Source organism: Hevea brasiliensis, chromosome 8 (assembly GCF_030052815.1).
Source record: "Hevea brasiliensis isolate MT/VB/25A 57/8 chromosome 8, ASM3005281v1, whole genome shotgun sequence".
Taxonomy (NCBI): Eukaryota; Viridiplantae; Streptophyta; class Magnoliopsida; order Malpighiales; family Euphorbiaceae; genus Hevea; species Hevea brasiliensis.
The window spans coordinates 28,563,945-28,624,892 of NC_079500.1; the positions used below are offsets into that span (position 1 = coordinate 28,563,945).

Consider the following 60,948-nt stretch of genomic DNA (forward strand, 5'->3'; position numbering starts at 1 on the left):
GATTCTTAGGCATGCGGTGGAGATCTCGTCATAACGCTTTAACTACCTCTACTCGATTCGACGACGGTTATTTGGGATTTGTCTTATTCCTTTTGTCTTCCGATCCCTCTTCTTGACACGCTCCTATTCCGATCTCTCATGCTGATCTCCCATCCTCCGATCTCTATTATTCCGATCCCTTAATCAGCCTCGGTCTGGTCAAAGCATTAATTTCCCCTCGATTCCCGAAGCGTCCGCTTCATTTTCTGCGTAGCAATAAATGCCCGTTTTCCCCCTATATATACCCCTGACGACAGAGACATTTCCTTCATCTGATTTTCCTCTCTTCCTTCTTACTTGTTTTAACTGTTCTGGTAGTAATTCCGGCTACGGCTGTGGCTTTTGATCTCTTTCCGATGGACTTTTTTACTCACCGACTGAAAATTTACGATCCCGGTGGTCGAATAATCGTGAAAACCTCAACTGATGATGGTGAGAGAACTAAATCGATTGACCGATTTGGGTTGCGGACTTCGATCGTGCCGATCTCGAGTCACTCAACTGGAATAATCAGCGAACCGATTTCAGGTGAGCTGATTGCTAATGTTCGGCCGATCCCTGGCGATCGCTCTTCCGAGCTTATTCGGCTTCTCACCACATTGGGTGTTCCGACAGCGTCTTTCCTCCACATTGGGTGTTCCGACAGCGGCTCGGTTTCGAGCGGTAACATCGATGACGATGTCTCTCATCTTCATGGGAGTCATAGTCACCCCATCTGAGCTATACATCTATCCGATGTCAACAACTTGTCTCCTGGTCAAACACATCTTTTGATTTAGCCACGAGACTAGGCTTTGACATAGGCCTTTTAGATAGGATGTTCCACCGGTCTCTAGAGATCGCCCAAATGATGTAATCCTTCAATGTAATCAGATCTCTAGAGATCGCCCAAATGATGTAGTTAGACCTTTATTATAATCTGATCCCTAGAGATCGCCCAAATGATGTAGTTAGACCTTTATTGTAATCCAATCCCTAGAGATCGCCCAAATGATGTAATCCGATCTTTTGGAAATAAAAATTTTATTTCGTCAATTATCATTTTATTGCATTGATTACTTTCCGAGCTTTGATGTGCTTATCGGATCTGGTTCCTAACTGAACAACCCTTAACTGATCCGCAATTCGAAATATTTATCTTGATAATGCCGATCTCTAGTTAGCCGATCTCTTTATGGAATTTTGGAATATTTGAGAAAAGTGTCAGAACAGCTGACGAGTCCCACCAATCGATGCGTTGCTTAGAATCTCGTGAGCGTTAAATGCTCGGACAAGTATAAATAGGGGTGAGGGGTTAGCCATTTGCTCCTGTATGTCATTTTCACTCTCTCGCTCGCAACCTCAAAGTTCTCTCGTTTACTCAAGTTCTTCCGACGCCGATCAGACTCCGGTAAGGGCTTTGATCTTCTTTTTAGTTTAAGTTCTTTGTTTTCTTTGAAAATGAGCGGTGCCGAGGGTCAAAGAGCGGTGAGTCCTCCTTCCATTCAGTTCTCGTGGTCGTCTGACGAAGATGAGGTGGTCGGGCCAAGCGCGCAACCAGAACCTCCTAGGGTCTCCGTTCCAGCTCGGGGGCGGATCGGACCATCAAGGCACGTACCTTCTTCAGGGAGGGAGAATCTCCCTATGGACGAGCTGCCATCGATCTTGCAAGAGTCTGATCTGCAATCGTTCACCAGAGTACAATATTCGCCCCGATTAAATGCGAACTTATCCGGTGTCACGGCGATCACTGAGCCGATCACTTCTTTGAAGAGAATGACCTGGTTATGGTATACGAGGAACAGTTAAAGGCCGGTCTTCGATTCCCTCTGGATGACTTCTTCAAGGAGGTCCTAAAACTTCACCGAGTGTGCATTGCTCAAGTTCACCCTAACTCATGGCGGATCTTAGTAGCCTTCCGAGGCCTATGCAGAGCTAAGGGAATCAGACCTACGGCTAAGGTGTTCGCCGAACTTCACAGGCTAACTCGTCGAAAGGACGACGAGCACTGGTTCTTTCAGGCGAAGCCTCATTGCGGGCTCTTCACCGATCCGCCTCCTCCCTTAAAATTGGAAGAACCGCTTTATTCGAGGAGAAAAATCCGACCGCTTTGAGGACTTCCTCGTAATGGTGGCACCAGGGCCCTTGCTTCCAAGCGTATTACCTGAACTAGGAGGAAAGCTTAATAGTGATGGATCTCAAGAATCAGCCGCCACTCAAAAGTATTCTGTTTAGATGCGGTGGATCGCCGAGCCGCACCATTGGACCGCATACCGCTCACCGCCAAGATCGCGAACTTCCGCTCTCGACCTCGGATCGGTATTTTCTACATCTCAGATCTCAGGACCTTAGCAATCTCACTGACCTCTTCTTTGTGCAGGTATGGCGGGTGATGAGGGTTCCAGGAAGCGGAAGAAAGAAAGAGAGATCTCCCGGAAAATAAAGGAGATGAAGCGTTCGAAAAAGCTTCGAACTCCCGGCCATGAACCAGGGGAGACGCAAGGAGGCCCGTCCCAACCTTCGGGACCGCCGATCACTGAAGCTGTCCGATCTCCTCCTCAACAGGAAGAGCCAGCCCCACCTCCTCCAGTTGCTCCAAGCACAGAAAGGGGTCCTTCTCAATCTTCTGTGAGAGCCTCTTCTCGTGGCGCTCAAACGTTGATCGAGTCCCTGAAGAATAACCGGACTGTTCGGGAGAACCCCGGTTTTGCCAAAGTCTTGGGGTCTTCCATCTGCCTTCGGGAGGATCGGGACAGGCTATCCCTGGACAGCCTTGACGATATCTTGACTCGCTCCATGAGCCTGAACGTGGAGTGTCTAGTGAACCAGACCATAGTTCGGGAAAAGGCTCATCGCCTGGGCAAGGAGGTCGAGAAGAAGAATCAGGAAATGGCTTCCCTCCGGTCCCAACTCGCATCCGCTCAGGATTACATATCTCAAGTTGAGGGGTGGGCGAAGTTCTATGAAGACAGGGTGGCCGAACAGAATCATGTTCTGGCTGAAAGGGATCGTGCTCTCGGGGAAGTCCAGGCGCTCCGGGCCAACGAAGCTTCTCAGGTCGCCCAACTTATCGAGGAGCTTAAGGCGAAAGACGAAGAAATGGTGACAGGGATAGCTGGTGCCTATGTGAATGCTCACAAGGACCTCTTGGCCAAACTCCAGAAGCGTTACCCAGAAGAGGACTTCTCTTGGATGGCCGACCTGGCTCCCGGGGGCGAGGGTGAGGATAGTGAAGAGGAGGGAGAGGATGAGCAAAATGTAGATCAGGCTGGGGGATCACCCCCAGCCGAATAACTTGTACAAATTTTGCAATGAAATGAAATAGAATGCCCTTTTGTTCGATGAATGGTTGTGATCGGAAAATTTCTAAACCCTTGTTTGTCTGAGTATATTGAAATAACTGGAAGCTATTATTATCCTAAGTGTGAGAGATCGGAAAACATAATATGCATGAGATTGGTAAAGAACCAACGTTAAACAGAACTTAATTGAAAATTTGGCTTGAACATCTAAGATCGGGATCTTCATTAAACCGAATTAGAAGCTTAGCTCGATTATTCCTAAACTTTTAAAAGGGAGGTCGACCATGAATACTGGCAGCAAGGATCTAGTGTTAATTCAATCTTGTCTGATAAGAGAGATCGGGAATATAGTTAACTGGTCAGGATATTTGACAATTGGCTTGAGAGATCGTTGAATGATTGAGAGACCGGTAAGGCTTAGCGTTGACTCAATTCTCTATGAAGAGAGATCGGTAATATGGCAAAGAGAGGTTGGAAATGTAGTTGGCTGGCAAAGGAAAATTTAGTGCTGGGAATCGGTTTCAAGGTTTATTGATTCTGGGGATCGGCCAAAATATGGTGTCGACAATGAAGAAAGGTTAGCCCAGTTTCCACTCTAAAATTGTCCAATGGAACAGTAAACTTAGGTAGTAAAAACTGAAAATTTAGAAATGCATCTAGGGGACTTCAAATTGCAATTAGCAATTAATACTAGCAAATGTAAAACTCAAAATGTGGGATCTTGGTGTAATTAGAATTAATATATCCATTAAGTATAAAAAAAGTCAACATTTTGGTTGACTAGTAAGGTGAATAATAATCAAAATGATTAGTAAATTAAGATGAAGACCTAGAACCAATTCTAAGCTTAAATGCTTAGAATAGTATGACAAATGTGGACTATGCATCCTAGTCAAAATTGTTAAAAAGAAATTTAAGGCCATAAATTTGAAATCCATGAAATAGTCATGGATTACTTGAAACATGAAAAATAAGTCACCTAATTGATGTGAATAGATAGTTAGGGCTTATATGCCCATCGCAAATGGAATTCATAAAATATTAGTAACTCAACTTGAAATATAAAATTTGTAATTACATAAGTAAATTCTTGAATGTATAAATGAGAAAGGAAAAATGTTTTGAATACAATGGTACATGTGAACCATTGTTTAGAATTGTGATCAATACGAATAACATAATGAATGAATAAATGAACCATATTAATGTATGAATGAGACATTAGTTCTCATTATTGTAGAGAGGAGAAGTATTTTGAGTACAATGGTATAAAAGGATAATTGATGTGAATTGTGATCATATAAATGATCAAATGAATGTATGAATTATAATTGAAATTTATCATGAAATAATGAAGTCATAAAACACAATATATTAATATTTAATGATATTATGTGCCCTTGTATTGCCTAGACATGTGTGTCAGATTGGATAGTTTGGCATGCCAATAGGGTATTGTTTTAGCAGTACTGCGAAAGGCTTTATGCCTGTATTCATGGCTTTGTGCCCGTATTCATGGCTTTATGCCCGCATTCATGGCTTTATGCCTATATTCATGGCTTTTATGCCTGATTATGTGTTATCATGGCTTTTTAGCCATACTGACTGCATACGTGGTTGACGTTCCGCGTCCCATGGTATGACGGCCCGAGGCACCACGGTGTCCAGTGCCAACGACCCGTTATCTTGTTTAGTTAGCCTGTCATAGGTTACTTGGGCAGTGAAATTTATTGAAATAAGTTAAGAATATTAGTAATTAAAAATATTAGAAATTAAATAAATAAGTAAGATGACCTAAAATAAATTAGAATAGTTATTTATTAGAAAGAATCGAAATGAACTAGACCGGTATCAAAATTTACTTATTATGAAACAATCTAAGACAACCTAAAAAGTATTGAGAAAATGCTAAAAGATTAGCAAAGAAAATTATAACATACATAAATATTGCAAATGTGACTTACATGATAATATAAGCATAAATTTATCATTTTTAGATCATTTTTCTTTGTACATTATTACTGTACATTGGTAAAATAAACACTTCCAAAGAAGACTAAATTAGGATAAAACATATTAAATTTTAGAAACCGCATGTGAATTATAAATAAATCTTAATTATTTGAATTATGTTTTATTTTTATCTTTATTTGTATATTATTTCCTTGTTATATTATTGCACCACTAAGTAGCAATGCTTAGCGCGATGGAATTGTTTCTCGCACAGTAATCAAGTTAAAGCCAGAATACTAAATGCAGATTTTGGAGTTCTGATCAATCTGCAGAGCGTTCAAGGTTGTCACCTCCTCAGCAATGCATGTAGATAGGGCTCACATTAAGCATATCATGTATTTTGTGTATGTTATTTATTTCTTATATTGTAATATAAATTAGCAAATTGTAATTAATTTGTATATCATGTAAATTAAGGATTTATTTAATTATTGCAAATGATGTAAATTAATTCAAATTTGAGAATTTTGCTATAAGAGTGGAGCATGAATGAATTTGTACAAATGAGTATAGATTTGAATTACATAATGATTTTTCAAATGATGATATGAGTATGGAAATGATTATGAAATTGAAATGCATGGATGAGATTTTTTTTTATTTTAAAATGTTGTTGAATTTCAAACAGGTGAATATTGAAATACGCCAAACGATAATAAAATAGGGGAAACTCCACTGGTTTCTCCATCAAAAAATAATTAATATTAAATTAAACAAAGTCAAAATTATTAAAAAAAAATAAAGTAAGATAAGTTAGGGTGCTCTGGCACCGATTGTAGCACGCCTTGCTTGGCTACACTGTAGTCGGGTGAGGGGTGTTACAACAATTACCCACAACAGAGGTAAATTTGGGGGAGTAAGTATTTCTAAATTCCATTCTGACAAAACAGGTTATTTGTGACTTATTAATAGTCTTGCATAGAGGAATAACTAGTTGAAACACCATGAAGGGAGAGCAAGTTCTAAGCAGGCAGCTATTGGAACCCTTATGCTTTGAAAGAGGGTAATTGGTATGAAGGATTGGAGTTCAATTATGTGCTTATCGAATCGTTGGTTATATTTCTAAGTTATCCCCTAAAATGTGTTTTAAAACAGAGTTCTGTTTTGCTTGAGGATAAGCAAAATTTTGAGTTTGAGGGTATTTGATACACTTGTTTTATATAGATGTTTTTAAGCATATTTATATACTATTTCATAGCATGTACGCAAGCAATCTCATGCATAGTCATTAGTTTCATTAACTTTTGTGATTTCCATTGACAAACTCTAAATTCCATGTTTTCTGCATCATTTCAGGTGTTTGGTTAAAGTTTCAAGGTGTAGGAGTACAAAAGAAAGCTTGGAAAAACACAAAGGGAAAAGAAGTGTTGCTGATACACTTTACACAGGTCATGTAAGCAAAGACACAGACCCGTGTAACATGCTGCCAAGGGAAAGCTGAAAGAGACAAGGAAGAAACATAGTACATGGGCCGTGTATTCAGACCCGTGTAAATCATCGAAACCCGTGTAAGTCTCTGCCTGGCTAGGTTTGAAGATTTCTCTGTAGAATAAAAGTACACGGGTCGTGTACTTGGACCCATGCAACCAGCTGCATCACGTGTAATCTTCTGTGACATCACGAGATGCAAACCTTTAGAACTCTAGTTAGTTACATGGCCCTAGGCCGTGTAGTGATACACGGGTCGTGTATCAATCGACAGCCAGTTTCCTAACTTCGCTCTAGCTTCAGTTTTTGACAGAAAAAAAAAAGAGACTCCTAATGCTCTTGGGGGACTCTAAAAGAAGAAAACCTAACCCTAGGCCAACTATTATAAATAGGGCTGCAAAAGAGAAAAAATGAGATAAATCCCAAAGTCGTAAAATCACTTTCTCACAGCCGTCTAAAGGAGGAGGACATCAGTATCAAGGAGGAGCCTTCAGCCGAAGTTCCACAAGATCAAAGCTACAAATCCTTTTCGGCTCTTTTGTTCTATTTCTTTTAGAGGATTTTTATTGTCCCTTACTTTATTTTTATCATGTTTGTTGAACTCACCATGGGTGAGTAATCTTCATATTCTGGAATTAAGAGAGTAATGCTTGTAATCATTATTATGGATAAACATTAAGTTTTGTTTATTGGATTTGAGATTTGTTCCTGGATTTAATTTCTTGTGATCTTAATGCATGCTATGTGTTGGTACCCACTTAGTATTGATTACAGATATTAATTGAATGACTAAAAGGTAAAGATTAATATTAGAAAATCAAAATTTTGAACCTAGGAAATCTAACCTAGAGATAGGCTAATGACCTTTGAGGAGTTTCGAAATTAGTCAAACATCTTAAAGGGTTTTAATTAATTTAATTGCTACAAAAGTAGGGTTTAGATTAATTAAAATACACCTTAGGTGCCTTGAGAAAGGAATTAGGATATCTTAGGATTAATTTCTATCAAGGCAAACGATTCTCAATCCAATAAATAGACAAGATTATATCCATAGTAAGGTTAAAGTGTGACATCTTAATTCTAGAATTATTTCAAAATAGACTATTCCATTTTAAGTTTATTATATTTCTTTTATTCTAGCATTTAAAATAGACAAGTTTCATTCCCTCATTTTATTCGACAGCCTAGCAGTCAAAATCACTGTGTAGCTTGGTATTTACTAATTAAATTCCTCATGGAACAATACTCTCCTCACTACTTTATTACTTGTTCGCGATCTGTGCACTTGCGGGGTTGTAAAATGAGCAAACAACTATCAATCATCTCTCATCTATCCACACAAACCCATCCACCCCTTATGAAATTTTATTTCATAGTCCACCCAATTATGATGCCTTACCAGTATTTAGGTCTCTATGCTAACCTTGGCTACAACCTTATTCTTTGTATAAATTGGACACCAAATCTGTTCCATGTGTTTTTCTCAGATTTAGCAAAATACATAAAGGCTATATTTGTTTAAATCTTGCTACCAAAAAGCACATCATCTCACATCATGTTCTATTTTTTGAGCAGATTTTCCCAGTTGCAACACAAGGTACTGACGCTCCACTACTCAATGGTCCACTCCACTTTGCCAATGGGTTACAACTGCCACCTGTGCTTCAAATTGAAGTCGAACTACTTGGCCCGCATCCAAACTCTTGTTCACATCCACCTAATAATCCCATTTCACAAATAAACCACACTAGGCCCACATCACCACACCAAGCTACCCCAACCACAAACACTTCTCATCCTGGACCACCAATTGCAAGCCCGCCGCATCCGTAAATTACCCAGCAACCACTTCACCAATTATTCACTTGGATTCTTCCACTGAACCACCACAAGAGCCCATCCACACTCAAAATGATAACAAGAGCTTAGACTAGTAGCTTGAACCCAAAGACTTACATGGCCCAAATCTCATTAACCCAAGGCCCTACATGCTACTCCAATGCTATAGCAACCAGATAATGGCGAGAAGCAATGGAAAATGAAATAATTGCCCTACTTCATACTGGAACATGGGATCTTGTCCCACGAGATCAAGCTCAAAATGTCATTGGGTGTAAATGGATTTTCCACATAAAACAAAGAGCAGATGGGTCCATCAATAAATTTAAAGCTCGGTTAGTTATAACAGGGTTCACTCAACACCCTGGCATCGACCTTCATGAGACTTTTTCACCAGTCGTCAAGCCTACCACTATTCACTTAATTCTGTCTTTGGCAATTTCCAATCAATAAACTATACGGCAATTAGATGTGTCAAATGCATTTTTGCATGGTGACTTAGACACACCAGTATTCATGGAGCAGCCTCTAGGGTTTATTGATAAGGACAAGTTGTCTTTTATATGTAAGTTACAACAGTCTTTATATGTATTAAAGCAAGCCCCGTGTCAGTGGTATAAAAAATTAACAGCTCTGTTAGTAGGGGAGGGATTTCAAATTTCCACAGCTGATTCATCATTACTATATTATAATCATTCTGGAGTTCAAATTTTCTGCCTTGTATATGTGGACCATTTAATTTCTCACTGGCTCCAGTAATTAGCATTTGCAACAACTGATTCTATCATTGGTGCGATAAGTTATGATCAAAGACTTAGGACCTCCTAACTATTTTTTGGGCCTCAAAATCGTTCACACCAACAACGACTTGCAACTATCCCAAACTAAGTACATCGGTGAGCTACTAGCTAAAGCACAAATGTCCACATGCAATGCAATTGCCACTCCAGCTGTGCCATTGGAAAAGCTCCATCGCAACACTGGCAAACCTTTCGTTGATCCTACTTTATACAGAACATTGGTATGTGGCCTCTAATATCTCATGCTAACTCCACCAGACATCTCTTTTTCAATTCATCAAGTGTTGCAGTTTTTGCATGAACCAACAACTGAGCACTGGAAAGCACTCAAACGAATATTGCACTATTTGAAATCCACACAACATCATGGCTTGCTAATTCAACGCAGCTCCAACCCATAGCTGCATGTTTATTCTGATTCTGATTCTGATTCTGACTAGGCTTGTGCCAAGGATGACCGATGCTCTGTTACTGGTTATGCAATTTATCTCGATCCTAACCTCATTTCGTGGACTTCTCACAAACAGCGTACAGTGGCTCGCAGCTCCACCGAGGTAGAATATCGGGCCATTGGAGCTGCAGCTACTGAGGTAACATGGCTAATGTCTTTGCTCTGTGAAATTTCCATGGCTCCCAACCAAGTACCAATTCTTTGGTATGATAATGTTAGAGCCACATACTTGACGGTAAATCTGATATTTCACTCTCGCATGAAGCACATTGAGGTCGAGTATCACTTCGTGTGCGATATGGTGGCCAAAGGTTCACTTCAAGTTCGGTATATTTCTAGTAAGGACCAGATTGCAAATGTCTTTACCAAAGGCTTATCTAAAGGCCGACATCAATAGCTCACTCATCAGCAAACAATTCAACTGAACCTTGGCTCGATTTGAGGGGGCGTGTAACGGTATAATCAGTTTGATTAAGGATAGCTCACTTGAATTCAAATATCTTATCTTATTCACTGTAACCACTTCTATATTTTGTGTAACAACCTAGATACTTCTCTATAACCAGTGTATGTAAACAGTATCAAATGCAATACAATAAAATAAGTTCAATTCATAACTTATAAAGAGAATCTACACTATATAACTACTCATAGTAAATATATTAGTTAGTCCTCTCAGTCTTCCTAAACATAACCTAATATATTTACTACTTTAACTACTACTCCACAAAGGATGTCTTCAACTGCATGGCAAGAGCCCCCTCATCAATGAACAAGAATTTCTTCGTCTTGAATTATATGCCCTTTCTCCATCTTAAGCCGAAGCCTCTTTCCCTCCATGATTGCAATGGGTAGGAGCCCCTCATCAATTGGCAAAGCCCCCTCTCATGGGCAAAAGCCACTCTCCATGGGCAAAGCCACTCCTTATGGATGAAGTCAAATAACATTTCTACCATTCTCCTATTTATAGTTTTAATTCCCTTTGTCCTAATTTAATTAGGAATCTCACTCAATTTAGGAATAACACTAAAATAGAAGTTCTATAGGAAATATTCCTTTATCCTATTGAGAAATATTTCTCCTACTCAAATTAGAAAAAGGTCTTCCAAATCAACTAGGATTTTCGGTCATAAATTTAGCACATTCAACAGAGCTAAGATAAGTGATTCAGTTGTTAGCTAGGTGGGTTCAAATTTTGCAAGGTATTTAAATAAGATGAGATCTTTGACAGTTTATTTGTTTTCTCTAGAAGTTTTATCAATTAGAAGGCAGTATTGCAAGTTACAGTTGCTTTGTCTACTACAGAGGCTAAATATACGGCTTTAGCAAAGGCAGTAAAGAAAGCTTTATGGTTACAGAGTTTGATATCTTGGTTGATACAAAATAAGCCAACAGTGTTTTGTGACAACCAGAGTGCAATACATCTCATAAAAAATTAGATGTACCATGTGCAAACTAAACACATTGATATTAGATATCACTTCATTCAGGACATTGTATCCCAGGGGACTATAGTTGTGTAGAAAGTCTTTACACATGATAATCTAGCATGTATGATGACCAAGGGAGTCCCAGTCAGCAAGTTTAGACATTTCCTAAACTTGGTTGGTGTCTGTAGTACTTGTAGTGCCTTTGGAGGGCATATGACAAGACAAAGTGTTGAGGTGATTTTGTTGATGATGAAGAGAATTCAAGCTAAGGGGAACAATTGTTATTTTATGCAGTATGAATTTTGGATATGTCTTAATGGACTCAAATTGACTCGACTCGAAAGTTTTACATTATGACCTTATTGAAGTAAAAAAGTGAGGTCTGTGGTGGAAGCGGATGGCACAAGCCAATAGGCCCAGGCTTGAAGCCCCCTACAGTATGGACCAATATAAATATTGTATTTAATGCCCTTTATGATAGATTTGTGAGATATTCAGGAAACATACTAAGGTTATGGTTTGAGAGTTTCGAGTGATTTTAGCTAGATATTTTTCATCATTGTCAAAAAATTTTCTCTCCTCTTGCCCATAGATGTAGAGCTTACGATCGAACTACCTAAATCATATATTATTTTTCTTTTTTTCTCTATATTGTGTGATTTTGTGATTGTGTGTGTGCTTCACATTTGCATGCCCATTTTAAAGAGGAGTTTAATACTTTCAATCGAAATCAACTGTACTAAAATAGAGGAGTTGATGCAAGTCTACTTATGAATTTTGATATCTCTAATTCTAATTTTTTTTTTTTTTTAGTTTGATTTATATGCATTTGATTGTATTATGATAAATATTTAACGAGTTTATTCTTTATTTTTATTATTTCATAAAGATTTGGAATATTATAATTATCATAAATAAAAGACCTAGGGCAAGTTTATTTATAAAAAAAAAAAAAAATTAGTAAGTAATAAAGAACTGGAAATAAGTTTTCCAAATTTCTAATGTTTAAAGTTAAGCTTTGATTTCAATTTGGTTGATTTTCAGAACTGTGTTTATGAAACTTAGCACCAACAATAACTCTCTTCTTATAAATACTTCATCCTAAGGTTGAATACATCATTTCATCCCTGACCTTTATCTAAAAAAACCTTGTGGCACCCTAAACTTTTACACACTTGAACTTTAAAAAGTAAAATTAAAATATCCTTGCAATCCCAAGACCAGAAAGTGTGAACTACAAATACACTAACATGGAATAATTTAAATAATGTGGATAAGTGATAAAACAAAAATAAAATGTAATAATTTTACATATAAAATTACCCTAAACTCTTACCTTTTGCTGTAAATCCCTAAATTCTCAAATCAGTAACCCATATAACCTATAATAGTAAAGAAGCATCCCATCGTAGCAATTGCTTTCAATTTTACCCAAACATTGGGAGACATTGAAACTCTTGATACTCATTTAGCACATTGAGATTTTAAAGGGAAGCATTGGTCAGTAAAGGTAGTCAAAGACTGAAGGCTAGTATTCAGATAACTTGCCACTGCATTTTTTATAAGCATAACTCCTTTTGGGTGCCAGTGTTATTATATTGCATCTTGAGGAGGTGGTTTCATATGTTGCTTAAAGATTGAGAAAAAGGCTTTTTATTGCTTTGATGGTAATGCATGTTCTCTATGGTCACTTACTAGTTTATTGTCTTTGTTATTTCTTATTGTCCATAATATGGGTGATCTTTTGATCTATTTGAGATGGCATCATAGTGTCATTTTCATATATGACCCTTGCCCTTGCCCTAGATATTCTAATGGTAGTGTAAAAGTAGTAAGTAGGGTAGATCCTAATTTGCTATATGTTATTAAGCTAATATGATATACCAAAGACCTAGGTTATATAGCTATTGAAGGTTACTAATCTTGCAAGTTATGTATTATAATTTTTGTGTATAGAATTTTGGTGAACTGTAAGTTATGTATTATAATTTTTGTGCATTCAATTTTGGTGAATTGCAGGTTGTGTATTATAATTTTTATGCATTCAATTACAGTGAAATGCAATTTGTGTATTCAATTTTCTATTTAATTAAGTAATAAGAAGGTTGTGCATTTAAGTACTTCAAGATTTTAATTACTACTAATATCATAAGCTTATTTCAACTATCACCAAACCAATTATACTAAAAATTACCAAATATACTACAACAATAACATTAATCAAATTTTCTTTTAAATAATGAAGAAATTCATATACAATATCATTCTTCTAAACACTGCATAATTACCAAAGATTAAAAAAAATCATTGATACAATTTTCAACCTTAATGTGCCATTACATTATTAATACACTAAACAAGAAGACTGTATCAATCATCATTCATTTACAATCACCATTCATCTTTTACCTATTTTGTCACATTGTTATTTTTCACATACATAATACATTAATACACCAAGTTTCACAACACATAAAGCAAAACACCTCCATTGTACTGCTCTCTTCCTAGCCCTCTTTGCTTCAGCTTCAAACATTCTTACTCTTGTTAACAATCCCACTATTACATACTTAGCATGACTTGGCATTAGAGAGTCCATCTGCATACAAAAAATCCACAAGCTCCAAATTTCTACTCAAATCATAGAAGCACTTCCATCAGTAACCTAAAAATTCATTTACACATAAATATAAAAAAAATTACAAATGACAACTTACCCCAAAATTTCTACAACCAAAGAATCCCCTTCCAAGATTCATATTCGTCCATGAATACTTCAAAATACTTCATTCAACATAATGACAAACAGGTATTACAAAAATCTTTGGCAACCCCTTCCATAAGTGACTACTTTGCTTTAGCAGCTTTACTCAAGGACTTCGATTGATGATTCCACAATATCAAACTAAATAAAAGAAAAAGTAATTAATTAAAGACTTTGGAATCACATGAGCTGGCAGCAAAATCCCATTCTCTCAAAGCTTTTCCATTAAAGCTAAATACCTAGGAAATAAGCAATGCATTGTATAAAAGGGATTTTTTACTGTTGCACTTTTTATTTTTTTTTAGTTTCATATCATCACTTTATAAACCTTTCATTCTCTAATGTGTGCATAATGGGTTTTGTTAACTAGGATTGCAAAGTTATCTTGATTCTAGTTTTATGAAGTTCAAGTGTGTCATGAGACATTTTAAAAGTTTTAGGTGTCATGAGACTTTTTTGGTAAAATTCAAGAGTAAGTTTATATATTTGACCTCATCCTCAAAATGTCCAACTTTGCATGGATGCTAGATTTGATCTTCAGTCTCAGTATTATTTTATATAATATCAGCTTTTGAAGCACATGCTATTTATAATTTATAATTATTTTATTTATATAAATAAATAAAATCAAATTACATCAAAATTTTAATATTTTTATAAATTTATCTATTAATTAAAATTTTTAAGTTTTAATAATTTAAATTAAATTCTTAAAACTATTGTAATTTTATCTAAATTATTAAATTAGTTAAAATTCATATTAAAATATAATATTTTGTTCATTAAAAAAATAATGGTATCCTTTCTTCTTTGTTTCTTTTTGTCTTCTCTCTTTCCTCTCTATTTGTCATTCATTACATATAGTTGATTGCCTATTAAAGTTTAAAAGACACTAAAGTTTGTTTTATCCACTCATTAAAGTTTGTTTTATCCACTCATTATCACAAATAAACTATGGATCAATAAGAATCACATTGTGTGTCATTCATCGCCAATCTACTAAAAAATACTCATCCAAATTTGAGGAGATCATTTACCAGTCAAAAGATTTAGGTGAGAGAAGTTGAGCATTATTGTAAATTAAACAATTCAATGTATAAATGGTCAAAGTTATCATCTAAAACTCATGGTTCTCTTCTTTCATGTGACACCATTACTGTTTTGGAAAATTTCTAGTAACAAGGAGAGTGGTTGTTATTGTATCAAAGGGGGTGGAGTACCATATGTGGGTTGCAAGGTTGGAAAGGGGTGGCTTGTGACAAATGGGAGGGTTGGGCCACAAAAAAAAAAAAAAAAAAAGATAGAGAGGAAGTTGGTTGAAGGATAAAGGATGTGCCTAAAAGAACAAAAAAAATTAGATGATTGTTTTGGTAGCTAAACACTAAAGGAAAAATTGAATATGAATGAAAGTCGAACTTTAAGGTAGAAATGGATAAATGAAACAAAACTAAACACAAGCAAATAAGACTTAAACAAAAGAACAAAATAATAAAATAAGAAAGGTAAAAGTAAGTAAAAATAAACTTGCAAAACTCCTTTAATAATTCAATTGAACATATCACAAAGAAATCTAGTAAGGGTGGTAATTTAAAATCCTTTTGATAAGTCTAAGATGCCACAAAAGAAGCTTAATCAACCAAGGTAGATGCCATAATAAAAAATTGATAAGTCTTAGGGAAATTCACCACAGTTGAAACAAGTGATAAGAATAGTAGCACTTTATTAATAATAAACATAACTGTGAAACTAAAGAACAAAGTACATAATGGGAGGCCCTTATATAGGCACTGAATACACAAAATACTACTACAAAAACATAATATAAACCTATTTATGCTACATCTATTTAGGTAAATATAACTGTAATTCCAAAAATACAAAAATAAAAGATAAATATAAAAAATAGAAAAAAAAAAGTCAATTATCCAACCAATAATATTGTGAAACACATGTGTTGATAAGGTGTAGAAAATCCTCTTTCAACTAAATTTGAAGAGATCTTAATAGCTTTCTTGAATTCTGCCTACTTTTTAGTAATTGATAGTTTTTCAGTTTAAAACTCTTTTAAAAGATAAGGATCAACTAAAATTAATCCAAATTATTTTAGAAACCCAAAATGTAATCAAAATTCGTCCTTTATATTGGCCTGTCAAAATCCATCTTCATCTAGGAGAATCTTGTTGGTTGAATATGTCAAATTGACTTCTAACGCATATAGGACCATAAAAGTCATAAAAAAAAATACTAAAATCTCTCATCTATGAGCTTTCAAAAGTGAATAAATAATTGTTGAAACTAGGCCCACGAATTTATGACAATAAAAGCATAATCTTTTTCCCTTCTTCCTATCTCTAAGCTTCCAAACATGTCATATTGAATTAGAGTTGAACTTTCCTATTTGGGCTTGGCCTTTTTCACCCTAATTAGGCACAATCCCCTTAATCTAATCAAGCTATGGGACCCTCAAACCTAGTCTAGCATTGTCTTTTTATAACACTAACATGATGCTTAGATATTAAGGCTATTAAAGCAGAGGAAAAGAGTCGCCACTCGGGTAATAAGTGGGAAAAAAATTATAAAAGGAACATGGGTGCAACTTACCCCTTGCAGAGGTCCATTATCCTTCCTTTACCATGAGCCCACCGGTCTACGTTTGAGATAGTGGGTACAAGAGAGGGAAGATGTTAGGCACCATTTTCGCCTCGACTTACCTTAAAACAAGAGTCAGCCTCTACTATTAACTCCTAAAGCCTATCTTATTTTCTTTTTTATTAAATTCCTTAATCATACATTAATACAAGCTAAGTTATTACAAGCACATTTTGTTCATACATTCATACCAAGGCACACGTATATAATTCCTAAAACATGCAAAATTTCTAAGTTAAGTGATGTTACTCTTCTACCATCTTACCCTATATGCATATTTAATTAAATTAATTATGTACAATATCTATTTACATGTCATACACAGCATATAGAAAAAAGAGTACTAAGCATTTCAATCTAAGTACTTGCATTAAAAAAAAAAAAAGGATAGTTCTAAACATGTCAAAGTTTCTAGATTATGTACTTAAACCCATTAATTATCATGTTCTCCTATATGCATCTTTATTAAGCCCACTTACATACCAAAGGTCCATTTGAAAACATTCAAAATAATTAAAGTCCTAAACTAAAGAAAAAAGGAGGAGAATATAAGTTAAAATCTTAAAATGATCTTTACAACCCATAATCACAATAAAATAAAATTAATTCTAAGATTATTACAAGACCCTAGACCCATTAATCTCATGCAAGAGATATTGGCATTCCATCTTGAATTGGGTCAAATCCATCAAAAGGTCCAATTTGCTCTTTTTCCATGGCTATTCAGTTTTGGGCTTGGGTTTATTTACATTATTAATTATTAAAAAATAATAAATAATAATTGAAAGGCTAAATAATTGAAATTTATAGAAAATAAATAAATTAAAAACAAAAAAATTATCAAAATAAATTAGAATTAAAATACTACTCCTAAAAGAATAGAATTGGTGCACTTCCACAATTTGAGTTTAGTTAAGAAATTATTTCTTAGCCAAACTCTTAATTTTCTACCCCATCTCTAAGGTCTCCCAACTTATGCAAAACACAAAGAAACAAGTTAGAATTCAATTAGGAAATTAAAAAAAAAAAAAGACTATTTACACTAAAACTCTAATTCTGCCAAAAATGGTACAACTTAGCACCTAATAGAATAAATTTATTTTACACAATAAAATAATATTAAAATTATGCAAAAAAAAGTTGGAGATTCCTAAGACATAAAAAATATGGAAAAAAGAAACCATAAATTCATGCATTAAAATAACTAAACAAAAAATAAAAATAGACCTAATTAAAAAAAAGAAATATAAAATTGGATAATGAACTCTCAAAATTCATTAAAAATAATGAACTTATCTAGAAAATTCAAAAATTTTACCTCATGATAGTTAACACATCAAATTAAAATAGAGTAAAACAAAAACACATTTATTCGTGCAAGATTTAATACAGAAAAATAAAACAAACTACTATTACTAAAAATTGGATCGATTTGAGCAATGATTTATAAAAATTATTTCTATTAATCCTATAACACCCCCATACTAAGTAGTCCGTACATTCTACTATTTGACTAGTGCCTGTTCGGACGGCTAGAACGTCTAGAACCATATCTAAGCCACAAAGGAAAAATCATAAATAAATTTGATAAAGACCAAATGTAGTACGAAGAAAACAAGTGAAATAAAGCCTAAATTGGTTAAATGAGCCGAGGTGCCAGTGATGGGTGACCGACCCGGGAAGCGACTACGAGCTCAGTTATAACCCTAAATTTGTGTGGGACCCCATGACATCCTAGGCCAAGGGATAATTACGAAACTATTGGGAATGTGAAAACCATAGAAAAGAAAAAAGAACAAGTTCAAATAAGTGCATCAGAATTTAAAAACTCATTGGACATTATTAAAAATATGAATTATAACCGATGAGGGGCATTTTAGTCAATTCACTCTTAAAAGTGACTTTTGACCTAAATGTCCATTAAAATGTGTGAAATTAAAATATTGAAAAGATATTAAAAATGAAGAGGTGGAGAAAAAGAAAAGAATATGAAAGAAAAGAAATTTAAATTAAAGTGCATTTATAACATCATCATGACATAGGAATGACACAATTAAAAATTTTAATTTTTAAATATTAAAATTGTGGAGATAATTATTAATAAATAAGACTAAAAATAAAAATCAAATAGTTTTCTTCTTCTTGCCAAACCAGCCGGCCACTCTTTCTCACCACCTCTCCCAAATTCCTCTATTGATGCTCATAGTAAGCTTTAAAAACCCTAGTTTTAACCCATAGATTTCATAACCCCTTTAACAAGAACTTGATAATCAAGCTTGGTAAGAAGATTGGGAGAAAGAAAATCAAGAAATTCTTGAAGTTGTGGAGTGGAAAATTCTGCCCAAACAAGGTAAGTGAATTCAATTCAAATTGGTGATATATTCTTTAAATTTGAGTTGAGTTGGGCATGAATTAACTTAAGAAAACATGAAAAACATGCATGGAACTCTCACCCTAAATTTCGTCTAGCTTGAGTACCTTAGGGTTTTGACATGCTTTGATCAAATTAAACATGAATTGCAATATGTGGTGAGGTAGTATGCATGATTTGTGAAGTGAGGTTGCTTGAGTTTGTATAAATTGAGAAGTTGGGAATTAGGGTTTTGGTGGAATTGGGGATTTGTGATATGAGGCATAATTGAAAGGTTTGAAGTCTAATGTTGATCAATTGATATGTGTTTGTTGAGAAATGAAGCTGGTTGTTGGATTGAATTGAGCAATTAGAAGTGTTGCTTGTGTGCTGGATTTTTGGACCTTTGAGTCTAGTGTGCTTACATGGCTATAAGTAGAGCTAGATAGCTCCAATTGGTGTGAAGTCAATTGGAGATGAAACTTAAGACCTAAAGCCACAAATTTAATATAGAAACCTTGCCTAAAAACTAATCATAAATTGCCTTAAATTTTGCTTGAATCCAAAACTGGTATTTTGGATCTGACTAGAATTGACCAAATGAACAGTACATCTTCAATTAGGCATAACTTACACTAAAAAACTCCAAATTAGGTGATTCTTGAACCAATGGAAATTTGAAACATAGTATAAAACTTCTTTTGAAGATCATAAACCCAAATTATGACCCTAACTTGGTTAAATTGCTAAGTAAATTTAGTCCATCGAATCTGCCTGATTCTGGACTAACCTAAAAATTTTGGATTTTAGGCCATCCTACCAGTTGTGGCAAAAATGCCATAACTCAATCTACAAAACTGCAAATACAGTGATTCAAAAACTAAAATCTTCATAAGACTAAGACCTACAATTTTGATGTTTTGACCAGAATCCAGAACTAAATGCATCTTAGGAAAATTGCTAACAGAAATTAGGAATTCCCAATCTGGAAATTCCTGCACCTGTATAGATTGACCATTTGACACCTGGATAGTAAATAAATCATAACTTTCAATAGAAAATTCCAATTGGAATGAGCCAAATTGATCTAAAAACTTAGGACTTAGGACTACAACTTTTGTTTAGAAACCTTACTCAAATTCTGAGAGTAAGGACCTCAAATATGAATTGCAAAGACTGACCTGAACTTGAAATCCTAAATATATAGGGATTATGAGTCCAGGTTGGTTAATTAGCCATAACTCACCCTATACAGCTTCAAATTTAGAAATTCTTAAACTTATATAACCATGAGACACAGGAGAACAACTCATATGAACAACACCAAGCCAAATTATGACCATAACTAGTCCAATTAGCTTAATAAAATTGAGTTCCAGAATCTATCCTATTCTGGAACAGTATTGGTCACTGGACCAGTACTTAGTAAATTGACCATAACTAAAGCTACAAAACTCCAAATTTAGTGATTAAAATTGAAAACATAACTTAACACATAAAGGAAAAACTTTTATTAAGATCATATCATTAAATGAGGATTGAGACTAGGTTGAATTTGGGTTCTAAAGTTAAGGTTTAAAACTGTCCAAAACCCAAACTCCTTGAAATTGCATAAGTAACTTAGGCATTCATTAAGCATTCATTTGCTTAGTTATTGGAGATAATTGAGATAAGTATTGAGACATTTCCATTGTGTATTTTCAGTTGAAAAGGAGCCTCCTAAAGAGGGGACAAGTTGACTTAAGAAAGAGGAATATAAAGAGGATTGTGCACAACTAAACTTTCTTCTTTGTTTATCAATTTGAAATTGATTTGAATAAGTTTGTATGATTGAGTTATGATTTTTATTGCATTGAGAACTTCAATTTGAGAAATTGTGTGTTGCCAACCCTATAAGGGGAAATTTATAAATGAAAAGTGATTATTGATTTGCAATGAAATTATTTGAATGAAATTGTTGGATTGGTTTTTTGAAACCACACTTAGCATGACAATTCTTATTGTGTTCCTCCTCCATCTATGGGGTTAAGTTTATTTATGTTTCCTCCCTCTTTGGCTTGCCAGTTTAGGTTGAGTTCAAATGAGTACTCATTTAGCTAGCTAGCCACTTCCCTCATTAATTTCAGTTAGTAAGGTTGTAAACTGCTTTGTCGTGGTGTATAGCACAGCATTAATTGAAAATTTTGTGTCATGACTTAAGTTGTGTGAATTATGGCAACACTAGTGTTTGAAATTACCTTAATAAAATGTTATTGAAAAGTGAATGTTGGAAACTCTTATTTACCCCTTTTGATAAACTGTGTTTTGTATTGAGTTTTAAATTTTAAGATGTTCACCACTGAGTTTACCACTCAGCGATAGCTTGTTTATGCTGTCGCAGGTAAGGAGATAAATAAAGCAGTAGAGTGAGCTGCTAGTAACAGTGATTGAAGCTTATTTTGGGATCTTTTTTAGGTATATTATTATACTCTTGTAAATTTATTTTTAATGTAATTTAGCTTATATGTATCAAAAAGGCAATGAGCAGTTGTATAAACTAAACTGTAATAATATTTTGTTGTTTTTGGTTTGTAAATTTATGTAAGAATCTTTACTTTGATTTGTACATAATATGAGCACCCTACTTGGTATGGAATGAGTAAAAAGAAATGATTTGAGTTGATTGTGTTTGGACTATGGATGAGACATTGTTATAAATTGTTTTTCACAGGTTTTGAAGAACTATTTTCTTAAATTTTAGCCATCATGCTGCCAAAATTTTTGCAAAAATTTTAAAAATACCAAATTAATTCAAATTAAAATTTTATGATATGCATCTAATTTGAAAACATTTTAATAATCCTTTTATCCTTCTTTTCACCTAAATAAAATGGAAATTATTTTAAAATCCCTTGTAGTATATTTAATGAGTTATCGGTAGGCGAAGTTCGATAATATATTAAATATATTACGGGATCATGTCATGCCTTACAGAGGAATAAAGTGTGACAAATCTATAATTAATTTGACGAAACTAAAACTATAGACCTAATCTAGACATCTTAAAGGTATACCAAAAAACATAACTCAACACAAGCAATTTATGATATGGAAATCAATTTTGCAAAATCGGGTTGTGCAAAAACATAATCAGACTTACACTAAAACTTTAAAAATTCATAAGAAGTAGAGAAAAATGCTTTTGACCTGATTCATTCCACATAGAAACAACCCAATGAATCCAATAAAACATTTAAAAGGCCCTAAATCTAACAATAACATCATGAAAAGACAACAAATATCAAAGTTGTGAAAATGCACTTTAAGAAACTTTAGGTGCTCAAATTAAATTCATACCTCTTTATAGTGATTTCCTTGGAATGATGGCGTCTCCTTGGCACTATGGAAGGCTTAGAATGGCAATAACACAATAAAAGAAAATAATTTTGGTGATTATTTAATTAATTTGCCTATAACTAGGTAAATCTATGGTGATAAGCAAATTTACTTGGAACGAAGAAAAAACCATTAAGTAGCTCTCTCCACACTAAAACACAATATAAAGAACACCCTAAATTGTTTAATTTTCACCACTTTCCTCCCCCCAAAACCCTAATCATAACCTAATCTAATTATTTTTAAAATTTAAAAAGATAAAAAATATATAATAAATAAATAAATAAACCTAACTCGGCAAGAAGTTTTATCTTTTATCTTTTTTTATTTTATAATAATAATAATAACTTCCTCGCCATTCAAACTTTTTTTATTTTTTTTCCTTTTTTTATTTTATTAATAAACTAAAAGATCTTTTAATAAAGCTCAAAATACTCAAGCTTGCATTCATTTAATAGTTGAAATTAAAAGTTTAATAGGCTACATTATTCAATCTAGTTTAATTAAATATTTCATATATCCATTTAATACCTTGAAAAATATTATATTAAACCCAATTAAATAATACAAATTTATGGCTTTTAAAAACATTTTATTTTCAAAACAATGCAATTAATTTTCTAAAATAAAAAAATATATATTTTTTATTAATTTTTTAGTCATTTCATAAGTCTTCAAAGTGTTTCAGGATTTTTCACCATTCAGTGATATTTTTATCGTAGGGCTTCTCACTACTTTTACAAAACATGCATTCAAAAAGTAAATAAAAAAAAAAAAAAAAGATATATGCACAACCCCAAACTCTTACATTCCAGGCATGCACCATGCTTCTTCCACTTCACATACTCATGAACACCATTTTCTAAAGTTGATAAAAATTTTTGCCACTCCTTGAGGTATATCATAAATTTTTCCTTAATATTAACACATAAGATTATAAATTTATAACAAATGAGAATTTATTTAATTATGCCACAAAGAATTATAATTTATTTAACACTAATGATTTTTTTTTTCTAGTAATTATGAGCAATAACTATAAGTAATTATGATATAATTTTAATAATTATGAGCAATGACTATAAGTAATTATCATATAAATTTTTCCATTATTACCTATAATTTTGAACAAGAATAATGATATAGAAGCCAATAAATAACACACAAATTTACCTTAAAAAAATTATATTCAGTTTCCACAATTTGCTTGGAAAACATTGTAAGCAAAATTTAATTAGAGTATTTCTTTTTTTTTAATAGATATTACACACAGAGGACAAGGACAATATACCTGATAATTTGAGGCATGCTAAGTTATATATTATATATCTATAATCACGAAAACTAAAAATCAAAAAAAAAAAAAAATTTTATTAGATACAATTCTACAAGATGTATGATAATATATCATCAAGTTTTGGGATTATATTTATTAATGCAACATTATGATACTTTCTCAAGTAAAATTTTTATGTAGTTAGAATTCTACTTAATTTAAAATAAATTAAAATTGTTTATTAATTCTAATTTGAAGTCAAACTTTGAAATTATATAGTAAAAAATAACTAAATTAATATAACTAAAACAATCAATAAATTTCTATCCATCCTAAATTTTTATATGATATAATTTACCAAGGAAAGTTTTAAAGATTTTAGTAGCAATATTGCATGGGTTTGTTTTTAATCAGACTCACTTGAAATTTCCTTCTACAAAATTTAATGTCCTCAATCACCATTGACTTTAGAATGCATAGAATGATTAAATAAACAAGATTATGTTTAGGCTAATTGGAATTATAAGTTTAAACGTTTACCTTATTTTTCGATTATAGTTAAATATTTTAATTTTAATAATATCATTTAAAATTTATATTATATTAATAATTATTATTAAAATTAATTTTTATTTTAAATTTTGATATACAAACATAATATAATATACGATATACATAATCGTCTAAATTTTATTTATTTAATTTTACAAAATCCAAAATTTATCTTTTTGGAATGAGAATATTAGTGGAAAAAAGTACCGAGTACCCTAATATTCGTAAAGAATAAATGCTCCAACATAAGTTTTTTTTTTTTTTTTTTTCTTTTTTAAATTGCAAGTGAAGTTGCATTAAAACCAAGTCGGGCAAGCTTAACAAGGAAATAGGCCTGATTACGGTAGGACCTCAAACTCAAAAGCATGTCCACCAAAGAAGCTCAATATCCAACAAGCAGAACCCTAGCCCCATTCCCAAACAGAGTGAAAATTGCTAAGCGTGGTTCATCAAGGCCAAAGAGGCTAGCCACCAGAGACCAAGAAGAAGAGAAGCTATAGACCCAATAAAGAAGCCCAAAAATTCAACAAATAGACCATCTCGTTCTCAAGGAAACATTGAGCTCTTTAAAACTATCGACTTAGGAGAGATAGAGGCAGAGGGTATGGCATTTCACTGTCCTCTAGCCATGAAGCACCGGCAATAGCATTGAAATGCGGACTCTTGATCCTTAAGTCACCTTCCTTTGGCTTTGCTCCCAAAGTTGAAACCTACACCAACCACAACAAACCCATAAAAACTAGAGACACGCATCACTGAAACAAAATCCCTCTCATGAAAACTCTTGATTTGCAACACCAAGAAAACCCAAAATGCATATCTACATCCATCGTAGAGGGTGGGGAGGGAAATAGGACCGCATTCTAAACCTTATTTGAATGATGATTTATCATGGTACCATATTGTATGGAATGGTTAGAATATTCATGAAAAATAACAATTTTAGATTGTAAAATAATGATTTTATCACATATTTTTTAATCACAAAATCTTTGATTTGAGATGATTTTAAATTTTTATATTCACATTTTATATAATAATCATTTATATATTTAAATAATAATAAATATATTTATATTTATTATATCATATTATATCAATTAATTAAATAATAAAAAATTATTAAATTACCTTATATCATATTATTTTTTTAAAATGTGAATAATAAAAATTATATAAATATAATATAATATAATATAATATATTAATAAATTATATTGTACTCAATCAAAACGGGTGTAAGCGGAAGACTAGTTTCTCCTGCCCGAAAGGGTATGAAAGCCCATAAAAACGAAAGTGTAGGCATGCCCGAATAAGAAATTGGACTGTGTAGAACGAAATTCTCTATCCAAACAAGAGAAGCTAGAGAGAGAGACAAGTAACGTTTTGCTTTATCGATTTTTACCGAGGAAAGTTTTAAAGATTTAGGAGCAATATTGTATGGGTCCTTCTGGTTTTTATCAAACCCACTTAAAATTTCCTTACAGATATTGAATACTATCAACTTTAGAATACATGGAATGATCAGATAAAAAAGATTATGTTACCAATTGGAATTAAAAGTTTAATTCTTTACCTTATTTCTGTTTTATATAATAGATTTTTTCAATTTTGAATAATATTATTTGAAATTTACAATTTATTAATAATTAATATTAAAATTAAATATAAATATTTATTTTAGATTTTGATATGCAAACATAATATAATATATAATAGACAAAATATTAAAATTTCATTTGTTTATTTATTTTTATAAAATCCATAATTTATCTTTTTAGAATAAGAATGTGGGAAAAAATAACGAGTACGCTAACTTTCACAAAGAATATGTGCTCCACCACCAGTTCTGATCATCCGATCAGCGCCCATGTTATAATGAACTCACAAGTGCCAGTAGTGACAGCAGTGACAGCAGCTGGCAAACACAGAACGAAGAGGAGATGTCGGCGGCGTCCAGACCCTTGAATGTATCTTCTTCAAGTTTTCACCTTTCATCTTCTGTTTTCTCTTCATATCTCAGAAATCCCAAGCCCTCTAACCTCACTTTCTTTTTGCCTCGTTCGGCATCCAGCACCATATATTTGAGCATCAGAGCAACTTCCTTATCGCCGCCGGCCACCCAAAGAACCGCCGCTTCCACCTCCACCTCCCAGTCGGTGTCTCCCGATCGCTTCAGGGTGGACATTCTTACTGAGTCACTTCCTTACATCCAGAAATTCAGGGGTAAAACCATCGTCGTCAAGTATGGTGGCGCTGCCATGAAGGTTCCTGAACTCAAGGCTTCGGTGGTCAGTGATCTTGTCCTCCTTTCTTGCGTTGGTCTCCGTCCTGTTCTTGTCCACGGTGGAGGGCCTATGATCAACCACTGGCTCCAACTCCTCAACATCCAACCTCTCTTCCACGAGGGCCTCCGAGTCACTGATGCTAAGACCATGGAGATCGTGTCTATGGTCGGGGTGGGTAAGGTTAACAAGGACTTTGTCTCTCTCATTAACAAGGCTGGTGCTACTGCCGTTGGGCTTTCCGGTATGGATGGTCGCCTCCTCACGGCTCGACCCACCCCCAATTCCGCCCAGTTGGGTTTTGTCGGAGAAGTCGCCCGTGTTGATTCCACCATCCTACAGCCGCTCGTCCATAATGGTCACATCCCAGTGATTGCCTGCGTGGCAGCCGATGAGTCTGGCCAATCATACAATATCAATGCTGACACAGTGGCTGGGGAATTGGCGGCGGCTTTGGGGGCTGAGAAGCTTATTCTGTTGACGGATGTGGCTGGCATACTAGAAAATCGGGATGACCCAAAGAGTTTGGTGAAGGAGACTGATATAAAGGGAGTGAAGAAGATGATAGCGGAAAAGAAGGTTGCTGGTGGAATGATTCCTAAGGTCAATTGTTGTGTACGGTCACTTGCTCAAGGTGTGAGAACTGCTAGTATCATAGATGGGCGAGTTCAGCACTCTTTGCTCCATGAGATTATGTCAGAGGAAGGCATTGGAACCATGATCACTGGGTAACATGTAGTCACTCTGTTCTGTATTGTAATCTCTCCATTCGTGTTATTGCATGTACTTATGACTTAGATGCATGAATTACTTATTATTCTCTACTGTTTTTAATCTCTTCCATTGTTTATGTGGTTTTTATGGTGTTTTATAGTTTTGATTTTCTTGTCATCCAATCATTAATTTTTTTCATGAGAAGTATTCCTAACTTGAAAGCAAGATTTATTTTGGCCCTCTGTTTTTCAGTGGGAGGCGGGTGAGGTATTGATTTCGGAGAATTTGTGAGCTTTAGGCTGCTGAAATGGGGCTATGTTGGCTTGTGCGAGTTCCTTGTGTGTTCTGTAGCGCAGTTTGTGATTGTGTGGACTGCAGACCATAATTTGATTGCCTTATGAGAAACCGAGAATAGAGTGTTTTTTGTGAGTTGATGTAATATTGGCATTGGCTGCTCTGATATCCTTTGCTGTGTGCGGAAAGAATTGCAGCAGGATTCTGCAGTGGTCTTGTGAAAAATAAAGGATGTTATAATACAGTGAGCTATGGAGAGCTCTGGATGATCAAAGACTCGTGCCCAAAGATAGAGTACTACCTTTTAAGCTCTCAGGAGCTACTTTAGTTCTTGTAACAATCTACATGGAAGAAAACAGCAAATAGATCTTTGAATTGAACCCATATGCATCCCAAAGTCTGAAGGGTCAAACAGAAAAGTCTAAATCAAACATATGAAAAAGATCAATGGAATAATGCGAAGTCAGGATTTCACAACTTTATTATAATAACTTGAACAAAGCATGATGAAGGCCTTTTGGTCAACAAAGATGTTGTATTAATAAGTTCCTCGATTGCTTTTCAAGGTGCTTATTTAAAACTCAGAAGTTCAAATCGTAATTAGAGGTGCTTATGGGTGTATTGGTGCATCGCCTTTCCTTCTCTGGACTCTTTCCTTCTGGACAAACTTGACCTGTTCTCAGATTTTATCTTATGTGGGTGGGTTTTGCACACACAAGCATCTTCATGTTCGCTCCCATGGTTATTTGTTGTATATAATAAGTAAATTTATTGCCATTGACGAGCAGGGGTTAAATTGGGAATCATGGAAAAAAGTTGGATGGTACAAATTTTTAAGGAACTCTATTCCTGAATTGGCTAGTTACGGCATTTCACATGTTTGGTTCTCTCCATCTTCTCATTCCGTTTCAGCTGAAAGTGAGCCTCTGTCAAAATAATCATTTATATAGCTCAATGCTAATTTTTAATATATATTTATTCATCTTTGCATAAAAAGAAAATTACATCTTTAGCTGTTCAGATTGTTAGATTCTATTGCTTTGACTATTCTAATGGTCATTGCCCCAATTATAAACTGCCATCTATGGGGAAGTTAAATTTTGGCCTTGAACCCAGGGTTTTAAATAATGGTTGATGCATCATAGAGTTGGGAACAATTTTCTAAATAAAGAGAAAAGAATTGCCCAAAAATATGTAATACTTCAGTACTACTGAATAAAAATAGCAGAATGCCGTTTGTTCTCACATTCAATTACAGTAATCTCTTCTCTATTGATAAGCAAATTCAAAGAACAAAACAGGATATAAAATGTCCTGGAGAACAGCTCCTGAACTTGCAGAAAGCTAGCCCCAGCTACACAGCCGAAATTAAAGAGAAAATATCCCTCCTTTTTCTATTAAGCAAGCTCTTCTTTATATATGCTTCCGATTCCTCCATTTTGTTAGTATCACGATGTGACATCAACTTGGCATCTCCATGTGGCATGATTGCTATAATTCCCTCCAACAGATTAACTTCTTTAATACTCTCCAGCCTCTTGTATCCAGAGCTTCCTCTATTTTCCAATTCCAGCTTGTCTGCATTTATTTTATTCCTTCTATAGTAGACTTGTAATCGTTTTGGGCCTGGATCCATTATCACTGGACTGCTATCAAGGCATCCAGGCAATGCATGACAAATTTTGTCATTTTGTCACGGATATTTGGAAATAAATACCATTTATTTTCCCATTAAATTACAAATCATCCAAAAACAAGTGGAGGGACAAAAAAATTGATCAATTGTAAAATCTATTAACGGTAAAGCTGCCTCACTTTCAATCTCATAAACAACCCCAGGGGAGATCACATAAGCCACAGAAACAGCATCATGCATGGGTTTAGACTCGGAATGGTTTTGCAATGCCAACGTTTGATCAACATCATTCTCCGAAGAATTGGAATTAAAAGCAAAGTTGGCAATACCTTTACTCTAAGGGGTTTTGTGCATCTTAGAGTTTGATTAACATTTTCTTCAATGTTCTTGGCCAAATCTTTGAAATGTAATCGGCAACAGAATGAGGCTTCCTGACCACCTTTGCATCATTCACCATTTGATTAGCAGCAACAATTGCATCAACCATCTCCTGCTATCTAATCACCTTCTTAATAACCATGCTCTTACAAACCCTAACTTCATAATACATGCCCTGAATGGGATCCTACCTAAACAGTAAACTCATGAGCATTTCATTCACTTTCAACCACTCCTTTGAATTCCTCCAAATCAACTCCATGTTTCCTTAAATAAAATTTTCTCCATCTCAATAACCTCACTCCTAATTTCCACAATTTTATTCATGCTCTTCGTCACCAAGAAACCGTTGAACATATTCTGGATCTTAACAGCACATTCCAACTTGCTTTACTTGGACAGCTCCAACCTGAGAAAATCTTCCTCACTAATATGTTTTGATTCCATTGATAGGAAAATGACTTCAAATAACAATTTCTCTTACAAAAATAAATAATTGTCTCATTAAAGAAGAGAATGAAAGAGGCAAATTGTTTGTATTGGTCCTAAGATTGAAAATGAAAGTATGGAGGGAAAAGAAAAGATGAAAGCCAGAGGTAGAGTGAAAGAGCAGAGAGAGAAAAGAGGAGGGCGGAGAAATATTATTTTGTTAGCCTTATGTGCCAAACATTGCTAATTAGAATTAAAAGGCGAGTCTAGCTTGCTGAATGGGATTAAAATTGTTGGTCTGGGGGCCACATTTGAGATAAAAAATAAAGTTGGTTCATAAAAAATTATAAAAATGAAGTTGGGTTATAAAAGATTAACTAACCCATCCAAGTTTTCTTGCTGAAAGTCCCATACATGTTGCCAATTGGGATAGAAAAAGTGGGTCTATCTTGCTGAATGGAATTAAAATTGTTGATGTGGAGACCATATTTTAGATAAAATTGAAGTATGATTACTCAAACAAAAAGAAGTTTTTAATTAATCTCAAAAGTTTCCCTTAAACCATTCGAGAACTATAGTTAGTGTTTTCATTCTTATAGAGTCGATCAATGTTGGCATTTATGAACCGTAAAGAAGTACAGTATTTTGGAATAAAAAACCTACCATTCATGAATGGATTGTTGCTACTTAAATACAAGAGGTTGTTACAAAGAGTTGGTACAGATTAGTACAAGTAAGGGATTAGTTGTTACATGTGATAAAAGATAATAACAAAGGTGATAAGAGATAACCACAAATTATATAGTTACATTTAACAGAAGATATGGTCTATCATGCCCCCTCAATTCGAGGCTAGAGAGGAAGCGCGAATTGTAAGTCTATCGCGTAGCATGGCATGTCGCGCCTGAGAATTGAGTTTGGTTAGAATGTCTGCCAGCTGATCTTTTGTAGAGATATACGAAACATGGAGCTCCTTCTTAGCAACCTTGTCCCTCACAAAGTGGAAGTCCACTTATATATGCTTTATTCTAGCATGAAAAATAGGATTAGATGATATGTGTATAGCCCATATGTTATCACACCATAGAATAGGAGGCTGTGAGAGACTTGTTAAGCATACTTTGGAGCCAAATGGGAAAGTTGCAACGGCATATGGCAGAGGCCATCTTTACTTTGCCTACAGAACAAAGTCTGTTTCATGGGGATATCCTTCATAAGAAAAGAGTCAGGGAAAAATTCCACAGAAACGTTATTATGTTTAGTGAAAGCAGAAATAGAAATAAGATTTCGATGAATAATTAGAGAACACATAATATTATTAAAAGAGAAAAAATTATCTTGGACATGAACAGAAAAAGAACCAACATGAGTGATGGGAATAGTATTACTGTTTTCGATGACTATCTCATCAGTTCCATGATAGGGAGCTTTATTAGCAAGATTTCCAGCATCCGCAATCAAGTAATAGTTGGTGCCAGAATCCATTGTCCAGGTTTGCTCGTGAGGTGAGGGTTGAGTCGTGGCAAAATTAGAAGTGGGGCATGCACTAAGTGATGGCTAATTACGTGGTGATGGGCATTGATGTGCAATGTGCCCATTACCATTACAGTTATGGCATACAATAGTAGAAGATTGCCGGGGTTGAGATGATGTGGAATAAAAGGATTGTCGTCCATGACCTATGTTAGATTCCCTCCCCTTTGTAACGTGGACTTGTTAACATAATTGGCTGTAGGCGAGATAATTGAATCAATAGACAAATTCTCCATTTTCAGCTGCACCTCTTCACTAAGTAGAAGTGAATACAAGTCATCATAGGTGATGGGCATTTTTCAAGCTTTAATAGCCCTGATAAAAGGATGGTATGAAGAGTCAAGACCTTGCATGATGTCATTCACAAATGAATCCTCTGTGACACCACTCTGCAACACATTCAATTAGTCTGAAATATTTTTAGCACATTTCATACATCAATGGAGTCTATTCCTTTTTTAAGGTGCTTGAGCTATTTCTTTAGTTGCATAATTTGGCTTCGAGAACCAGTGGAGAAGATGGTTTCAAGTTTAAGCCAATCCTCTTGTGTTGTTGGAACACCGATAATTTGAGGGAGCAACGTTTCTAAGATTGAGCAGAAGAGCCAACTAAGAATCAATTGGTCTTGCCTATACCAAACTACATATTCAGGATTTGGTGTATTGTCATTGAGCTTACGTGCAGGTGGTGATGAGTTTATAGAAATATGAGAAGTGAGATTGTGATCATTTAGAATAGGCAACAATTGGGCTTTCCATAATACATAATTAGTTGAAGTAAGTTTTATAGGTAAGAATTGATTGACATTCAGCAAGGATAAGGAATTTAAAGGGGAAGTAGAGGAAGACGTGGCCATTTCAATTATAGGGCTGTGAAGCTAATGGGCTCTAATGCTATAAAGAAGTACAGTATCTTGGAATAGAAAACCTACCATTCATGATGGATTATTGATACTTAAAAACAAGAGGTTGTTACAAAGGGTTGGTTCAGATTGGTATAAGGGATAAGTTGTTACATGTGATAAAAGATAATAATAAAGGTGATAAGAAATAACAACAAATGGTACAGTCATATGTAACAAAAGATATGGTCTATCAAACTGGAAATCTACAAAGTAATGAACTATTTCTTTTTAGTTATTTGTTTAATGTGCATATGAAAATAAGCCAGCATTTTCTTGTAGTTGACTTCATAGCAGCTCTCCAGTGGCATTTTGGATTCTTCAGTAATAGGACAAAATTGAATTATTTCCTTAATCCCATATTATTTATCTAATTTTCTCATAAGGTACTGCCTGGAAGGCTCTATGAACTCATTGCATTACATATGGAAATCAAGATGAACTAAAAGATTTAATAAGTGCCTTCCACGAAAAGGGGATTCAGTGCATGGCAGACATAGTTATGAACCATAGGTATGCAGAGAAGCAAGATGATAGAGGAATATGGTCCATGTTTCAAGGAGGGGACTGAGGGAAATATTTCATTTACATTGATGATGCTCTTTACTATGACAGAAAAGGAAATCTTGACACTTTAGCATACTTCGGTGCTGCTCCAGAAATTAATCATACAAACCTGCGTATTCGAAGAGGGCTATCATATTGGATGAATTAGCTAAAGAATTAAGGTTTTAATTGGTAGTGAATTGATTTTGCTTACATTCCCCAGCTTTTGCTAAAATATACGTGGCACACATAAAACCAAGTTTTGCGATAGAGGAAGTATGGAAAGATTCGGCTATGCAAATGATGGAAAGCCAGATTACAATTAGGAGGCTCATTATTTTGACATTGTGGAATGGATTGGATCCAAATTTCTGTTGAAGATGTCATAGGATTTTATTTCACAACTAAAGGAATATTCCAAACAGCAGTTGAACGTGAGATGTGGCAGTTGAATGACTCATATGGACAACTCCTAGAGTGGTTGGCCTTTTGCCAGGGAAAGGTGTCACTTAAATTGACAATCATGATACAGGTTCCACACAAAATCATTGGCCAGTCCATCAGATAAAGTCATGCAGGGATATGCTTATATTCTCACACATCCAGGGATCCTATCAATTGTAATTTCTCAAATTTTTGTTTACTCTATTCTTTGCCTGTAAATAATATAATATTATTGAGGCTTTTTTGAGTAGATGGAAAGTTTAAGGAAAAGATTCCAGATTTCATACAGTACCATCTTGATAAAAAAAGAATATGGTATTTTTATATACAATCAATCTTTAGATTGCTAAAATTCTGAAAGAGCATCTTTTTATTTTTTACATTCACAAAGCAGGTTGTTTGTCTTTTCATTATGGTGCACTGCAATAAGTTAATTAGCTCAAGAACAAAGCATGTAGTTTCCCACTAATCAAATGAATGGAAATCAATTTGTATAAGGATATTACTTGAATTTGTTCTGCAGCAACTTCATGTGGTGGCAGCTAAATTACTGTAACCAAGCATTGTAATCATGATCTTCTCTGCAACAGTTATATGATCACTTCTTTGGCTGAAGTCTTAAAGAAGAAGTCTTAAAGCTTATTGCAGTCAAAACCAGGAACCATATTAGACCCAACAGTCAAGTGATGTCGATCCCTTCAACACTCTTATAGATGAGAAGATATTTGCTAAGATTGGACCAAGGTCAAATATAGGGAACATTGTGCCTCCATTCCAACTTGTAGCTTCTAGACAAGATTACACTGTGTGGTAGAAAAAAGTTACTATGTGAGTCAACCTATTTTTCCAGTAATTAATAATAAAAAAAAGTCATTAGTTCAATTAGTTGATGACAATTTGTGAATTTGGGTTTTGTGACACCCCTTACCCGTCTACAGTGTAGCCGAACAAGTTATGCCACTCAGTGTGCCGGAACACCAATTTATGTTTCTATTACAATTTATCCCTTTATAATTCATTTATTTTCAATTTTGATAAATCTGAATTTATCCGCAAATTTTATAGAAAATCTGGCAGAGTGCCGGCTGTAAATTGGAAAACAGTTCTTCTGAACCTATATAAAAATACTTCCAAAATAATTTCCAAATCTAAACTCCATTATACACATTCAAGTCAATCTCAAAATTTCAACATTTCATTATTCAACATACATAATGCAGAAAACCTCATTAATATGAAATTTCATATATTTACATTAATACATAATTACAGGAGTTTATAGTTACAATCCAAACTAATACAAAATTGAAAATACAAAATGGCCACCTATAGTCCTAATGTCCTACCATATGCAGTACAGATGTGAGGTGACTCTGGAGCCCGGATGCAACTCTGAAGGCTCACCCCGTCTGATGTCTGCTGGTCTCCCCAGCTAGGTCTCCAGTACCTATGCGTGGCAAAAGCGACGCGCTAAGCAATTCTGCTTAGTGGTGACAATATAAAATAATATAAAATAACATAAAATGAAACGAATATGCAGAATGTGTGTTTACATTTTTGGTAGACTTAACTTCTGATATTATTTGCATTATTATTTGATTAAACTTTGGTAAGGTTTATTATCATTGCCAGAGTAACCCATACTAGTTGATTGGACTGGATAAACGGGTAAACTGGCACTGGGTACTAAGAACCTTGGACCATTACACCATCGGTCACATTGTGTCTCCCAGGCAATGTACCTAATAAGCTGTAATAATGATCAGGGTTAAAACCCACGTATATCAACTCAAATAACATAGCCAAAGGCTATTATTTCACAGAATGGCATGGGAAAGCCATGAAATATAGAATGGCATGAAGCCATATGCAGTACTTCTAACAGAACCCTATTGGCATGCTAAGCTATCCAAACCAATCTTGTTAGGTATACTAGGGCATTTTACACTTTTAAGTTTCATAATTTTTGAATTTCAAGTTTTGGTGTTACTATTCACTTCATTAGTCAACCAAAATATTGACTTTTGCATAGGCAATAGGTACATTGGTTCTAATATCACCAACATACCACATTTTGCATTTAACATTTGTTGGTATTGATTGCCAATACCATTTCTAAGCTTAATGTTAATTAAGCAGAATTTTCAGTTTTCATGCTTCATTTTTACTGTTCCATTGGTCAATTTTGCAATGGGAATTTGGCAAAATGATTAACATGAAAGTTGTTCTTTATTTTTTCTAGTTGAATTTCTTTTTTGATTCACTCCATTTGGAGTTTTTTTAGCTCAAGTTATGGTCCAAAAATCACAACTAGCCAGATTGGAATTTTTCTGGACTGACCATATCTACAGTGCAATGAACAGTGACTGCAACTCACTTGTTGGATAGGTTCTGGTCATAATTTGGGTTAGGTTTCTTTATGAAAGTTGTTAGTCTATATATCCGCTTGTTGTTGGTAAAATTTCAGGTCAATTGGACCTTTCTACATTGAGTTATGGCCAAATGAACAATCACTGTTCATTTGGTCATTCTGCAGAAACAGACTGTAGGTCACCCGGATTTAGGCAAGCTTTTGGTCCACTTGGTTTGGTTTTATGGGCATGGTTTCTTCACCAAAGTTGTGCTATTATGTATCTAGTTTCATGTCCAATTCTCCTTACACCAATTGAACCTCTACAATTCAAGTTATGGCTGCCCAAACCTGCTGGACTCATGTCCAATTCTGTAGGTCACCATGGGCAGCCACACCAACTGCAATTCCCACTAATCAAACCATCTCATTTCTTGTTTACACATAACCAAATGGTCACTAATTGACCATTAAAACTCACTTTCATCATTACATGATTAAAGTCTCCATTTTATACCCTAACCCTAACCCTAACATCTCAAATCATACATTTAACTTGCATTTCATCAATCCACTTAGTGGGTACATATTGTGGGCTGCCATGATGGTCTTTTAACTTCATTAAACTCGCCACAAACAAACCCTAGCCATGGCTGCCAAAAATCTAGGGTTTCCATCCAAATGGTATTCAACAATTTTTTCTTTACAATTTACACATATTCAAAGTTCTTAATATGAATTTAAAGAAAAATTCATGGTTGGGTCACTAACCTCAAAGGAGTGAGATTTTCCCACTTGCTAAAACTCTTGTTTTCCTCTTCTTTTTGCTCCCAAAAGAATCACCAAGGTGTAAGAGCAAGTTTTTGTGTTGCTAGGTTAGGATTTAGTTGGGTAAAAGTGGGGGAAAATCAAGCTTTGAAAGCTTGTTCATGGTGGCCATGGTGGGAGTGTTTTACGTCAAGGAGAAGAAGAGAAGAAGGTGTTCTAATTTTTATTTTGTTTTCTAGCCTATTTGTCTCTTTTAAACAAAGTTATGCCATGTGTCAACATTTGGTTGGTTGAGTGAGTTTTAATGACATCATGATGATGTCATAAATCCATTTTCTTTCATTTTCTCTCCATTTCTTGTCTATTTAATTGCAATTAAATTTTTAACAATATTTAATCATATTTTATGTTATATAAATTATTTATTTAACTGAACAAGTTGACCAAAAATCATCTCTGAAGACGAAATGACCAAAATGCCCTCCGTTTGACTTAACGGGTCAAAATTGTCTGTACCAATTGAAAAAATTTTCTAAGTATTTTCTTGGCATTCTAATGCCATAAGAACCTCTATGGAGTCCCAAAAATTATTTTATAATTTTTTCTAAATTTTTTTCTTATTAATTATTTGAGTTAATTTTTGGTTTCTCACTTTAGTTTAAATATTTTTCCGAACGTTCTAGCTGTCCGGACCGACACTGGTTACCCGAACAGTAGACTGTACAGACTAGCTAAAATGAGGATGTTACAGGTTTAGCCCTAATATTAGAATCCTAATTATATTTAAATGATTGTGATTCAATCCATGTATTGTATTTCCACATTGTATAAGCTGGAAGATCATATTTTCATTTTCCAATCATTTTATTTGATATGCTGGATGTGATGCTTTTGATCTATGAAGCATAGAAACTGCACTGGATCGTGTTTCCCAGTGTCATAGATGTTTCCCATCGGAAATGACATGACAAAGCTCAAAAATGTTTCCAGGCCATTTCCAAAAATATTGGAAATCAAAAATGCATTTTCATTTAAAAAAATTTATAAAAAAAATGGGTAGGTTAGAATCGCAAACAAAATCACACCACTTCATATTTACAATCAATATCAACAGAAGACATAAAAGAAGAAGAAGAAGAAGAAGAAGGGGAGGAGGAGAGGATCAGACCTGCGATCGATGGTAGCAATAACATCCAGCATCGACAGTCAATGCAAGTAAGGATCTACATCTCCCTTTCTCTTCTTTGCAATTTGTATCTCTCTTTCTCTTTGATCTTTCTTTCTCGTGTCTGCCTCTGCTCTACTCTGTCTCTATCTTTTCTAAATTGGCTTTTCTTGTTCTCCCTTTCTCGTTCCCGATTGCAATTGGGTTTTATGTGGATTGTTTGATTAATTTATTATTATTTAATTTATCATTTAATTTATTATTTTCTTTTTTTAATTTCTTTCTAAAACAATTTTATCTAGAAACTTCCATTAATTAATCATAATTTTATCACATTTAATATCAATTTTCTCTCTAAATGTATATTCCATAATTAGATTTTTCTCAAATCAAATTTGAAGAGTTGTCATAAATATATATTTTTTTTAAAGGAAGGTAAAAAAATTCCTCTCAAATTCACTAAAAGTTTCCAAGATTTGCCATATTTTTGCAATCAAAGTTTTAGGGGAAATTAAGGACAAATATAAATATACTTTTAAAGTTATTTTTAAAATTATAAAATTTCAAGTTTAAATTCTAATTAATGATAAATAAATAAAAAATTCAACATTCAAAATTTGTATTTTATATTAATATATTTTATATTTTTGTAATAATTTATATATAATTTGTTTAATTCAATTTGTTTTATGTATCGTTATATTATATATTAAAATTTTTCATAATAATTTTTGTAGTCAATTTATTCAATTCTATTGTTTAGTTCTTTAAACTTTTAATATATAATTTGTATTTTACTTTAATCTTTAGTATATAATTTGTTTGAATAATTTGCAAATGGTATGAAATTGCATTTTCTTTTTGTCTTTTTGATAGGACAATATTTGAATGGATTCTTCGAATTCTAATTCTACTCAAGCAAATAGCACTAGTGTCCCTTCTTGAAAAACTAGGGAGAAAGAATTTAATAATTTGTGGAGATATGTGACTAAACTTGAGAAAAATGGAGAATGAGGGGGTAATTATAAATGAATATGTAATTTTTGTGGACAAGAAAAGCAAGGGACTTATACTAGAGTGAGGCTCATTTATTGAAAATCACTAGAAAAGGGATTAGTACTTGTAAAAAAGTGAGAAATGATAGTGTTTTTAAAATGAGAAAATAGGAGGATGAGGCAACAAACAAAATTACCAGTTCACAATCTATACGAGTTCCTTTGCCTATTTGTACAACTTCTGTTCCTTCATTGAATATAACTGAACCAAGTATTTCAACCGCTTTGAAGGAAAAAAGAGTTAATGAGTATCCTCTTGGTAGGGCTTTTGACTTGCAAACTAGAGCTCAATTAGATGCAGATAGAATGTTCTACACTAGGGGTCTACCATTAATTTTGCTAGAAACTCTTATTATGTGAGTTCTTATTCCTTTGCTGCTAATCATGCTTTGGACAGTTATGTATCACCTGGTTATAACAAATTGAGAATCACACTACTACAGTAAGAAAAGACAAATGTAGAGAGGTTGTTTGAACCAATTAAAAGCACTTGGTTAGAAAAGGGTGTTAGTATTATGAGTGATGGATGGAGTGATCCCCAAAGGAGGCCTTTGATTAATTTTATGATTATTTCTAAGTCTGGTCCTATATTTATCAAATCTTTAGATTGTTCTGGTGAAGTGAAAGATAAGCAATTCGTTGCTAATTTGCTAAAGGAAGTAATTAATGAGGTGGGTCATCAAAAAGTAGTATAAGTCATTACTGATGATGCTTCAAATTGTAAGGGTGCTGGAGAAATCATTGAGGGAATGTTTCCACATATTTATTGGACTCCTTGTGTTGTGAACACTCTTAATCTTGCTTTGAAGAATATATGTGCAGCAAAAAATGTGAAAACTAATCAAGAAACTTATGATGTGTGTCATTGAATCATTGAAATCCATGGGCATGCTTTGCAAATCAAGAATTTTATAATGAATCATTCACAAGGCTTGCAATTTACAATCGGTTTAGCCCTTTGAAGTTGCTTTCAGTTGCTGACACTCATTTTACTTATATTATTGCGATGTTTAAAAGATTTAAACTCATTAAGCATGCTTTAGAAGCAAAGGTTATGAGTGATCAATGGGCACAAAACTAAAAAGATGACTAAGGCAAAGCTAGATTTGTTCGTGACAAAGTGGTGGATGAGGATTGGTGAGAAAATGTTGATTATAACCTTGCTTTTACTGGGCCCATTTATGATATGGTTAGAGCTTGTGACATAGACAAACCATACCTTCATTTGATTTATGAGTTGTGGGATTCTATTATTGAAAAGGTGAAGAAGGTTATTTTTTATCATGAAAGAAAGCAATAAGATGTGTTTTCTCCTTTCTATTATGTGGTTCATCGAGTTCTTGTTAGTCGTTGGGTAAGGAGCAACACTCCCCTTCATTGCTTGGCTCATTCATTAAATTCAAGGTAAATTTCTAAGTTGCATACTCATCTTCTTGCTATAATTTTTTTTTTAATTTCTTGAATTTATTTTCTTGTTTTTAAAAATTTTACAGTGAAAAATAGCTTCAAGGGAGAGAAGGTGGAGTATCTTATCATATGGATGGAAAAAGTATTAATTGAAAGAATTAAGTACTTTATGAGGATTTTTTTCTAATGAAGATGAGTGAATTAAAGCAAATAATGAATTTACAAATTTTTTTTCTTTGAAAAGTGGACCCTTTTGCAGATCTTGATTCTATTGAAAGTATGTATGCTACAGATCGTAGAAAGTGGTTGGCATATTTTGGTTTCAATGCACCCTTACTTCAAAGGTTTAATTTTAAAGTACTTAGACAACCTACTTCTTCCTCTTGTTGTGAAAGGAATTGGAATATTTATTCTTTCATTCATTCATGTAGAATGAATAAATTAACTCCAAAACGTATAGAAGACTTAGTTTTTATCCATAATAATCTTCATCTTCTATAGAGAAACTTCTTCCAATAGTATGATGAGAAGACAAAATTATGAAATATTAGTGGTGATCAATTTGGGAGTATGGAAGATGTGGATTCTTGAATTTGCCAACTTTTCATTGGATAAATCAGAGTTAGAGTTTATTTTTTATATATATACATAAAAATGCAACTAAAGCATGAAAAATGAGAAAAATAGTGAAATAAAGAAAATATCATAAATTTTATTATTTTTTCCTTCTTTAACATTTAAATGTATTAAAGTTTATGTTTTTGAATTTTATTTACTATTGAACATTTTTCATTATATATATATATATATATATATATATATATATATATATATATATATATATATATATATACTTTTATATTTTTTATATTCACAAACTTTTTTTATATTTTTATTTTATTTTTATTTTTAAATATTATTTTTTTTATGTCCGCATTTCTATTTCCGTGTTGGATAGCTTTTGATTTCTTGCGAGCCATATTTCTCATGTGCTGCTACCTTAATCTTATTTATTTTCAATATTCATGTGGATTCAATTGTTTGCACATATGATATACATTGGCAACTATCCTGTCAAGAGTGTGTTGGTGTGTATCGAATCGCTCATCGGATTTATACTGAAAAGATCGGGCCCAGAATCCAATGTGTATAATTTCTCAAACGTGTAATTGAATTAATTAATTTTTCTCAAGTTAATTTTTTATTTTCAAATATGTTTTTTTCCCTTTTTTTAATTCATTCATATGTTTTTCCTGCCATTTGTATTTTTATATCTTAAATAATCTAGTTTTGTCATTTTTTTAGAGTTGATTGCGGAAAGTCCTCTACAACTTCTCAATCAATATTTAAAAGAAACGAAATTCCACACAACCGATTTACTTAATAGGTAATACTAATATGAAATCCAGTGCCTCAGTAATTTTTATATAATTATTATTTTTATTATTATCATTAATAAAAATAATAATGTCTACATAAGTCACACTTTAATATGGTTATAGATCAATTCTAATTTAGTAATGTATGAATCGGTATAAATTTAAATCAATTTTTAAGATATTTTTATAATTTAAATTTTAAAATAATTTAATTTTAATTAAATTTAATAGTTTAAAATAGTTTTTTATTTTTTAAGGGAAAAAACCTTATTTAGCTTGAAACTTGGTCTAACTTAATCACAGTTTAAATGAATCATAATTTTGATTAATTTTTTATTCAATTTTAATTTAATTTAAAATAATTCGATTTCATTCTTAGTTCAGCCATGTCCAGGTAACATAAGAATATCTCTTCAAGCACATGCCAAAATTTTAGAATTTAAAAATGCAATTTTTCCACGGTTACAAACATTGAAAATTACATTTTTTTTTATATATAATTTTTGGTTTTAAATAATTTCAGCAGCCATACCACACGCGCTTTTGGCGAATTGAAACAAATTCGCCGGGGAAATGATGCTATGAGAAAGTAGAGGGAAAGCTGCGTGTTGTTGAAGTGAGTGAGGAAGCGGAGAGTTTCTATGAAGAAACTTAAAAAATATCTTGTACAAACATCGTAGTAACAGCAACAAGGACACATGATGTCCCATTAAACGTCTGAAAAATACAACTCGATCCAGCAGTGGTAGGACATGGATGTACAAAAACTGGCGAAACAGCAGTTTACACGGTTTCATTGGATCCTTATGCTTTTTCAATTAATGTCACAATTCTCTCTCTTCTATAAAATTTGGGTTGGGATCTCCTTTTCTTGTTTTCTTGCTTGTAAGAGCCTGATTGTCTCTTATCAAGAAAAAGAACGTGAAAAAAAAAAGTGAATGAAAACAAAAAAAAAAATTAATCCCCTAATCTTTAAGTTCGTTTACATATCGAAGTATTGGTCATCACCTTAATTTTTTTTTCTTTTAGTGCTGATTATCATCTTAATAAATTTAATAATAGTAAAATTTTCGCCTTAGATAGATTTACACATTCGATTTGCTTAGTTTGGTATACTATTTTTTAGGTGGACTTGCATCTTCAATTTGCTTACTTGGTAGGCTATCATTTTAGATGAGATAAGCACCTTCGTTTTAGCTTGACGGATTATTATTGTAGATGGGCTAAATATCTTTATTTTAGCCTCACAGACTATCGTCGTAGATGGGCTAAGCACTTTTGTTTTAACCTGGTGAACTATCACTTTGAATGGGCTAAGCACTCTTAGATTTTGTAGCCTCATAGACTATCATCGTGAATATGTTAAGCATCCTTTATTTTAGCCTAGTGGACTATTACCATAGATGGGCTAAGCACCCTTATTTTATTTGGCCTGGCTTACTATCGTTGTAAATGAACTAAGCGCTCTTTATTTTAGCCTGGTGGACTATCACCGTGAATGTGCTAAATACCCTTAGATTTTTTAGCCTGACGGACTATCACCGTAGATAAGCTGAACACCTTCAGTTTATTTAGTCTGGTGAACTATCGCCGTGGATGGGCTAAGCACCCTCTATTTATTTAGTTTAGCGAACTATCACAGTAGATAGACTAAGCACCCTTTAAAATTTATCTGCAAAAATAATGCTTATATAAGTATTTTTATAAAAATAATCCATATAATGTATGTTGTAAACCTATCCATGATTTCTCAATAAATAGTATTATAAATGGAATATACAATGTACATTTCCAGGAGATTTATCAATTGATTTTGATAAAAAATAAAGGCCTTCAGGTTTAAATAATATGTAAGAGTGATATGTTATTCATAAACATATATTCATATATACATAGTTATAAAATGAATTTTAACGTCAATCATATCTAAATTTTGCAGTATAATAAGTATGAGCTAAATGAAAATAAAAAACAATGCTAGATCATGAAAATTAGAGCGATAAATTTTAAACTAATTTCAGATATCTCCAATTATCATTCATCTTGAAGACAAACTTGGACTATAATTTAATCTAATGGAACTTATGCTATTGCTCCAAAATAATTCTAAAAGTTAATTGTTAGAATCATATAATTTTTTTCAAGTCCCATTAAACTAAAATACAATCATAATTTTTATTCATTTAAAGTCAATCAATGAATTTAATTTTGATAATAATAGAATTTTGTGTCAAGAAAATTGACTAAAATTTATATAATTTTGATTAGAAGCATTATAGGTAATTTTTAACAAAATACAACAATGGCCTAAAATAAAAAACTGAAGGTGCGGCGATTGACTTATTAAATGTGGCTCTTTTATAGTTATTAGTATAAATCAAGACTGTTTTCTTACCATAGAAACATTGACAATTTTGTAAAATAAACAAAAATTATTAAATAAAAATTTTTATAAGTTCAAATTATTTGAAAGTTGTGAAACTTCACAATGATCTCCCATCAATTGCTAACTATTAAAAATATTCTATAGCAATTGAAAATGTGATGGCTTTTTTTTTTTTTCTTAATGTCAAATCTTTGTAAAAGAAAATATGAAAATATCCCCTGAAGGACATGGGTTATATATAGGCATGTAATAGCAAAGAAGAAAGAGTGATGCAATGATAAAGCATTTATACTAACTACAAGAAGAATGTCATTGATTGATCGTACAATAGGATATGTATCCCTTTGGCAAATTTGAAACAAAACTCACGTGACTGTAAATAAATTTTTAAAATCGTACCTGAGTAAATTAGAAATTTGTTGAACATGATAGAAAAAACTTTTGGTTGGGTTGTTGCAAACCACGAGCCATCCTCTCACTTAGTTCATTCTTCTATTTTGAGTTCAGAATATAAAGAATATAAGAGAGAAATATAGTTTCTTGTGTCATTTTCCATAGACGGCACCACCATTGAGATCCATAGAAATTCCTTGTGGGTATGAACCTGTAAAATAGAAAATAAATGGGTTAGAGGTCCACCTGGTATGAACTTAGTGAAGACTATCTGACGCTCAAGTTAAAGCTAATATGAGATAATAGTATAGTAGATTGACTAACGAGAAAGAACATACTTCCATAAATGATCTGATCTCTTTATATAGGATATAGAAAATGGTTAATTATGGTAAGTCAACTATGTAATTTGTCGCAAGGGTTTTGAAGTCGCTAGACGATTCTCACCGAAGTGGAAAGAGTGAAGAGTCGCCACTTTAATTTTGAGGGAAATTAAAGGAAACCATTAGTAAAAATAAAAAGTTTAAAAATTTATAAAACCACTTCTAAGACAAAGATTCTAGGTTTGGAGTCCGTTCACGGGTGGGGAAGGTGTTAGGCACCCCACTTCGTCCCTCAACGAGGGTAACCAAATTTAACGATGTGCTCTTTATAATTTAATATTGATAATTTTGGGGTTAGAGTTGTAGTTTTGATCCCCATTAAAAGGAACGTTTGATATTTTACTATTTTGGGTTTCCCAAGAACACAGGTATATGAGTTGACCCTACAGTGAATTGGTGTTGTGTTTTCTCGATTTGTTAAATATTTTATCACATCTCTCCCGCTTCGAATCAGAATCCTAATTCTAAAGAAGTGTTATTAGGACCCTAAAAATTCATAATGGATGAGGAGGACTATTAGCTTACACATTGTGTACCTCGAAATTTGGATAACTGAGGGTGTATGTTAGAATTTTGATTAAAAAGATTAAGGAAAGGACTCTCTCCTGAAATATTTTTATTAGAATTTTAGCTAAGAGAATTCGGGTAAGGACTCTCTCCCGATTTCTTTAAATATTTTTATTTGGATTTTAGCTAAAAGAATTTTGGTAAGGACTCTCTCCCGATCTCTTAAAATATTTTTTACTAGAATTTTGCCTTAGAGAATTCGAATAAGTACTCTCTCCCATTCTCTTAAAATATTTTTTACTAGAATTTTGGCTTAGAGAATTCAGGTAAGGACTCTCTCCCGATCTCTTAAAATATTTTTATTTGGATTTTAGCTAAGAGAATTCAGGTAAGGACTATTTTCCGATCTCTTAAAATATTTTATTTGGGTTTTAGCTAAGAGAAATTGGGCAAGGACTCTCTCCCGAACTCTTAAAATGTTTTTATTAGAATTTTAGCTTAGAGAATTCAGGTAAGGACTCTCTCCCGATCTTTTAAAATATCTTATTTGGATTTTAGCTAAGAAAATTCGGGTAAGAACTCTCTCTCGATTTTTTAAAATATTTTTACTAGAATTTTGGCTTAGAGAATTCGAGTAAGGACTCTCTCCCAATCTCTTAAAATGTTTTATTAGAATTTTAGCTAAGAGAATTCGGGTAAGGACTCTCTCCCAAACTCCCATTTCAAAAAGTGAATTTAAAAGTTACGAAGGTTGATTCGAATTCTTCGACAATCTTCCGCGTAATTCCACGACCTCCTATGTTATCCGAACTCCTTTATTCCCACCCCTGTGCTTTATTGTCCGGGCTTGCTTCGTTTCTTTTTTATCTCATAATTTACTCGTCCGAGCTAATCTCGGTCTTTGACCTCACAACTCATCCTAACCTTTTTCATCGATCTAGAATACATCTATTTCCTAATTATTTTCCTTATTTATTTGCGTCGAAAATTTCTAAGGTGTCACTTTTATCCATGCTCCTCATGGTAATTATAGAGCGTTAACGACCCGAACTTTTAGCCATACAAAAAAAAAAAGAATTGAAAATAATGATAATTGTAAGACCTGTAAAAAATAAGAGGCTAAAGATAATATTTGCGACACAAGCCAAACTTGATACATCCCTATTCTGAGAACTCAATGTGACAAGACACCTTAAAAATACTCACATCACGAGCACAAACTAGCGATGTTTAATAATGGGCAAGTTAAACATTTACCTGTAGAGTGCTGAAATAATAGATGAATCAATACCGATGTCCTGCGAACTCTGGAACTGCTATAGCTGAGATTAGGGAGTGACTTGAAGCTACTGAAGGAGATGACAACGAGACTTTAATAACGAATAGTGATTGAGCTTCCAAGATGATGTAGCTATTAAGGGTATAAATTGCAAGACCTGTAACTTCAGTGAAAAGATCCTTTAGAAAACTTGTTTCTAAAGTCTCTAAGAGTTTCAAGAGTTTCAGAATGAAGGGCAATAGAACTGTATAAAAAATGTGAAGGTTTCTTGATGATAATTCCCCTCTCCCCCCTTCTCTCTCTCTTTTTTTTACTACAGTATTGCATGCAGGTATTTATAGGGAATGGGTACTCAAAATGAAGGGTCAGGATTCCAACAGGAGGAGATGGAGGGCTCGGATTTAAAAGGACATGATCCAACGCCTTAGAATTAAAGAGAATCAAGATTGAGGGTCGAAATTTGGTTCAGAATCTCTGTCCTTTCATTCCTTAATCCAATGATCAGGAATTCCGCCTTACAAGATGGATCCAAGGGTTAGAAGCAAAAGGTGTCAAATCAGTTATTCACTTTTGATCTGAATGTCTCAAATCTGTCCTTATCAACATGTTCAGGTGCAAATTGAGATGTATTTGGCTGTTTTAACCATTTAGGATCCGATGGTGAGGAGTTAATCTTACAAATTTGAGGGTCATGATTGAAAGTGATTCTCTAAGCTCTCCGATCTCTATAGGTTATTTCTCAGTTTAGCCGATCTCTTTCATAATTAGTAGACCTGAGACCTCTAGCTCCGATCTTTCAATTCAACTCTTTTTACATCTGATCTCTTTTCTTCCCGATCTTAATTTCTGATCCCCTTCTCATCCCATAAAGCAATTAATTCTTCGATTATCGATGAACTGTTTTGAGTTCTGCACGCAATAAATGCCAAGGCCTTATATATATGTAGAGGAATTTTGTCCTTCATACACTCACATTCTTCCTTCTCCAGTGAATTTTTAATGTTTTACTTTCCCGTTCTTGACTTTTTCGGCGAGAAATTCTTCTTACGATAACCACCTTGATCTTTTTCTGAATGTTTTCCTTGCCCATCTCCTGGAAATAGACAATTCCAGTGATCATAGATTTATGAGGGCGTCGTCTGATGACAGTGAGAGAATTGAACTAATTGACCGATCAAGGTCGAAATTGACTACTGTGTCGATCTCGGATCGGTTTACTGGTATGACTAGCAGACCGATCTCTGACAAGGGGACCGCTAATTTTAATCTTGATATCGATGACTGCCTCTTGAAGTTCATTTGGCTTCAAATCATATTGGGGGTCCTAATCGTAGCTCAGTTGTCATACCTCACCCCTCTGTAAGGCATAACATGATCCCGTAGAATACCTAATGAACTACCGAACTTCACCTACCGATAACTCATTAAGTACCCTACAAGGGATTTTAAACAATTTTCTTACTTTTGACAAGTGGTGAGTTTTTTCTAATAGAAATTTAAAACATATGATTAAAAGTAAATCTAGTTAATATTTTTAGTCCATTTTATTTTTCTACAAATTTTATAAAAATTTTGACAGAGTTCCCTCTGTATTTTGAGAAAACAGTTCTTCAAATACCTGTAAAAAGCACTTCTAAAAATTTTTCTCAACAACTACTTCAATTTCACAATCAAACTCAACCCATTTCAATCAATTTCTCAAGTTCAAAATTAAATAATCCTCAAAATACTAGCAATAAATTTCATTCAAATTAAATAAAATAGTTCTACTCATATATCATTAAAGATAAAATAATTTATACACATCCTTACAAATTTATATCAAAAGAAACACAAACTAAACTTTATTACAAACTTCATACAAATTTTTGTACAAGCTGCTCAAGACCCATTTACATGTCCATACATTTATATGCAATACATACATCAAAAAAAATATTTACAGTTAGGGTATAAATTATACCCGAAGACTTTAAGCTGTTAGCTCCTCACACCTCAGCAGCTCAATCTGCTGCTCCTCTAGTCTCTGTATCTGCGACAACAATAGAAGCCATCACTGAGTACTAGGACTCAGTGGTGCACAACATACTAAAATAATCTTTATGCAAAACTTAAATCACATTTATTCAAAAATTTGGCTGTACATGAGAATTAAGTACAAATCATGCATTGTAAGATTTTAAATGCAAACCAAGTTTATTTCAAAATATCAAAACTCATTTCATAAAACCCACAGTTAGATCATGCCATTCGAAACAAATAGAATCTCAATAGCCAGAGGCTAAAGAGAAATCACATCACAAGGCTAGCTAGCTCAAATATATGGATATCCATTCACATCCTCTTCTACTGGCACACCTCAACACTTCTCCAGAGAAGGAATCAAAATTTGAAACTAATTACCCCCACTAGTCGTGCTAGTGAGGTGTTCAAATATATGGTCATGACACTGTGGTTTCAAAACTTATCTTAACAATTTGCTAAACATTGCCATTTTAAATATACACAATAACTTTCACAATTTAAATCAAACACCCTAAATAAGATCACAATAAACTTTCAACAATTCAAAGCAAGAGTAAAAATGCATATTTCATTCACTTTATCTATAAATTTTAAGGCATAGTAGTGTTGTGCACAAACCTCAAGCGAGTCGTCCCTTAGCCTCGACTCGGTTCCTCGGGTTCCTTCCCGATATTCTTTTCAACTGAAACACACAATTTTATAATGTTTCAGTACTAGAACTTAACATAAATCCAAAATAAATTTAGCCTCATTTTTACCTAGCTCTAACGTGTTAAACTCAACGTTCTTGAAATTTTGTGCTTTGGGTTACTATTCACTACACTATTCAAGTCAATTTGTTGACTTTCTAAGGCTTAATAGGTATGGGAACTCCAACTTCACCCACATACCACATTTTGGTCACTAACCTTGTTGGTTTTGGTTGTTTACTCAAATCCTAGGTCTTTTAGGCAAATTTGGTAAATTTCAGTTTCTGGAGTCCTAAGTTGCACTGTTCCATTGGTCACTTTATTGTTGGAATTTGGCAAAACTTCCTTCATAGAAAATGTTTCTTATTGTCTTAAGTGTATTCTCATTTTTAGATCACCCCAATTGGAGTTTTGTAGCTCAAGTTATAGCCAAAATACAATTACTGTTCACGTGCACTGTTCATGCTGCAATTTAGGTTCTGGCAGATTTTTTATCCAACTTCATTCAATGATTTGATCAAGTTAAGTCCATAATTTGGTCTAATTTCCTTCATACGAAATGTTCTACTATGTCTTAGGTTTCCATCGGTTCAAGAATCGCCTAAATCGGAGTTTTCTAGAGAGAGTTATAGCCATTGGAACTTTACTGTTCAAATGGAAATCTGCAGTTTTGCAGGTTCAATAACTCAACTCTGCTTAATCATTTGATTAGGTTAATGGCATAATTTGGGTTGGTGTTCTTCATGAAAGTTTTAGATCTATGTCTTATCTAATTAATGGTAAAATTTCAGGTCATTTTGACCTTCCTAGCTCGAGTTATGACTAAATGAACAATTACTGTTCATTTGGTCATTCTTGTGATGGCAGCTCTCATTTCACTTTGGTCAATTGGTTCACTAAGTTTTGGTCAGTTTTTGGCCATGGTTCCTTAATGAAAATTGTGCTATTTTATGTCTATTTTCATCCCCAATTGGTGGCATATCAATTGGACTTATAAAATTTCCGTTTTGATCCTTCAAAGTTGGCTTGGTCATGCTGCCAGCAGCATGACCATTTACCCTACGAATTTGACTTCCGTTCTAACAATTCCCACACATCTCCTTTGGTCATTATTGACCATTTTTCTCTTCACAATAGGTCAAAGTCATCATTTATGCATTTCTCCAAAATTTGCCTCAAAACCCTAGGCCTCCTAACCCTAATCACACTAATTTATTGTAATTAACAAATTCAAAGCATATAAACACAATCTTTCAACTCATTCAAGCATTTTAACATGTTTAACTCACTCAAACTCATGCAAATCACTCTCCCCTCCCTGCTGGATGAATTTCAGTTTAGTCCCTCATACATATTTTTTTTCATTTTAAGCATATTACAAGCTAATTCAAGCTAAAAACACAATAAGTAAACTAATCTTGTACCTTAAATCACTAACCTTTGTGTAGCAACTTCTAACTCCCCTTTTCTCTAATTTTCTTTCTTCTTTTCTTCTTTCTTTGATGACCAATCTTCTTCTCAAGTTGCCTAGACAAGCTTTAACTATGGTGGCTTACTTTTGTATGGTGAAATCTTATAATATGCAAGCTCAAAATTGAGCTTTAATGGAGGTTTTGGTGTGGGAGAGAGAGCGACGTTTTTTTTGAAGAAGACTTGTGTTTTATTTTTTTTTCTTTTCTTTTCTTTTGTCTTTTATCTCTTTAGGAAGACCAAAAATCCATTTAATTAATTTATTAATTATATGACTTATGGCATCATGCATGATATCATGCATGATGTCATCTTCCTACACCTTTTTAACTTTTTCATTTTCTCTTTTTTTTTTCTATTAGTTCTTTAATTTAATTCTTGATCCCGAAGTTTTCTTTTCTCTGATTTTATTTGACAGTTAGGTCAGGAGTCAGCTCTCGGGGTCAATTGACCAAATTGCCCCTCGCCGGTTCATCCCGGTTTGCAAATAATTCCATATTTCTTTCGGCTCCCTGACCTAATTATTTGACTGGCTTAACAGTTCTTTTTCATGATTTTCTCTTTTTCACTGTGTTTATAAGGGTCCTAAAGACCACAGCGTCACTTTTTATGGTTCGAAATTTGAGTTTAAATTGACTTCGCAGTCGTTCCCGAGAAGGTCACCCATCGCTGTGACTCTCGGCTCTTTTAACTTCTTCTGTTCTGTTTTTCTTATTTATAATTAACTAATTAAACATTATTAATTATTTGTATTTATGGATTATCTAGTTGTCTTAAGTGTGGTTCTAATCCCCTTAATTGTCCGGATCGACACCGGTCACCGAAACAGTGAAATCTACCAGGCTATGCAAACGGGGGTGTTACATCAGTTCTGGTGGATAACATCGACGAAGATACTGAACTTCCCGTAGTCTTTGCCATAGTTGACGAGAGCTACCCTCCCGATCTCCACGTATCTCTTGAACGGCATCTTGGAATCAGGAGTGGTCCAAACTGTAGGAGCAAGATAGGTAGAATGTAGTGAAGGGAAATTTGTAATTATTGATCTTGAGAGATTACCTAAATGATGTAATTTGACCTTTTGGAAATAAAATGAAGTTTTTATTTATTCAAAATTGATTATTTATTTTATTTTATTATTGCATTATTTTTTCGATCTCTTATAATTATGTCCGATCTGATCTCACAACTCATACTCATTGATTGATCTCTCCTGACTGATCTTTAACTATCCGATTTCCCTGCCATGTTTTTGGAATTCACTTTTGATGAGTCATCAAAATGGTCCAATTCCGTTAACCGATGCGTCTCTTAGGGTTTTATGAGCATTTAATGCTCGGGCAGGTATAAATAGGGAGGAGTATAGGCTATTTGCCCACTTACACCATTTTCAGATTCCCTGAGCAACTACAATGTTCTCTCTTGCTTTCTAAAGTTTTTCGACATCGATTTACACTCCGATAAGAGCTTAAATCTTTTTTCGACCAATTTTATCTTTATCTTTGAAAATGAGCGGTATCGACGGTCAGAGAGCTGCAAGTCCTCCTTCTGTTCACATTTCATGGACATCGAGCGAAGGTGATGTGGTCAGACCAAGTGAGTGACCTGAACCTTCTACAATTATTATCTCAGTCCATGGTCAAGCGACTAGGTCAAAACAATCGTTGACTATAAGGAAAGAAAACTTACCCGTGGACGAGTTGCCATCGGTCCTCAGGGAGACCGATCTCTAGTCCATTAGCCAAGAGTACAACCTTCTGATTGACTCCTTTGAACTTATCAGATGCCATGGCGATCTTCGGGCTAATCATTTCTTTGAAGAAACCGACCTGATCATGGTGTATTAAGAGCAATTAAAAGTCGGGCTTCGATTTCCCCTAGACGAATTCTATAAAGCCGTTCTGAAGTTTCGCCATGTCTATGTAGCCCAGGTGCATCCAAACTCCTGGCAGACCCTAGTGGCCTTTAGAGGTCTATGCTGAGCTAAAAAGCTTGAGTCTACGGTGAAGGTTTTTACTAAATTGCATAGGCTCGCTCGATAAAAAGATGACGAATATTGGTTTTTCCAAGCTAACCCGAACTGCGGGCTCTTCATCGATCTCCCTTCCTCGCTGAAGAACTAGAAAGATCGATTTCATACTGAGGAGCAAGGATCCAAATGGCTTTGAGGGCATTCCATGTAGCTGGCAGTATTTAGTTCCTAAAGTACCAAAGAAGATTGCCCTAAATAAAGACGAGGATACCGTGGTGAAGGAGTTGAAGGATCAGGCGACTGCTAATAGGTATTCATGTTTGGATGTGGTCATGGCTGAACTGAAATGGTGGATGATACAAGTGACATCCATGAGGACTATGAGCTACAATTCTCTGACCTTGGCCCCAGGATCAGTATAATCTAGACCCTTAGTCTCTTAACTTTGGTGATCTCACTAACTTGTTCTATGTGCAGGTATGACAGGAGGCGAGAGTGCAAAGGAAGGCTACAAGCAAAAGAGGAGGGAGCTCACCCAGAAAGTGCGGGAGATGAAAATTGCTACTGCTGCTGTCCAGATGCCAAGGAGAGACTTGGTAGAAGTACCGAGCTCTCTGTTTTGACCTCCAGAGCATCCAATCTCGGGGGTAGAGATCATTCCTTCTCCACCTTGATAGGCCGAACCTCCACCTCCACCTCCACCTCCGCCGGTTTCTTCAAGTGCAGAAAAGGGGTCTTCCAGACCAATCGTTAGAATGCTCTCCCGAGATGCTCAGGTCCTTATCCATTCTCTGGAAAGGAATCGTTCAGTTCGGGGCAATCCTGATCTAGCTAAGGTCTTGGGAGCTACTATCTGTTTTCAAAAAAATCAGAATAGGATGGCCTAGGATAGCATTGACGATCTCCTGACTCAGATGATGAGCTTGGATTTGGAGATTATTGTGAACCAGCATATGATTAGAGAAAAGGCTCATCTCTTAAGACAGGAGATTTTGAAGGCGGTTCAGGATGTAGCAACCGCTAAAGCCTAAATCTCAACTGCCCAGGATCACATCGCCAAGATAGAAGATCGAACAAAGTCTTATGAAGAAAGGATAGCTGAACTGGAGCAGGAACTTGAAAACACTCGGGCCTGCAGATTTGCCGATCTCGCTCGATTTACTGAAGAGATTAAAGCGAAAGAAGAAGAAGCCCTGGTGAGAGAGGCTGGTGCCTATGTGAATGCTCATGACGTGCTATCTTGAAGGGGACTTGTCCTGGATGGAGGAGCTCCTCCCGAGAGCTGAAGATGATAGCAAGGAGGAGCCTGAGAGAGAGGAGAGAGGGAATGATGAAACTGAAAATGTACCTAAAGAGCATGTTAGGGGAGACCCTCCTGCCGAATGACGTGTATATTTTCGACTTTAAAATAAACTGGTTTTTGTGATTAATTCTTGATGAGATTGGGAAAACATCCCCATTAAGTATGAATGCTAATTCCAGAGCTTAAGATTGGTTATAAAACATGACTGCTTAAAGAGATCTGAAAAATATTATTAGCAATGATGAAACCAGAAAACCTTAGAAACATTGATGATTCGAAGTCGAGTTCCAGTCCACAATCGTTTCAGGATCACATACTTAGGGATCGGACAAAACGATGACTTGATTAGATACTTGATCATGGAATTTCACACAATTCAGAGTTTTGAACGCTGAAAGATCAGAAAACAAAAATGCAAAGATGGTTCGAAGGTCTAAAAATGAAATTCAAACAGATCAGGTTGATGGAGAGATTGGAAAATGCTTTGGGATTTATGTTATCAAAATTATCATTTATCTCCATATCATAACTTAGTGTCAGACGACTGGTAGAGATCGGATAAAATATTAAAATGGGAGATTGGCTTGGTAAATTACGCATTTAGAGTTCATCCAACATATGGTGTCTACATAATTATATAAATATTATTAGCTAACATAATTAGAGGATTATATTTCTATTTATAGTGCATAATTATAGGTATTATTATATTTAACAATTTTACTAAAATTGTTAATCTTTAATTAAGATTCTTTTCTTTTATTGAGAGGGTCTTATAGTGATTGAAACAACTGAATGAATCTCATGATTTAACAATTAAATATCATTACGCTCATGGGCTATCCAAAAACTCGAGTTACAAGATTAATTATATATTTTTTGAGGAGCTATATCAAATATATAAATAAATTACTAATAAAATATTATTAAAAATAAATTATTAATAAAATAAATTAATAAAAAATATAAAATTTAGATATATAGAATATTTTATAAATAAAATAAAATTTAAGTAATTAATTTTTTTTAAAATGAAAGATAATAAACGGCAATAATTAATTTATTAATAAAATTAAAATTTAAAAAGCAAATAATTATTAAAAAAAAATAAAAAATAACTTATAGATTTATAAATTTTACTATGCTTTAAAAACTTGTAATTTATTTTTTAAATTTTCTAATTTTTATTATTTTGTAATATTAATTTTTCAATAATATTAAAGAGTAAAAAACATCCCTAGCAGAAGAAACGACCGCCATAGTCCTACGGCGGTCAATCATTTTGAAGGCCAAGCTCGCATCGTCGCGTCTCATCTAACCTTGAGCGGTTGTACAGTTGTCTTAGACTGTTATGCGCTGCTTTCAACATAGTTTACGCGTATACAGTATACTAAACTTCCAGACAGATTTCAAACATCCGTCCATCACATTCATTAAACATTTCTTCTAGAATTTATTACTAAACAAGTTTATTTAACATAATTTTTTTCGGTTAAAATTCACGTCTCCTTTTTAAATTATTTAGAGAGACATTTATATTCGCTTAAAAATGTAGTGATAAAAAATAAGTAAGTTATTACGAAAGAGTTGGAGTTCGCATAAACATAAATTTATAAATTGTTAAATTAAATTTTTATATAAAAATTTATATGATATATAATATTAAAAAATATATAAAATTAATATATATATATATATGACATCCTCTAATTGTTAGTAGAATACATATAATTATGATAATGGAAAACCTAAAATATGAATAGAAGTTGAATCTTATTCAATTCTGAACAAGACAAATGGCTACTAAGGTCAATTGATCAGTGAAATAATATGTGGGTCACTTGTCCAAACTTATTTTATTTAAATTTTAATATCTGAATTTATATTAAATTTATTTTAAATTTAAATATTATGATTATTTAAACAATTATTGTTCAAATTCATTTAAATATATATATATATATATATATATATATATATATATATATATATATAAACACTTGTTGATAATATATTTAATAGCATTAATAATAATACTGTAATTCTTTATATTTTTCATAATATTAGAACCCATAGAGTTTATTATAAGATATTAATATTATATTTTGAATTTTTTTTATAATATTTTATTATTTATTTTTATATATTAACATTAATATATATATATTTTTAAATTCGCCACTAATTGATCCTTAGAAAATATTTTTCTAATTGCGTGGTAGAACTACTCAGGTAGTGGAGGTAGGAGTATGTGATTTTGATTTGGTTCTAAGTCTGCTTAGGAATTAAAACTGAATTGAAATTTTGATATAGTTTCAATTTGATTCTTTATTATTTCAGTTCCAGTTTAATACGGTTCTCAGCTCTTCGATTTAAATTCAGTTTAGTATAGTTCCAATTCGATTATTGATTCTTAAAATAATTTTATATAATTATTTTCTTAAAAAATTATACTTAAATTAGTATTTAAGTTTTAAATTAGGTTCTTAATACATAATATATTATATAATATATCTTCTAGCTATTTTTAAATTATATAATTTTTAAGGTGTATAGATAATTTAGAATTAATTATATTATATAATATAATATAACAAGTATATCATATAATATACATTTTAACTATTTATTAATTATATAATATTTAACTATGAATTTACATATATATAATATAATAGCACATTCATAATTAAGAATTATAAGATAATTTAATATATGTATAATTAAAATTATTAAAAAAATTATAAAAAAATGAAATATAATATTAAATTATATTTAATTTATAATTATATAAACACAAATATATATATATATATATTGAAAGTATATAATACATTTAAAAAATATATAGAAAAATATATGTAAAAATTCAATTCTTAATTTCGTTTTAATTTGATATAATTTTGATTTAATTTTTAGTGAATAATCATAATCAAATTAAAATATCAAACATCTGAGAATTGTGTACAACCCTAAATGAAGAAGTCATAGCTCCAAAATTTTTGAAAATTAAAATTTCATTCATAAGTCTTAATATATTTTTGCTAAAAATTATTGTTTGCCCACCTTAAAATTTTATCTATGGATTTAGTGTATTTTTATTTATTTTTCAATATATATATATATATATATATATTTTTTTTTCGTCTTTACACTTTTTATGTAAATCTTATTTATATTTTTTATATTATTTAATTTTATCTTTTAAATATTTTATATTTTTATTTTAATATTTATATTTTTATCAAAATTTCATTTAATTTTTTTTAATATTTATGTTTAGCCCTCCAATGGCAAATTTTTACTGCCACCCCTTAGCGCTCTAACGACCATGAAATTGAGGTATGACTGTGGTATACTTGATGCTGGACCCACGTATCTTTTTCTCTGTCTAATCGCTTCTCTCCCATTATTGCCGTGCAAAAGGCATGGCTATTGTATTCATGACGCAATCTGACACGTCACTTCTGCCAGCCACTTATCACCAAAAGTAACCAGCTTCACTTGTCCCCACAATATCCTCATGCCTTAAAATCCTTTCAAACCCGCGTCCAAAATGCGTTATCCAGCTGGCGTTCGACGTCAGCTCAACCTCGTATTCGTATATAAGCCCGCGTCCGCAACTGATCTAGTCAGAGCATCTCCATTTTCGGGACGAAACGCAAACAACAGATTTCAGATTTCTCTCTCAACATCACCCAAATCAAGCATGCACGAGCCATCAAAGCGAAAACTCACTGGATCTCCGGAGAACGACTTTTCCCAGTCTCCACTTTCACCACCTCGCCTTACCCAAGAGCAAGAATTCGCCGTCATGGTCACAGCCCTGAAAAATGTTGTCTCCGGTTGCGTCACCACCAACAGTACAGCGGCATTAACGGATTTCTCGCAGGAGTTGTTTCGCCTTCAGTTCTCTACCACTGTTGCTACTTCATCACAGTTCGCTGCTAGTTCTTCCGCTACTGTTACAGCTGGTTTTTGTAACCCAATACTGCCACCGTCGGATCTTGACATGTGCAATGTTTGCAAGATCAAAGGATGTCTAGGATGCAATTTTTTCCCGCCAAATCAAGAAGAAAAGAAGGGGACACGAAAAAGAGTGAAGAAAAATTACAGAGGAGTAAGACAGAGGCCGTGGGGTAAATGGGCAGCAGAAATCAGGGATCCGCGGAGGGCGATGCGGGTTTGGCTAGGGACATTTAACACAGCGGAGGAGGCGGCAAGAGCCTATGATAAGGCGGCGATAGATTTTCGAGGGCCAAGAGCAAAGCTCAATTTTCCATTTCCAGACAACGTTTGTAATAGCAACAATTCAGAAGAGCAAAGCACTCAAGAGCAAGAGCAACAACCGAAGGAAAATGGGAAAAGAAGTGAACTTGAATTAGAAATGGAAATGGGAAAGGGGAAGGAAAGTGAATTCTGGGAAAAGATTGGAGAAGATGAAATTCAAGAATGGATGACGATGATGGATTTTTGTGGAAATTCTTCAGATTCTGGTGGTACTGCTACTACTATAGGCAAATAATTAATTGTAAATTTCAATTTTTTAAAAAATTTTGTCTTAATGATTCTTACATCTTTTTCCTGAGAGAATCATTATCAATGATTTTAGAATGCCAGGTTTATAATTCCTTTTGACGAAGTGTATAATAATGAAGTAGTTACTAATTATAAATTTTCAACAGAGAAAGTGCATACTGATATATTATCTTTTGAGATTTCAGATTACTTAGTGTGTGTACATGATACATATAATGTGTTTTTATTATACTTTTATCTCATTTGAAATTTAAAATTTATAAAAATTTTATTCAATTAATTTTTTTTTATCAATTTTCATACTTAAAATAAGAAAATTCAATTTCTTTAGTTAAAAAAATTAAAAAATAAAAATTAAACATAATTTTGTAAGAATTTTCTTAAATTTAAATGAAAAGTGTGATCTATGTACAAAACGAAATGGCATGAGGGTGTTTGGTTAGAGGGAAAATTTAAACTGGGAAGATAGAATGGGACCCAGGCTGGCCAAGTCAGGATCAATTGAGAGGCGAATCTTTTCTCACCTGATGAAAAAGGCCCTAATTCTTCTTTTTCTTTTTTAAAGGGCCCTAATACTTACTTGCCACCTATAAAATCTAATATATATATTATTAAAACGTGCGTTATTTATGGAAGAGAAGGCATTTGGTGATCATGTTTAGCATGTGCACTAAATCAAATCATATAGAGTAAAGAAAAAGGATAAACTTTGGGTAAACCGGTTATGATGTCTGCACAATTTGATCACGTGTGTGAATTTCAACTATAGAAAATTATAAAGAAAAAAGTATATTTATTTAATAACTTCTTTCTTACGTACCCAAAAGATATTTAGGAACTTCGAAAGAGAGAATATTTAAATATAAAAGATGGTTGTAACAACCAAATTTCTTTTAAATAAATTTTATTAAATTAAACAATTAATAATAATATTATTATTATTTTATATATAATTTAATATTATTGTTGAGATTATTTTAATGACTTTGTTTAAATGTATTTCTATTTTGTTATTTTAATATTATAAATTTTATTTCAATATTATTTATTTATTTATTAAAAAAAAAATTTTTTTTTTATAAAACTCAAGAAGCATCAAAGAACATATCCGCAACAATAGAACTCAGAAGTTCAAATCAAATTGTAGGACTAGCATAAGAATAAGCCGCTCTTAAAAGACTATGAGTCACCTTGTTCACTTATTTACCCACCTAAACAAGAGAAAAATCATTCCCTTGAACTGAGAAGTTCTTGCAATCTTTTACAAGAACACTCCATTCAGAAAGATCCTTTTCCTTGTTGTTGATAGCATGCAAAACCTCTTGACAATCTGTTCCAAAACAAACATTAAATAATTGTTACTACATTGCCCATTCAACTACATCATTCTCTAGTATAGGGTTGGACAAGGTATTTGTGATTCACTTGAATTTTGATGTTCGTAGGGAAATATATGTTGATAAAATTTTACATCCGTTGATATGTGGACATGTTGTGTTTCAAGATCTATGAGTTTGTATGCCTTATGACCTATGGCACGTCCCAAGTAAATGCTTATAATAGCTCTGGGGTCAAATTTTGTTTTTAATGGCCTGATATTAGTACCATAGTATAAGCAGTCGAAGGCTTTGAGGGTCTGGCAGTCGGGTGGTTCGGAATGGAGTATTTCATATGGACTTTGCTAATGGAGAACTGAAGTTGGTAATCTGTTTATAATATAGGTAGCATGGAGAATTGAATACCCCCTAAAAATTTTGAGATAAACCAGATTGAAATAAGAGAGCCCTAGCTACTTGAAGCAAATGCTTGTGCTTCCTTTTAACAACCCCGTTTTATTGAGTGTAAGTACAAGATCTTTGATGGAGAATTCTCTTTTGGTTAAATAATTGCTCACATTCTTAATTAATGAATTTGGATCCATTATCAATTCGACTGAATTTAGCTATTGTATGAAATTGGTTTTCTACAAGGTTCAAAAAATTGGCTATGTTAAAAGGCACTCCGATTTTGTTAGCAATCAAGTAGGTCCAAGTTGACCTATTGTAATCCATAGTTACCTCGAACGCGGTACGCAGCGGTTCGCGGTACGAGAACAGGAACGCGATACGCCACTTAGTTAATTTTTGGATACTTTAGGGGTAGGCTTAGTTGGTTCGCTCTTTCGGGACGCTGTACGTTGGAATAGTACTTTGGGTTCGTTGAGCCTAAAATAATGATCTTTTTAAATTTTTTGTCATTATCAATCTTTTATCTTGTGTAATTTTTTATTTAATTTTGTTAGTTTTAGAAATTCAATAGGAGTTCCTAAAGTACCAAAGAAGATCGCCCTAAATAAAGACGAGGATGCCGTGGTGAAGGAGTTGAAGGATCAGGTGACTGCTAATAGGTATTCATGTTTGGATGTGTTCATGACCGAACTGAAATGGTGGATGATGCAAGTGATTGCCCGTGAGGACTATGAGCTACAACTC

At 33.5% G+C, this 60,948-nt stretch overlaps 2 protein-coding genes and 1 pseudogene across 2 annotated transcripts; all 3 read left to right on the forward strand.

Annotated features, from left to right (window-relative positions):
• The first annotated feature begins 26,058 nt into the window (after positions 1–26,058).
• On the forward strand, positions 26,059–27,368 carry LOC110667086 (acetylglutamate kinase, chloroplastic-like). Its single transcript, XM_021827805.2, has one exon. It carries the CDS (start codon positions 26,191–26,193, stop codon positions 27,262–27,264), a length of 1,074 nt encoding a protein of 357 aa, XP_021683497.2. The 5' UTR covers positions 26,059–26,190; the 3' UTR covers positions 27,265–27,368.
• Positions 27,369–28,118: 750 nt separating this feature from the next.
• LOC110667061 (alpha-amylase-like) lies at positions 28,119–34,239 on the forward strand (annotated as a pseudogene).
• A 23,331-nt stretch (positions 34,240–57,570) lies between these two features.
• LOC110667096 (ethylene-responsive transcription factor ERF109) lies at positions 57,571–58,666 on the forward strand. Its single transcript, XM_021827826.2, has one exon. It carries the CDS (start codon positions 57,648–57,650, stop codon positions 58,461–58,463), a length of 816 nt encoding a protein of 271 aa, XP_021683518.2. The 5' UTR covers positions 57,571–57,647; the 3' UTR covers positions 58,464–58,666.
• The last annotated feature ends 2,282 nt before the right edge of the window (positions 58,667–60,948 follow it).

Bases quoted from the DNA above. Each gene is read 5' to 3' on its own strand.
- LOC110667096 (XM_021827826.2), top strand. From the start codon at position 57,648: ATGCACGAGCCATCAAAGCGAAAACTCACTGGATCTCCGGAGAACGAC.
- LOC110667086 (XM_021827805.2), top strand. From the start codon at position 26,191: ATGTCGGCGGCGTCCAGACCCTTGAATGTATCTTCTTCAAGTTTTCAC.